Source organism: Artemia franciscana, chromosome 3 (assembly GCF_032884065.1).
Source record: "Artemia franciscana chromosome 3, ASM3288406v1, whole genome shotgun sequence".
In the NCBI taxonomy this organism is placed as follows: Eukaryota; Metazoa; Arthropoda; class Branchiopoda; order Anostraca; family Artemiidae; genus Artemia; species Artemia franciscana.
The window spans coordinates 43,677,120-43,749,208 of NC_088865.1; the positions used below are offsets into that span (position 1 = coordinate 43,677,120).

General features: G+C 35.4%; 3 protein-coding genes across 6 annotated transcripts in view; 1 reads left to right on the forward strand and 2 right to left on the reverse strand.

Moving 5' to 3' along the window:
• The first annotated feature begins 2,555 nt into the window (after nt 1-2,555).
• LOC136025298 (clathrin light chain-like) lies at nt 2,556-35,632 on the forward strand. Of its 3 annotated transcripts, XM_065701189.1 has the most exons (5): nt 2,556-2,710; nt 15,193-15,303; nt 19,566-19,818; nt 30,680-30,691; nt 35,414-35,632. In XM_065701189.1, the coding sequence occupies exons 1-5, from the start codon at nt 2,566-2,568 to the stop codon at nt 35,592-35,594; spliced, it is 702 nt and encodes a 233-aa protein (XP_065557261.1). In that variant the 5' UTR covers nt 2,556-2,565; the 3' UTR covers nt 35,595-35,632. The 3 variants fall into 3 exon arrangements, with proteins under 3 accessions (XP_065557261.1, XP_065557262.1, XP_065557263.1); XM_065701190.1 differs by lacking the exon at nt 30,680-30,691; XM_065701191.1 differs by lacking the exon at nt 15,193-15,303 and having other exon boundaries at nt 2,558-2,710.
• Nucleotides 35,633-46,798: 11,166 nt separating this feature from the next.
• Nucleotides 46,799-55,597, reverse strand: LOC136025299 (mitochondrial import inner membrane translocase subunit Tim8 B-like). The gene is made up of 3 exons (XM_065701192.1): nt 55,484-55,597; nt 49,697-49,929; nt 46,799-47,515 (listed from the first exon to the last, which is right to left on the reverse strand). Exons 2-3 carry the CDS (start codon nt 49,907-49,909, stop codon nt 47,345-47,347), a joined length of 384 nt encoding a protein of 127 aa, XP_065557264.1. The 5' UTR covers nt 49,910-49,929; nt 55,484-55,597; the 3' UTR covers nt 46,799-47,344.
• Nucleotides 55,598-70,015: 14,418 nt separating this feature from the next.
• Nucleotides 70,016-72,089, reverse strand: part of LOC136025300 (nucleolar protein 56-like) — an 86,990-nt gene continuing 84,916 nt past the window's right edge. For both annotated transcript variants that reach the window (XM_065701194.1, XM_065701195.1), the window contains exon 9: nt 70,016-70,156. In XM_065701194.1, the coding sequence (XP_065557266.1) occupies nt 70,071-70,156 (86 nt within the window). In that variant the 3' untranslated portion in view covers nt 70,016-70,070. The remainder of the gene's footprint in view (nt 70,157-72,089) is intronic.

Genomic DNA, 72,089 nt, shown 5'->3' on the forward strand with positions numbered 1-72,089 from the left:
GTAACCTTGTCAAAATTTTCAACAGACAGCAACAGGCCCTGTTGAAATATAGGAGAGTCTGTTGAAACTTCACTGAACATGTGAAACAGAAGAGAAATCATTGGTGTCAAAATTCAAAGGTCCTTGGATGAAAACAGTTATTGAATTTATGCGCACTTTCTCAACAACAAGAGATTTTGATGTTTTTAATAATATTTCACATGAAAAAAAAAACTTCAAAAAAATGTTCTTTAAGTCAGAGTCTGTTCTCTCTGATCCCCTCTCAGCATAGTGTAGAATTCCTCAAAGAACTGTGCTAGGACCACTCTTATATGTAGTATTGATCAATGAAATTGGTAAGATTCCCTCCAAGGTATTAATATGTAGATTACCTGCTCATCATTGAAGTATGTCATAGAACTATCAAAAATGACCCCATCAAAATCCTACCCATGTTTTGGACACAGCTAAGAATTTACATATGAAAGTGAATTCCATTGAGTTAAATATAAGGACAGTAAATTTCTTAAAATTCTTGAAATCCACTCTTGTGGATTTCAACTCCTTGGTGTTGTAAATTTCTAATAATCTTATGTAGGATGTATATTTCAAGGATTCTGGACTTTCCAGACAAATGATAGACAAAACTAAAATTTTTATAGTGGCTTAAAATGGCAGATTAACTTTGAAACAGCCAAATGTTGACAACATTTCTGCTGTGAACAATAAAGAAATCTTTGCTGGACCCTTAAAGCTGAGAGGAAGTGGGCCAATCCTGATAGCATTTTGGAGATACTATTCTTGTGCATATCTGAAACACTATGAAAATAAGAAACGTCATATGACCTAGGTCACAAGATTACTATCCATATTATTATCCAGTTTTGTTTCTATACTTGAGACAATTTTTTGAGTTTTTTGCTTCTACTATCTGAATAGTATTTTATAAATTTACACAATAACAAGAGTTGAAGAGAGACAAAGAAATAAAGCAAAAAGAATAGGCATATTGAATACACCAGGATCTGCCCATAAGCATTCCCCAAGTATTTTGACATGTATTGATTTGGGTATTTGACTAGCATCAAAAACAGGTAATTTTTGTTCAAATTTTTACATCCATATCTATATTTTAAAATACCAATTTTTAAATTTGGAAAGAGAACAAGTCCACAAATTGACATTTTCTAGAATTTGGTCAATAAACCCAGGTTTGTGGCCAACAATTTTTTCCAAAACACTGGGCCTCTTTAAGATATTTATGTTCATGGGGAACATAAATGTCACAAGATTACACTCCATATGATCTGACAATCACATAGTGCTATTACCTTAAGTGTGTATTTTTGTTTAGTCCTTTTGCAATCAGAATCTGTTGTATCCAGAATACCAGAGAAAGTTTTATGTCTAAGGCTGAGATTAAAAAGTTGGTAGCTTTTTTTTACCTCAGTGACAAGTAAAAATATTGGGAGACATTAACATCATAAAAAGGATGAAAAGCCCTACAAAGAAAAACTTTAGTTTAAACATTGTTTCATAAGGTTTTTTGTACTTTTAGATACATCATTGGTTTTCCTTTTGCTGCTAGTTTTTGAATTTTGTGTAACTAGATTATGATAATAAAGTAATAGTAATAATACTAATGATAATAGTAATAATAATTGTGATAATATTAACAATAATAGTAGTAATAAAAATTAATGACAGCCACAATAGTAACAATAATAATAATTAAGCAATGAAAATATATTCGAAGCTAAATAAGATCATAGATACTATAAGCCAAATAAGATCAACACAATATTTGTAAATATACAAAACAAAATAAATAGTTATTTTCAGGTTAGAATTTGTAGCTGAAAATGGTCCAGTTTCGGAAAATTGGAGTTTGTACCCTTTTCTGAACAAACTTCTAATCAAACAGTTAGGTTCCTAGATATTTATTTCTACATGCTGAAACTGACACTACTCCTGTTTTTCTCAACTATTGATTTTTTTATTTTTGTTCATTTATTTATTTTCTCTCCATTGTTCCACATGTTGTGTATAGCCAGTGTGGTCTTATAATGTATTTGTATATATTTATCCCTTGGGTTATGAACAGGGAGTTAAAAGGTAGATAGGATAAGCCAACTTATAGTACAGAAAAAATCTTGGAAAGTAGTTGAGGAAGGTCAATGAAACTCACCTGAAGGGTATGATTTTAGAGCTTCAATGATCAAATAGGAGGGTATTTTGAAGTACATACCTCAACTGCTTCCTCCTACAAAAGCTTTTAACTTTGATGGCTTCTTGCAATTTGTGTATTGTAAAAGTGAAAGGTAAACTTTTAATGGTTGATTGACCACTTGGCTTGTTTGGTGGTTTGACCTCTCCTCAAGGAAACACTATAAAATCTGAAAATTACTTTAACAAAATGTTGAAATATCTACTATGGTCTTCAGTAAATTGTTGGCATCAAGTGTTTGGTTAGTTAACATTTCTGTTTCAATTATAAAAAGAAAATTCTAGCAGCAATTAGGGTGGCAGAAACAAGTCTTTAGCCATGAGAGGTCAATTTCAATTAACTAAGCTTTTTTTTCAGAAATGAGTGCCTTTGGAGATGATTTTACAGCAGAAGTTGACCCAGCAGCAGAGTTTCTTGCTAGAGAACAAAATGACCTTGCAGGCATTGTTGATGACTTAGATATAAAACAGGAAATCCCAAGTACATTTGTTGAACCCAAACAAGGTATTTTGTTTTTCTTATAAAGATGCAATTGGTACCTCTGACCCATCTGCACATATGGTGGATCTATTTAATGGCCAACTAAAAGCCCTCCTACCTTTCCTTGTTTTGGGAAATACATGTTAGACATGCTGGAGTTTGATAAAGAAACATGAAACAGGTGTATTTGTATAAAAGTTTATAAGAGTATAGGTATATGGAGTTTGTTTGTGTAAAAACTCGAGAATTTGGGGTTGGGGTATTTAGCCTAACTTGGGACAAGACAGTTCAAATAGACTAGGATATTGAAATTGTGTTGTGACAATACTATTTATACCTATGGCCTACTTGCAAACATGGTGAAAGGATCTGTGTAAGAACCAACTAAAACATCCCCACTCCCCTACTGTTTCAGGAAATTTCACCAGAAAGATATTTTGGTTTAAAAATATCTTATTGATTGGATGTGAGAATTTTATGTTTGCATTTTACATTTCTAAACTTTGGAAAATTAGGTGAATCATCCTCCCCTTCCTTTATATTTTCTATGGGTGTATCTACATAGAATGTGTGTAAATATTTTGTGTATCATCATGGAAAAAGTGGGGTAGCAAAGTAGCAATGCTAGTTGGTAATTTTCAAATTTCTTGGTAGATTTTGTCTGAAAATACTATTTTTAAATGCAAAAATTCTTTTTTCTCAAAGGAAAGCTGTCAAAACACAAGTTGTGCTGCTAAAGTATTGGCAGCTTTTGGAATTCTGTCGAATTCTGTTACTGGCAGCTTTGGAACTTTGTTTATACCTTTTTTTTGTGTAATATTTTCATATTTGCACAAAATCAAAAATAGCTTGGTATATCAAGAGAGTTTTCTTTTCTAATATCCAAAGTTTATTAAGGGTAGTAGGAATTACAAATCGTTTTAAAGGTGGAATTTCCCCTGTAATGTACATATAAACACATAATTTGTTAGTGTTATTGTGAGTATACTAAATTTAACTTACTTTGGGCCTTTGGTTATGATCTTTTTTTTGTTTTTTATTTTATTGTTCAATTATTATTTTCCCTTCTTTGTTCATATGTTATGAAGCATTGGTCTTTTTCTCTCCTTTACGTACAGATATTTTCTCACTATCCATACAGGCCTAAAGAGGACTGACTGTTAAGGAAGAGGGGTAAGTTCTATATATATATATATATATATATATATATATATATATATATATATATATATATATATATATATATATATATATATATATATATATATATATATATATATATATATATATATATATATATATATATATATATATATATATATATATATATATATATATATATATATATATATATATATATATATATATATATATATATATATATGGTAGTTTTACCAAAACTGTAAGATTTTTTCTTGGCCACCCAATGTGGACAGCCTGCTGGAGTTGTAATCTTATGTCCTTTGTGATGAGACTTCATTTCTTGGTGTAGCAAATTCTTTGGCTTGGGGTGAGAGTTAGTGGTGTGACTGTGCTAGCTCAGCCTCCACTACATGCAAAGGGTAAAAACCCGAGCCTATATTTCTCTATACTGTTGAAAGAACTTCCTTGATGTAATTTTTTGCATTGAAATGTGATGCACCACCTGTTTGAAGAAGAAATTATAAGTAAATTAATCACCAAACACTCCTTACAATATGCTTGAAATTTACTGAAAGTGACATTACACAGTGAATAAAAAGTAAATTTTATAGACTGTATTTGAGGGCCTCTGCTACAGTATGTCATATTTAATCCTGCTAATGGTAGAAGAAATTATTAAGGACAAATGGTATAAATATAAAATGCTATTAAGGATAAATAGGACAAATGGTAGAAGAAAAGAAGAAATTATAAGTAAATTAATCACCAAACACTCCTTACAATATGCTTGAAATTTACTGAAAGTGACATTACAGTGAATAAAAAGTAAATTTTATAGACTGCATTTGAGGGCAGAGGCCCTCAAATGCATGTCATATTTAGTCCTGCTAATGGTATATCCTCAGCTGAAAGCATATGTCATTGTTTTAAATTACCACTTTATAGATATTTATACTGGATGTAGTCAACATTTTTGTATTGAGTAGGCCAAAACTGTCCAATGTTGCCAGAAATTTTTATAGCCATTTATTATAACCTCTCGGTATCACATCTCTCATTAATCCCCCTCCCCTTCCATCCAACAAACTATACTTTGTCTCTTCTTGACCTTCTCTTACCATTTCCTATTTCTGTCTTGCCACAAAAGAAAAATGTTAACTAATCAGGAAGTGTTTTTTACTGGTTTCTAATGTGTGGAAAATAGATGTGATGACTACTGCATCATAGATAGACCTGGATTGAATAGGTATGGGGCTGTTCGATTTTTTTTTATTTTTTTTTTGCAGACTCTTTATTTATTATTGAAGTAAAATTCAGTGTATATGTATAAATATATCAAATGTCATGGATCGTCAGATATCTAAGCATCTGCACAAAATAAAAATAAGAATATTTAAAATACAAAACATTTATTGAATATTAATTTACATCGCCAAATGTGAATAGATAAATTTACGTATTTCTAAGTTTTCTTCTAAAACTATCTGAAAACCTTATTTCCTTGCATCGTCACTTTCAGTTGGCATGAAATTGCTGAACGATTTAATCTATCCTGATTCGTTGTCTCAGATAGTTTTTTAATAGTTTTAGCCTTGAAAATGATCTTTCTCCAGAAGCAACCCTCACTGGAATTTTTAAGAATATTTGAGAGCAATAAATAAGTTTGGAAATGCCATTGCTTTATCCATATCCAATAAAAAGTTTAACATTTTAAACAGATTTTCAAAAAAGAAAAAATCAGAACAAAAAATAAATTTTAAAGCTTCCATTTCTTCAACTAACATTACGTCTATATCAGCTTCTTTCTCTTTTTCTACATCATTCTGAATTAATTTAGAATCTGTTAGAGAAATTTCTAATTCAGCTGTATATTTTTAAAGTAATTCTTTTTCCATATTTTAAAATTTTCCAAGAAATCCAAATGATTGATTATGATTTTTTAACTGTTCAAAGCGATCTTTTAGTGATTCCGTAGCTTGGTCTAAAACAGCATTAAGAAATTATCTTGTATGGATTTATTGGGTCTTTGATAGCCTTAATAAATGAAATATATTTCTTTCTTTTCTGAAGCCTTTTATTTCGAAACTCTGTTATCTGATACTTCCAAATCTTCTGCAAGAGTTTTTGTCTGAACTAAAACTTGTTCGAATCCAGTACTTCTATAATACTATATATGCTATATATATATATATATATATATATATATATATATATATATATATATATATATATATATATATAGCATATATATATAGCATATATATATATATATATAGCATATATATATATATATATATACTAGCTGTTGGGGTGGCTTCGCGCCCCCCCCAAGCCCCCCCGCGCTCGTAAGTCGTTACGCGCCATATTAGTTACGCGCCATTGTAGTTGTGTCCCTATGTCCCACCTGTGAATATAGATAGATATATATATATATATATATATATATATATATATATATATATATATATATATATATATATATATATATATATATATGTTTTTAACTACGTAAAACTTGCGAATATACAACATTCTTTGCTGTCCCATTGTCTGTGCATATAAATAGATTGTCAGGTTTACCGACTCTTGAACATGCAACATATAATGGTCCATGGGAAAACAATCCGTATTCAGATCTATACCTCATGATTCTAATGATTGCCCTTGAGCTTTGTTGATGGTGATTGCTAATCGACCATTCCCTGAGTCGCCATCGTCATTTATATATCCCCCTGTGCACCCCGGCGTCCCCTTTGTAGTTATGTCCCTGTGTCCCGGTCGTCATTTATATTCCCTGTGTCCCGGTCGTCATTTGTGTCCCGGTGTTCCAGTCTGTGATTTCTCTTTGAGTGTCCCGGGCGTCATTTATATTCCTTGTGTCCCGGTGTCCCGGTCGTCATTTATATCCCCCTGTGCCCCCCGGCGTCCCCATTGTAGTTGTGTCCCTGTGTCCCGGTCGTCATTTATATTCCCTGTGTCCCGGTCGTCATTTGTATCCCGGTGTCCCGGTCTGTATATACATTCGTTTTTTAGTTTTGTTTTTCTCCTTTATTTTTTTCCTTTTTTCTTTTTTTTCTTTTTTAGTTTATTTAGATTTTTAGATTTTTTAGTTTTTTTATTAGTTTTTAGTTTTTTTGTAGTTTTTACCATTTTTTTAGTTTTTTTAGTTTTTTTTTTTTACTTATGTCCTGGTCGTCATTTATACTCCCTGTGTCCCGGTCGTCATTTGTGTCTCGGTGCTTTGTTGATTGCTAATTTATATTATATTTATATTTATATTTTTTATATTTATTAATATTTTTTTAGTTTTCTTTTTCTCTTATTTTTCAGTTTTTTCCTTTTTTTTAGTTTTTTCTTTTTTAGTTTTTAGTTTTTTTTTGTTTTTTACCTTTTTTTAGTTTTTTTAGTTTTTTTAGTTTTTTAGCTTTTTTAGTTTTTTTATTAGTTTTTAGTTTTTTTTTAGTTTTTGCCTTTTTTTAGTTTTTTCAGTTTTTTTTATTTTTTAGTTTTTTACCTTTTTTTAGTTTTTTTTAGTTTTTTAGCTTTTTTAGTTTTTTTTCTTTTTAGTTTTTTTTGTAGTTTTTACCTTTTTTAGTTTTTTTTCTTCTTTTGTATTAGTGTGAAATAATTCAGACGTCATATGCGGACAAACACGACGTCACTCGACAGACAGACAGACAGACATAACCCACAAACAACTTATTTTTATATATATTTATTCATATTTTTTTAGTTTTCTTTTTCTCTTTTATTTTTCAGTTTTTTCCTTTTTTTTAGTTTTTTTCTTTTTTAGTTTTTAGTTTTTTTTAGTTTTTTACCTTTTTTTAGTTTTTTTTAGTTTTTTTAGTTTTTTAGCTTTTTTAGTTTTTTTATTAGTTTTTATTTTTTTTGTAGTTTTTGCCTTTTTTTATTTTTTTCAGTTTTTTTTTAGTTATTAGATTTTTACCTTTTTTTAGTTTTTTTTAGTTTTTTAGCTTTTTTAGTTTTTTTTTTATTTTTAGTTTTTTTTGTAGTTTTTACCTTTTTTAGTTTTTTTCTTCTTTTGTATTAGTGTGAAATAATTCAGACGTCATATGCGGACAAACATGACGTCACCTGATCCACACACAGATCCACACACAGACAACTTATTTTTATATATATAGATATATATATATATATATATATATATATATATATATATATATATATATATATATATATATATATATATATATATATATATATATATATATGACATGGGGAGCCTATTCAAGCATCTCCGAGACCTCACTGAAAATAAAACTCCCACCTTGGGTCCCGTCCTGTCAAGGGATGGTGCACTTCTCTCTGACGAAGGTTCTTGTCTTGAGCGGTGGAAGGACCACTTCTGTTCGTTCCTCAACAATACTGGTCCGTCTGCGCCTCCTAATGATAGTCCCAGCCAACCTTGCAGTCAAAGACCTGGAACAGATGTTCCTCCAGATGAGCCTTTCAGCCCCTCAGAAATTGGACATGCAGTAAAAAGACTCAAGAATAATAAAGCTGCGGGTATCTGTGGCTTAAACTCAGAGCTGCTAAAATATGGAGGTCCTGCAATGCTCCTGTTTCTACACACCCTGTTCTCTACAATCTGGCAAACAGAGATAATTCCTGAGGATTGGCGGAAGGGTGTCATCATCCCCTTATGGAAGAGAAAAGGCTCGAGAAGCGACTGCTCCAACTACCTGGGAATAACCCTACTGTCAGTCCCTGACAAACTGTTTTCAATGGTCCTGCTGGATCGATGTCTGAGCATCATTCGAAAAATCCGGCGACCGGAGCAAGCTGGTTTTATGTCGGATCGTTCAACCATCGAGCAGATTTTCACGATTCGACAAATAGTAGAGAAGACCACAGAGTTCCGACAGAAAGCATTTATTGCCTTCGTTGACTTCCGTGCTGCATTTGACTCAGTCGATCGAAAAGCTCTTTGGCGGATCCTAGAGTTGACTGGCCTACCCGAGAAATATTGCAGACTTCTCAAGGCGCTGCACCATGGGACGGAGAGCTGTGTACAAGTAAATGGTCGGCGCAGCCCGTTCTTTCAAATCACGACAGGGGTGCGCCAAGGATTTGCAGTGGCCCCAGAGCTCTTCAATGTCATCATAGATTACGTTATGACAAAAACCACTTCACGTCTCAGCTTTGGGCTCAAATTCGGATATCATACCATCACAGATGTCGATTTTGCCGATGACTTGGCCATTCTGGCGGACTCCATGGAGCAGCTGCTGGAAGCGCTCCGAATTCTGCGAGAAGAGGCTGCCAAAGTAGGACTGCATATAAACTGGAACAAAACTAAAATTATGGCCATAGACCCGTCTTCTCCTGCTGTTAACTCTCCAGTTAGCCTGGACAGCACCACTAGCATCGAGGTTGTCAAAGACTTCACCTACCTGGGCTCCGTAATTTCTTCAAATGGCTCACTTCTCCCCGAGCTGCAGGCAAGATTATCTAAAGCGTCTTCTGTCATGGGTAGACTGAACCGTCACCTCTGGCGAAAACCAAATATCAGTCGCACAACGAAACTGCGGATCTTCAACGCTCTAGTCGGTTCTGTGATGCTTTACGGAGCTGAGACATGGCAAGCATCAGCTGCAACCCTCAAGAAAATAGACGTATTTCATGCAAAGAGCCTGAGGAGGATTGAGGGCCTACGATGGTCTGACTTCGTCAGCAATAAAAAGCTTCTGCAGATCACAAAGCAGTCTTGGTTTTCGTCTCAAGCAGCCGAGCGAACTTTACGATGGCTCGGGCATCTGCTTCGAATGCCACCACATCTACCCGTAAAGATGATCTATGACTTCGACCCAATCAAAGTTGGTTGGAAGCGACCTCGAGGCCGACCGAAGAAACGTTGGTCCGACAGCCTGTCCGAGTTCTTAGCGATGGCAAACATCAGACAGGGCGAAGAGCAAATACTCGCCATGGACCGAAGTGGGTGGAGGAGGCAGACGTCACTCTCTACGCCGAGCAGTGCCCGGCAGGAGACTTAAGTCAAGTAAGTCAATAGTACTATATATATAGTGCTATAGTATTATATATGCTTAACCATTTTAAAAGTTTTTGAAATAAAGAAAGTGTAATGGATATGTCTACAGATTCACTTTGAAGTTCCTTGCTAACATAATTGATTTTGAAAAGTAAATCATACCAAAAAATCAGTGATACTAAAGATTTATGGTCTGTTATCGCATTTCTCAGGGATTTTGCTTCGCGTTTATTTTTTGAATCTTCGTAAATTCCTGATATTTCGAAAAGACCATGATAAAATTCACCCGTTAAAATCATAAAAACATCTCACTGCTTCTATGCTTTGAGTTGGACCTTCGCACCTGATATTGCAAAGCTGCTTCCCAGTAAATCATTTAATATATTTGAGAAGTACTAGTCTTTCTGAAGACGACAAAAACAAAACATGTAGTCCCTGGAGAATACCAAAGAAGGTTAAAGCTTCTGGGCAAATTTTTGTCACATCTCCCATTACTAGGTTATAGTTGTGACAAACGCAAGGAGTAAAAAATGCCCATGGATTTCCACTTAAAGAGTCTAGCTTGCACCCCTGAGAGTTTTTCCTTCATGACTTTGACTTTTGACTTCTATTTACATAATAAACAAAAATATAAACTATTACAGATGTAAATCTCTACGCTAGGGAAAAATTTAAATTTTCCTAAAGCATAGCGGTTAATTACATAAACATTCCTAAAGGTATCCTAGATTAATAGTAGTAATAATAATAATAAACTACATAAATGTTCCTAGAAGCATCCTAAACTAATTAAAATAATAAGAAAAAGAAAAAAAAGCAATCACCTTCTCTCATTCTAGGGTAGCAACGAAAATCCAAATGCAACTCCATCCACCCCCACTCCTCCACCCGCTTCGAACCATTATCGTAGCCTGGCCCTCTTATTTTGTTGATGTCAAGCTCTAACCTTTGAATTTCCTATTTTAACAGAAAAAATATAAACGTGATTATTTCATTGATGAAATAATCACGTATAGCAATATTCGAGCCTGGTAATGTTCCATTCGAAATATATCTGATGCTAAGAGACATTTGTTTTCCGAAAACTGACATATGGAGTATAACCAAGAATCACAGCAAGCTTATTTTCCATATTTTATTCTATCAATAATTTTATTTTTAAGTTTTTTTACTATTAAGTCATTGTTTCCTTTTGTTTTGCTTAAATAACTTTGGTACGGTATATTTGTTTTGCGGCAATCCTTTGTATATGATCCTGTATTACTGGACCAAATTTTCCAAGTAATTCAAATATACCCTTGAAAATTCTCATCTCGTGCATCGCCTAAGTTTTCAATGGATCCTGTAAACGCGGTATTACGTTCTGCTAAAAACGGAGCAATAGAAAATGACCTTTCAAATATCATATACAACCAAATTTGTTGTTGGTTCAACAACTTCTGTTGAACAAGGTCTATTGTTTGCTTAGCAAAAAGTCTTTTTTGAAGCTCTGTAGCCGACATCTTAACATAGCTACCAAATGATTTTTTTGATTTTTCATGTATGGCCATATATTTGATCAGTCATTAAATCCTACAATGGCTGGTGCAACTGAGGCAACCGTATTGAATAGCCTACAATAAAAACAAAATATACTATCTGTATAGTAGTTTACGTACGTAAAATCGTTCACGTATGTTGTACAAAATCTCTCTAGTATAGGAATATCCCGGTTAAAGTCATTACTTTAAGCATGAACTTTTACGGGTATCAGTTTTTAATATTATAAAGCAACTATTATATAATAATAAACACATTAATAAATCTCATCCAGCAATGTAGACTTAATATAAGTATATTTTTAATTATTTTAATAATTCTTAATCTATCCATTATCATTAAAAGCAGTTTGCCTTTAATTTCAAATTTTCTTTGTTCATTTTGATGGTAAAGCGGGACTCTTTTAAATGTGTGGCCCGATTAAACTCAATTGCCCTTTATCCCCGACCATATAAAACCATGTAAATATATCTTGTTTAAACCATAATGCAAAGGCTCATAGGCATAAGTAAGCTATAGATTTTAGGAAAGGGCTATTTTTGCATGTATCAAGTCAATTGAGGTAACAGCATGCAACCTGCAGGGTGAAATTTAAGCTGATATGTATTGAAAAAGTATTGAAAAATAAAGTATAAAAAGTATAAAAATAATGTGTTGAAAAAGAGTTGCTCATTTCCCTTAAATTCCTACTCTTCATCCTCTGTCTGGAAACATTATTGGTTTCCAATACTGTCCCTTTAGGGGATTAAATAAAAAAAACTAATTTTTTTAGCTGAAAGTAAGGAGCGACATTAGGACTTAAAACGAACAGAAATTACTCCGTATATGAAATGGGTTGTCCCCTCCGCAATTCCTCGCTCTTTACGCTAAAGCTTTTAATTGTTTTAAAAAGTAGGATTGTGGCAAAGAGTCAAACTTTAGCGTAAAGAGCGAGGAATTGCGGAGGGGACAACCCATTTCATATACGGAGTAATTTCTGTTCGTTTTAAGTCTTAATGTCGCTCCTTACTTTCAGCTAAAAAAATTAGTTTTTTTTATTTAATTTCTGAAGGCTTTTGAATTAATACATGTTTGGTTTTGGCTCTCCGCACATAAATTATTAAAATGAAATTTGTATATTAATTCTTTTTTTTGGCTAAATGGCTTTCTCTTAGTTTTGATCAGACGATTTTGAGAAATAAGGGGGTGGAAAAGGAGGCCTAGTTGCCCTCCAATTTTTCGGTTACTTAAAAAGGCAACTAGACTTTTTAATTTTTAACGAACGTTTTTATTAGTAAAAAATATACGTAACTTAAGAATTAACTTACATAACAAACTTTCATAACCTTATATTTTTATTATGTATACGAGGGGGTTTGTACCCTCGTTAATACCTCGCTCTTCACACTAAATCGTAAGTTTTGTCCCAATTCTTTAAGAATGACCCCTGAATCAGAAAGGCCGTAAAATAAATAGTTGAAATTACTAAAAATACTTTGGCATAAAGAGGAAGGTATTTATCTCCTCCTAAATACCTCGCTCTTTATGATAAAGTATTTTTAGAACCTCTCATACGCGTTATAATCTCTGTCCGTTTTAAGTTTCAATGCTACTTCTTCCTTTCATTTGAAAAACCGTTTTCATGTTTATTTTTTATTGTTTTCTTATAGTAATGCAAGAGAATCCTGCGCCCTTTTCATTGAATTTTTCTTCCCCCGTGACAGATTCCTCCAAGGAAAGATCCTCCACCTTAGCCCCCTCTCCTCAGCCCCATCCCCAAACAAAATAAAATCCCCCTGAAAACGTCTGTACACTTCCCAATAACCATTATTAAATGTAAACACTGGTCAAAGTTTGTAACTTGCAGCCCCTCCCCCAGTGATTGTGGGGGAGTAAGTCATCCCCAAAGACATAGTTATTATGGTTTTTGACTATGCTGAACAAAATGGCTATCTCAAAATTTTGATCCGTTGACTTTGGGAAAAAAATGAGCGTGAGAGGGGGCCTAGATGCCCTCCAATTTTTTTGGTCACTTAAAAAGGGCACTAGAACTTTCCATTTCCGTTAGAATGAGCCCTCTTGCGACATTCTAGGACCACTTGGTCGATACGATGACCCCTGGGGAAAAGAAAAAAAAACAAAAAAAAAAAACAAATAAACACGCACCCGTGATTTGTCTTCTGGCAAAAAATACAAAATTCCACGTTTTTGTAGATAGGAGCTTGAAACTTCTACAGTAGGGTTCTCTGATACGCTGAAAGTGATAGTGTCATTTTCGTTAAGATCCTACGACTTTTAGGGGGTGTTTCCCCCTACTTTCCTAAATAAGGCAAATTTTCTCAGGCTCGTAACTTTTGATGGGTAAGACTAAACTTGATGAAACTTATATATTTAAAATCAGCATTAAAATGCGATTCTTTTGATGTAGCTATTGATATCAAAATTCTATTTTTTAGAGTTTTGGTTACTATTGAGCCGGGTCGCTCCTTACTACAGTTCGTTACCACGAACTGTTTGAAAAGAAATATCCAGCAATATCCCTTGAAGTAATAAAGGGTTATTATAGATTTTTCATTTAGAATAAAAAATATTTAATCTGCCATGAAAAACGGTTTTTTTTTTACATTTGTTTTTGTCCTAAAAATATGAACGGGAATGAGTTATTTTTGATCTTGCCTGGTTGCATATTTATTAGTCATTTAAGGAGGATTTCAGTGGCAACCTTGTCAGAGGCCTTGAAGAAATTATTTCTTCTTAAATGCATTGCAATTCCACACCCTCTTTTTCCAAGTTTGGAAAATTTATTTTTCAAAGACTTGTATGTTCTAAAATGTATCTAAAATGTTCTAAAATGTATGTTGTATGTTCTAATATGTTCTAAAATTGGCTTCTGAACTGCATGCTATGCAACACTTCACATTGTTTAGGCTCTGAAATTGTCTTACTCCTAAAAAAGAATATTTTTTCGGAAATTCTATAATAATCTGACTAGAGGAGTAATTTCGGTCTTGTATTATAAAAAAAAGAAATAAAAATCGTAACCGAAGCAAACCAACCCAAATCAGATAATAATAATAATAGTAATAAAATAGTGTTGTTGGATTTTTATTTCATGATTATAAACCGTGTATCTACTGAGCATATGACACAAATTTATTCAAGAGAAAACAGTAGCCTTGTACATAGGCAAATGTATGTAAAACCCAAGTGAGCGATTCTTGTGCTCAAATTCTGTTTAATTAGTCTTCTCTGTTGTTATTACATTATCATAAAGACTATGTCGCCAAAAGAGAGCAAATTAAATGAAAAAGCTGTAAAGCGTGAGGGAATTGTTAAAAAACCTGGAGACCTACTGTGCACTGGCCTTTCAGGAGTAGTCTTGTGTGGTGTTACAAAACGTCTCCGGAATATTGAAGTTGGGATAATATTATGCAAATTCGTGAGTAAGATCTTAATTTATCTTGTTATTTTGCTAGTAATAATGGACTTGCAGTTGAAAAAATAAAACAAGAGAAAGATATGAGGTAAATGAAGGTGATAAAATCAGAAAAGTAAAAAAAAGGAATAGGCGTAAATGTTTCATCTCTACAGTTGGCAATTCTCAGCTGATTAATTATCCTAACATTAAACAATTAAGACACTAACACGAAATACTTGCTGGTAATTTCGGGGAAAATAGTGTCTTAAAGCTCAGAATTAGGCTCCATTTCAATGCACATACATTTGCATGTTGCGGGTGTATTATTTTTTTTGCATGGAATTGCACTTGAAATTTCTCAAGCTACCGTCACCTATTAAGGAAAAAAGTTGCACGTTGCTTTTGTGGTTTTAGACGATTTTCTGATGATGGTGCCCTCTTCAGACGAACCTGCTGCAGCTACTGATTTTGGTGATTTTGATTTTGGATCCCAACAACAGAACAAGGAATTAGAAGATAATTTCTGTAAGCATGTTCAGTCTTTCTTCTTTTTTTATATTCCTATTCTACGCTCTATTCTCTGCTTTGCAAGTTTTTATGCTTTTTTTTGTGTAAATATTTTCTGTGACCACACTGACTAAGCATGAAGAAACGAGAAAACTAAACGAAGAAAAATCAAGGAAACTCACAGCCGATAAAGAAGGAGAGAACAGTAGAAATTTTGTGGTTGAGACTTCCACTAAACAGTCTTCTGTATCTTGAGAAAGGGCCCCTTTTATTTTAATGCCGGTGTTAATGTGTTTTTTTATTATTATCCTGTGGTATTTTATCTGTATCAATATTATCTTTAGTTCTACACTGAGAACGGTTGAATGGAGGTCTCGACTGAAATATTAGCGTCGTTTTATTTCTTTTTTTCTAGTTGTAATTTTCCTCGTCTCTTTCATCATTACGTTTCCTTGCTTTTCTACATATTTTAAGGTCATTCTTGAGCACTAGACTGGAGGATGAACAAGTGGAAAACTTTCTAGAATTGGTATGAACGACCTAACATAATTAACTCCGTGTGTCAAATTTAACCTCCAGAGAATTTTTTTGATTTCAAAATTTGAAGTTCAAAAATTCTAAACTTGAACACTTATTCAAGTGAAGCTGTTTCGGGTTTTAGTTCCTTCGTGGATTTTTCTCTATGTCAAATTTTACCATGTCAGCAAATTTGGATAGTTTAGCGTTTGTTGGAGAGCTTTTGATATAAACTCCTCCTATCTTTGGTATGCTGCTGATTCAACGCGTGGCTTTTGAGATATTGACTTGCCGCGCTTGGCGTGTGTCGATTTTTTCAAACTTTTCTGACTTAACTTTTATTTATCCTGTGGAAATATATTGATCCTGAACACAATCCTGTTCAGTACACTCCTCCAAAAAATTCTCTTAGGGATTTGAAATATAAATAATGAATTTTAGGGTAATCATTTTGACAGTTTTCAATGAGTCTTTGAAAATATGTTCTCTATACGAATATTCTTAATTCCATTGCAATTGTGTCGTTATATAGACCATAAATGGCTGCACATCTGATTACCTGCATATTTGAACTTTTTTTAAATTAGTCACTTTGTTTAAGGCTATTGAAGAGACTTGTCATTTTGATAGAAGTATCGAACCAAAAATCTAAAGAAACTCCTATTTTGAGTTTTCAGTACTTTCCCAACTTTTTTGGCAAACATCTTTAACACTCCCTAGTCTAAGGGGCCGATACCTATTATAAGTGGTGTCCAGATGAGTCTTAAAGAAACGAGTCCACAATTTCAAGATTGTGCAGTCTAAACAGAGGGATTCGGTATTCGGTCTAATTCCTCTCATTTGAACAATATAGATAAATAACATTTAAAAACGCATAGTTTGTATATGTTACCGTGAATGTCCGAAATCTGGTTAATTTCGACATTCATTGGCGAATGTCCAAAATTCATTTTTCCCTGCTTGGATTCAATTAGCTTGTCGAGTCAGCTTTTTCAGTCTTATGTAAGCTATAATGGTAAAAGTTATGTTAGATTAGATTAGTTTAAACTTGATATCATATCAGAATATAAATATCCGAAATAGGTTAAAACCCTAAGCTAAGGTTACCTAACCGAATCTTATCTAACCTAACCTGTAATCATCACTTGCATCAAACTGAAAAAGTTGACTGGCAACGCTGATTAAATCCTTGGAGAAAAAAGGCTATTTTGGACATTCCCCAGTGAATGTCGATATTCACCGATTTTGGACATTCACGGGAGCATGTACATGAAACACACTGCAAATCATGTTATGTCTCCGCTCAGGGTTGCCATACGCTTCACCCATAGCATGTTTTCCCGGTTTCTCAATGATGCCTAGATTTGTTACAGGACCGTCATGTGTGAGAACAACGAAAACAGATGCCCTAATGTTCTTTTTTTTGTAGGCATTTGCTGGAATTTCTTTTTTGCAGAGGGGGGGGGATCTTCTTGTCGTCCTGTCTTCCTCAAATTTCAAGATGTATATGATTAGACCTAATAGTTTATTTCTAAACTATATGTTATTTTTTGTTAGGCCTGGCCTAAAAATTTTGTATCGAGAAGAAGCACATTAAAGTGCTTTTATATCTTTTATTTATATGTGTATTAATCCAACAGAAAGACAGGTAGGTCATGGTTACAAGACAAATTTGGAGGCAGATCATAAAAGGAAAGAATGGTTTCCTCTAAAATGAGCAAAAACATTATAACCTTTTTTTAAATTTCATTTAAATGATTTTACCACGTTCAAACACATATTCCCAAATATAATTATTAGGGGGTATAACACTCGGTGGAGGGGGTTAAATTAAAAAAAAAACATATGGGGAAATTTTGAGACTTAGTAAGGGGGGGCTTATTGAAGCCTCCCTCCCTTTCCGAACACTTGCCAGAATATATCTACTAATTTGTTTATGCTTCGCTCTTATATTGTTATGTCTATCTCTAACGCACAGATGCAGAGGCTGTGTCTCAACAAGAGACAGGGGATACTCCGAGAGAACTCGTGACTGATGAAGGTGAGTAAGAAATATTGGTTGAAAGTACGTTCGAGTCCTACCCAATGACATCCTTAAATGCTATAGAATTAACCCTAATCATATCCTTTAACTTCTTTTTACCCGAAAAATTAGAGTTAAATTTTTTGTATTTGATCATTTCTCTTTTGATTGTACAATTCGTTAAATCATTTTTTAAAATTTCAAAAATCTTTCCCTGTTTTTACCCGTGTCTGTGATCTATTTATTTTTGGATCAGAACTTGTTTGCCTTTTGGTTAGTGGGTATCGCTACCTTTTGTATTGACTTCGACTTTTGCATATAGACTGAGTTTAGACTAGACTAGACTAGTCTAGTCTAGTCTAGACTAGTCTTGCATATAGACTAGACTAGTTTGAGGACAGTAGAGCTTTTAGTTTGAGTTAGAAAAGTTTGAGCGTGCTAACAAGTACTATTCATTATCGAAATAGTTTTTAAACTCTCCACTTTTTTGGTTTTCTGTGCTAGTATCCGTATTCATGTAAACTTTGAGCCTCTTCCCACAGAAAAAAAAGATGGACTGGACATAATTACTGGCCCTGCTTTACTTTTTTTTTTTCTTTACTCTGTATATTATTGGTCATCATTTTAATGCTGAGCTGAATCTCAGCATTAGTAGAATATCACTGGGAGTGGGCCTTTAGAAAATTTAATTCACACTCGACCAAGTAATACATTGAAACAAATATCTCAAATTTTTACATTTGTAAATCCCACCTCTGGAATCTTGCCTCTAAGAGATTAAGTTTTGCGGGACGATTTTAGATTCAAAATCAGCCCATCATGTGTTTAAAATTATTGCAATTAATGTAAAAAAGAAGGTGGCAATTTCAACGATTGAAAACTAGCCGCAAGCCCCCCCCCCCCCCCCCCGCCGCATGCCCTCTTCCCCAAATAGATTGAGAAGAATGCGTGGGTTGGTCTGACTGGTTTTTGTCAGAAAATGTATTTTATTTTAATATTATCGTTTGGTACTTATGGAAGGCAGTAGATATAGTAATTTCATTTCAAATGAGTCCAACATCATTATATGATATTTTAGTGCCCCACAAATGGTGACAAAAAATTGTGGCTAGATAAATCTCAGTACTAGTATAGTGAGTTGGCTTTTAGAAAATTTAATTCACACTTGACGAAGTAATAGGCCTAACCAAGCACCACCTTGGATTTTGATTGAGGGATGGAAAGGGTAATTTTTGTCTATTTTATTTTTGTTTTGGTGGCGGGGAAAGGGAGGTCGAAATCGAGTTTTAATTCATCCTAAGGAAAATTTTTAAGCTTCATCTTTAAGCGTAAAGATATAGTACTTTAATCGCATTTCTACAAGGGATTATTGTATTTCAATAGGTGCAACTTATAAAGTTCAATAGAAATACTTTTTGTCATAGTATTTTACAAATGTCAGCTCCCTTTTTTTGCCAGTGAGTACTATCAGCATAAGCTATATACAAGGTTCTTTTCTTTATGTAATAAGAGAGCTCCATTAAAAAGAAAATTGTAGTAGTATGTTTACTTGATCAACTAACTTTTGTTCCTTTTACAAATGTTCTCCCTCTCTCTCTTTCTCTCTCTCCCTCTTTCCCCCTCTCCCTTCCTCTTCTCTTTTTTCCCTCTTCTCCAAGATTTTTTTTTTTTTTTAGTTCTGGTCGTTTTCCCCTTTTTTTGCTATGAAAAATCATGTAATTTTACCCTCCAAATTCCACAGTTTCAGCTGCGCCATCTGCTGCTCCCACTGCAGCGCCGCGAGTTATAAGTCCATCCCTATTTTCACAACCTGCACCAAAAGAAGAGCCTGAAAAAATTCGTAAATGGCGAGAAGAATATCAAAAAAAGCTAGAAGAGAAAGACAAAGAAGAGGAACGGAAAATAAAGGAATTAAAAGAACAAGCAAAGCGAGAACTTGATGAATGGTACAACTATCACGAAGAAGCCATGTCTAAAACCAAATCTGTGAACAGGTATGAGTAAAAGAAATGACAGAACATCTCTAGTGTATAATTAATGCTTCCACACTTACTGGTTTACCGTGACGATGTTTTGTTGAAAATGTCATAGTCAAAAATCACATCTCACAATCTACTGATTAATATTGATACGTGCAAAATTGCCGATTCCATGGAAATTTTGGTTTTTGAAATCCAGAAAAACTTCTCGCCATTTTTTGCTGTTTCGCAAAAAAATAGCCGTGGCTCTACGATTCCTTCCGCAGGTGAATCGGATTATAATTTCAGGATCTGAATTGTAGTTTTGTTCTTCCACCGATATATTTAATCATGAAAATTACTTTTAAAAAATTCCACAAAATAAGCTTTTCAAAAAAAAAAGTAAAGAACTCTCTTGAACCAAAAATGAACAAAAATAGAATCAAATAATCTACCAAGCATGCAACTACCACAAATCATCATCAATAAATAAATGAAAGTGAAAACAAACAGAAATTACTATAAATAACCGAGTCAAACTCAAAACGAGCAGAAATTAACATAAGTAAGGTTCGAAACCCTTATGCTTTCTAAAAGCCAGAATATAATTTGTACTTACTGAAAAGAATTCTTTTTGAAAAATTGAAAATTTTGTAAAAATTGCTCTTATTAGCTAATTTTCACAGCCATGATAGACTTGCACTCTATTGATTTACTAAAATCTTAAGAACAGAAGTAGTAATAGAAGTAGCACCGAAAGTTTGAGCTTAATACCCCCAGTCGTTCTTGGTTTATTGCTGAGATGTCTTATTGGCAACCAGCATACAAACGGTGCGTTTTGATTTAATTTTAAAGCAACATTTAGTTTTTAAGCATATATATCTGTGGGGGGTTGACCAACCCAATAACCGTAGAGATATAGTTACTAGACTGTTCAGCTATGCTGAACAAAGTGGATGTCTTAAAATTTTGATTGGAAGTGTCTGGAGAATTATGAGCTAAAGAGGAGGGCTGATTGCCCTCCAATCACTTTTGACTCTTAGAGGGCACTAGAACTTTTAATTTCCAATCAAATTAGCTCCTTTAAAATATCAATGATATTACTAGCTATTATAGGGCTTCGCGGCCTATGTTCTTATATACCTTATTAATACCTGCATGCATATAGTTTTTTCGTTTAATTGAAACTTCCCCTAAATGTTCCCTAAAAGTTGCAACTTAATGCCATTAGTGTCGTTAGTTACAATAACCTTAAATGCAGCATTAAATGTATATACACAGTGTCTTCTGACTAGTTCAGTCCAAAACCTATTAAAGCATGAAGGTGAAATTTTCAGAGAAATTTCTGTTGTACAGATGACAACCTGCCATCCATGTGAAGTTTGTGAAAAGGGTATATCTGTAATATCTTAGAAAGAGTTTCGCGTGTGAAAGTAAAAGCTTGTTGCAGGGAGTGTTGAACTGACCAAAAGACAAAATTTGCATCATAAATGCTGCTGCTTCTACTCCTACAACTGCTACTATTAGTATTACTGCTACTAAAGCTAAGACTACTACTATTAACCGCACTCCTACTGGTGCTACTACTACTACTGATTAACCTAAGAGTATTAAGGCGAAAATTTTGGGCAATATTGTAACTGTATTGAAATAAATCAAAACATACTATGCCCATACAGGTTGTCAAGATGCATCAGCAATGCTTCAGGGCCGGTTGATGGTATTGAGTTAAAAATTTCGTCGTGTGTTGAAGAGGATGTTGAAGAAAAGGTGCTATTTGCATACTGCTACTAATGCTACTACAACTATTGCTACACATAACTGAAGCTTTCAACAATACTGAAAAAAAATTGGAGTCTCAAAACTTCGTTTGGATGTTTGTCATGGTAAATGATGGTCAGGGCGGGGTGTTCTCTCAAATCACGTTGACTCTTAAAAAGGGAACTATAACTTCCAATTTAAAATCAAATGGGACCCATCTAAATTTAATACTACCATCCATTCCACATAAGCCTTTATATACCCCCAGGGCATAACTGAAAGCCCTTGTCCCAGGGCTCCGGGGGTTGTACCTACCCTGGAAGCATTGTTATATGTTCTTAGAATGTTTTAAACAAAATTGCCATCGCAAAATTTCAATCAGATAAATTTGGTGAAAAGAGGGGTAGTTGGGTGGGGAGGGGGCTACTTGACCTCTATTACTATTGACTCTTAAAAGGGAACTAGAACTTCCAATTTCAACCAAATGAGCCACCTCTAAAGTCTATGCAACTATCCTTTCCATAAGAACCTTAAATGCCCCAGGAGCATAATTTACAACGCTCGCCCTCCGGCTCTGGTGGTTAGTATCAACCTCAAAAGCCTTGTTATATGATATTTGGGCTATTTTAAAAAAGGACTGCCTCAAAATATCTATTGGATACATCTCGGGAAAACACCACGTGTTTGTGTGTGCGGGGGGGGGGGTAGTTGACCTCTTAGAACTTTTACTCTTAAAAAGAGCACTAGAACTTCTGATCACCAATGAGTCCCCTCCAAAGCATATACGACCACCCTTTCTATAAGGATCCTATATGCCCCCAGGACATAACTTACAGCCCTTTTCCTGAGAGCTTTGGGGGGGGGGCTGTCTTTCTCACAGACATAAATTCCGAAACCTTCAACTACGATGAATAAAATTGTTATCTCCAAATTTTGATTGGAGGCGTTAAGGAATATGATAAGTCTGGAGGGAGGGGGGGCTGATTACTCTCGAATCACTTTGATTCTTAAAAAAGGTATTATTGCTTCCAATTTCCAATTAAATAAGCCCCATCTGAACTTTATAAGACCACCCATTCCATAAAAACTTTATATGCCCTCATGGTATTACTTACAACCCTATCCCCAGGTCGCTGAGGGGCTGTGTCAGTCCTAAAGACGAAATTATATGTTTTTTGGCCTATTTTGAACAAAATCACTATCTGATAATTTCAGTCAGATGCTTTTGGTGAAAAAGGGGGAGGGGTGGGGATCTAAATGCTCTCCATGAATTTGACGCTTAAAAAGGAATTAGAACTTCCGATTTTCAACCAAATTGGCCTCTTCTAAAGTTGAGTAAATATCCCTTCCGTAAAAACTTCAAATATCCCGCGGAATAATTTACGACCCTCGTCCCTCGGCTCTGGTGGTTTATTTCAGCCCCAAAAGCCTTGTTATTTGATTTTTGGAATATTTTGAATAAAATGACTGTCTAAAAAACATTTATTCGGTTTATTTCGGGAAAACACAACTTGTTGAGGGGTGGGGAGGGGGGGGGGTAACTGCCTTCTGGTCACTTGACTCCTGAAAAAGGTCCTAGAAATTCAGATTACCAATTTAATGATGCACTTCCGAAGTACATACAACCACCCTTTCTATCAAAACCTTATATGCCCCTGGGGCATAACTTACAACCCTTGCCCTGAGAGCTGTAGGGGTGGGGGTGTCTTCCTCAAAGAAAAATTTTCCGGACTCGAAACGTGGGGGGGAGGGCTGGTTGCTCTCAAATCACTTTTGACTCTAAAAAAAGGTATTATAACTTCCAATTTCACATCAAGTGAGCCCCATCTGAAGTTTATGTGACAACCCATCCCATAAGAATCTTATTACGACCCGAGGCCATGATTTACAACCCTATCCACAGGGCACTGGGGGGGTTGGTCAACCCTAGAGTCATTGTTTTAGTTCTTTGGACTATTTTGAGCAAAAGTGCTTTCTTACAATTCTAATCAGATTCGTTTGGTGAAGAGGGGTAGTTGAGGGGGGTGGGTGAGCTGCCGTCCGTCTGTTTTGACTCTTATTAGGGACCTAGAACTTCCAATTTATAACCAAATGAGCCTCCTCTAAAGTTCATACAACCATCCCATCCTTAAGAACCTTAAATAGGCCCTGGGAATAACGTACAACCCTTGCCCCTAGGCTCTGGGTTTTTTCACCCCCAAAAGCCTTCTTATACGATATTTACACTATTGTTAATAAAAAGGATATATCAAAATTTCTATTAGACACATCTTGGGATAATACGACGTACCTGTGTGGGGAGGGGTAGGGGCCCTCCGATCACTTTGACTCTTAAAAAGAGCAGTAGTACTTCTGATTACCAATCCAATGAACCCCCTCCAAAGTTTGTATGACCAAACTTTCTATAAAAACTTCATATGCTTCCAGGGCATAACTTAAAACCCTTGCTGTGAGGAGTGGAGGAATTTGTCATTCTCAAAGACATAGTTTCCCGACCTTTCAAATACGTTGAACAAAATGGCTATCTCAAAATTTTAATTGAAATGTTTTGGGAAATGATGGGCATGGGGGGGTCATTTGCCCTCTGATCACTTTTGACTAATAAAAAGGGCACTAGTTATCTCAGTTTCCAATCGAATGAGTCCTTTTTGATGTTTCTACGACAACGCTTTCTATAAAAAATCTTATATACCCCAAAGGCATAACTTACAACCCTCGTCCTGAGGCTCTGGGGGTTGTCATCCTCAAAGACATAATTTCCAGACCTTTCAACCACGTTGAACAAGATCGCTTTACCAAAATGTTGATCGGAAGTCTTTGGGGAAATGATGGGCGTTGGGGGGGGGATTCTCCCTCCGATTACTTTTGACAATTAAAAAGGGCACTAGGCCTCTCATTTTTCAATCGATTGAGCCCTTTTTGAAGTTTCTACGACAACACTTTCTATAAAAAAAAACCTTATATGCCCCCAGGACATAACTCACAACCTTAGCTCTAAGGGCTTGGGGATGGGAGTTTGTCATCCTCAAAGACATCATTTCCGGACCCTTCAACTATGCGAACAAAATAGCAATATTAAACTGTTGATCGAAAGTGTTTTTGGGGAAATGAAGGGAGTGATCGAGGGGCATTCGCCCTCTGATCACTTTCGACTGTTAATAAAGGCACTACGCTTTCATAAAAACCTTATATGCCCCCAGGACTTACCTTACAACCTTGGTCAGGAGGGTTTTGGGGAGTTTGTCGTTTTCAGATATAATTTCCGGACCTTTCAACTACGTTGAACAAAGTCGCTTCTGGAAATTTTGATTGGAAGTGTTTGGGGAAATGGTGGGCGTGGGAGGGGAATTCGTTGCTCTGCAATCACTCTTGCCTATTAAAAAGGGTACTAGTCATCTCAATTTTCAACGGAATGAGCCCTTTTTGAAGTTTCTACGACGACGCTCTCTATAAAAACCTTATAAGCCCCCAGAGTATAACTTACAACATCTGCCCTGAGGGCTGTAGGGGGTTTTTCATCCTGAAAGACATAATTTACGGAGCTTTCAACTACGTTGAACAAAATGGCTTCTAAAAAGTTTGATTGGAAGCGTTTAGGGAAATGGTGGGCGTGGGAGGGGAGTTAGCTGTCCTTCAATCACTCTTGCCTATTAAAAAGGGCACTAGTCCTCTCAATTTCCCATCTAATGAGCCCTTTTTGAAGTTTCTACGACACCGCTTTCTGTAAAAAAAAATAAATAAAAAATCTGCTCTGCCTCCTGGGCATAACTTACAACCCTTGAACTGAAGGCTGTAGGGGGGGTCGTCTTCCTCAAATACATAATTTCTGGTCCTTCCAACTACGTTGAACAAAATAGCTATCTCAAAATATTGATTGAGTGTTTGGGGATAATGGTGGGTCTGGGAGGGGGGTTAGTTGCCCTCCAATATCTTTTGACTATTAGAAAGGGCACTAGCCCATTCGATTTCCAATTAAATGGGCCCTTTTTGGAGTTTCTACAATAGCTCTTTCGATACGGAGTGCCCTGGTTTAAATAAAAAGAATTAGCTACTTAGCTTTTTATTTTATTTTTTTATTAAATAAAAAATAAAATAAGCGTTACTTAGGTAGCGCTATTGCGCTCCCTATGATAGTTTTCCGTCGGGGTCAGGATCACAAACAGGATGTTTTTGGGATCTGAGTGAGCGGGAATGTGAATTTGACAACATGGCTTGAAAACAAAGAATTGGGTGTGTCGACTTGGTATTTTGGTGGTTCATGGGTCTTGGATAACGGGTTGATCGACATTTTGTATTTTAACAATTCAGTTTTATGTGTTCATTTTATAAACTTATTTATTCCACTGATAATTCTGAATCTAGTTTCAAGAATCTAGTTTGTCAGTGGAAAATTAAAGTAAAAACTATTTTCCAAATAAGAGTGAAGAGCGGCTCTATAACTTAATAAAACAACAATACATCTTGTAAATGTGGGGAGATGCCGCTTCTCCCCCACTCTCTACGTCAAAGTTTTTGTGAGTGCAATTAATATAACTATTTGATAGTGGAATTTAACTCTGTGTTATTAGATTCCAATCGATTTAACCGGATAATTTATTGGATATATTGATTGATTTATTGAGCTTGTCAAAAAATAAGCCTTAATTTTTGAATTCTAAAGTTTTTTTCAATCAAATTTATGGCATGCTCAAATTGTGGGTTTAACAGATTTTGTTGCGTATTGTTGAAAAATGTTATGCACCAATTTCAACTGAGTCGACATTCAATTCCTTTGAATTCTCGTTTTGTAATGGAACCTGAGCCTGAAATAACAGTACAATTTAAGTAAATATTTGTGCACATTAATTGTAGATATTTTGCGAAGCTGGAACTAGCAAATTTTTTTTTTGCACCTACTCGTTCCATAACTATTCCGGTATACTAGTTGTGAGGACCACGCGGATAAATCTTTGAGCCGTGTCAATGATCTGGTTCTTGATTGAAAAACCTCTTGATTTAAGTTGTAAAAATAGCCATAGAAAAATATTCTAGATGCCCCGGTTACGATACTGGAGCCCAAATTGTTGCCGAGTATTACCACCTAAACGATATTTTTGGTGCCACTGAGACAAATGAAATATTCTATATTCGCCTCATTAAGTACCACGTACTCAATTCAATCGAATCGGTCGGAACAAATAGGAAGAAATGGCGTAAATCCCTTATTGAAGCTGATGAGACTAACGCTTTATGTGGTTCCCAAAACCTACCCAAGATCACTTATTGAGTATTAAGGTGATCTATAACCCACATATACCCAAGATCACGTATAGAGTATGTAGGTGGTCTATAACCCGCATATACCCAAGACCTTCACTACCCACAGCTTTTTGTTAATCTTTTCTGTCAATAGCTTCCTTTACTGTATTATGAATCTACTGATCTTGAGTGACCTATGCCCAATTTTTGAAAGATAGATATATTTGCAGTACCACCGCTTATTTATTTGGTAGATGTTGAGGGGATAAGCGGATATTTAAAACCCCTAACACCATTCTATTACATAGAGGCTAGATAGGCATATATTCAAAAGAAGAAACTTTGATATATTAAGCGTTATTTACAAAAAAAAAGACGAAAGGGGGGGGACTTTTAGTTCAGACAGCATAACTACTATGTAGGTGCTAATTTTCCACTAATAATTGCTAACTAATGCTGTTAATTTGCATTTTAAAATACTAATTAATGCTGTATATCCCGAAAACAATTCTGAAATTGTTTTCAACAGGATAAAAGGAATTAGAAGAAATCTCTGTTACAGTTAGTTGGATTAGAAGCTATGCAACAATATGCCTGTTTTTTGGCAGGCGTATCAGGAACCAAACCAGAATAAATTAGAAATTGTTGTTTCCCCAATTCGAACATCTGAAGGGGGGGGGCGACGGTTAAATCGGAAAAATTAGAAAAAAATGAGGTATTTTTAACTTACAAACGGGTGATCAGATCTTAATGAAATTTGATGTTTGGAAGGTGGGAAAAATAAGCACAAGTCCTAGATATGTGATTGACAGAACCGGAACGGATCCGCTCTCTTTGAGGCAGTTGGGGGGGGGGGTTAATTCTGAAGAAATAGAAAAAGTGAGGTATTTTTAACTTACGAACGGATGATTGGATCTCAATGAAATTTGATATTTAGAAGGATATTGTGTCTCAAAGCTTGAGGGGAACCTAAAATCTTGGAATACGCTTAGAGTGGAGGGATCGGGATGGAACTTGGTGGGAAAAATAAGCAGAAGTCCTAGATACGTGATTGACATAATTGGGATGGATCCGTTCTATTTGGGGGAGTGGGGGGGGGGCTAATTCTGAAAAATTAGAAAAAAATACGGTATTTTTAACTTATGAAGGTGTGATCGGATCTTCATGAAACTTCATATTTAGAAGGACCTCGTAACTCAGATCTCTTATTTTAAATCTCAACCGGATCCAGCGTCATTGGGGGGGGGACTGGAAATCTTAGAAAATACTTAAAGCGGAGAGATCAGGATGAAACTGGGTGGGAAAAATAAAAACAAGTCCAAGATACGTGACTGACATAACCGGACCGGATCCGCTCTCTTTGGTGGAGTTTGGGGGGGGGATAATTCGGAAAAATTAGAAAAAATGAGGTATTTGTAACTTATGAATGGATGATCAGATCTTAATGAAATTTGATATTTAGAAGGATCTTGTGCTTTAGAGCTTTTATTTTAAATTCCGACCAGATCTTGTGACATTGGGGGGGAGTTGTGAAACCAGAATTCTAGGAAAACGCTTAGATCGGAGAGATCGGGATTAAACTTGATGGGAAGAATAAGCACAAGTTCTAGATACGTGATTGACATAATTGGAACGGATCTGTTCTCTTTGGAGGAGCTATGGGGTGTTAATTTGGAAAAATTAGAAAAATTGAGGTATTTTTAACTTAAGAACGGCTGACCGGATCTTAATGAAATTTGATATTTAGAAGGATCTTGTGCTTTAGAGCTCTTATTTAAATTCCGACCAGATCTTGTGACATTGGGGGGGGGGGGGTGGAGGGGGAAACAGAAATCTTGGAAAATGCTTAGAGTGGAAAGATCGAGATTAAACTTGATGGGAAGAATAAGCACAAGTTCTAGATACGTGATTGACATAATTGGAACGGATCTGTTCTCTTTGGAGGAGCTATGAGGTGTTAATTTGGAAAAATTAAAAAAATTGAGGTATTTTTAACTTAAGAACGGCTGACCGGATCTTAATGAAATTTGATGTTTAGTTGGAACCCATGTCTCAGAGCTCTTATTTCAAATCCTGACCAGATCTGTTGACATTCGGGGGAGTTGGAGGGGAAATCGGAAATCTTGGAAAACGCTTAGAGTAGAGGAATCGGGATGAAGCTTGGTTGGTAGAATAAGCAAATGTCGTAGATACGTGATTGACGTTACCGCACTGGATTCGCTCTCTTTGGGGGAGTTAGGGGGTGGGGTTCAGTGCTTTGGTGAGTTTGGTGCTTCTGGACGTGCTAGGACGATGAAAATTGGTAGGCATGTCAGGGAGCTGCACAAATTGACTTGATAAAGTCGTTTTCCCTGATTCGACCATCTGGGGGGGGGCTGAAGGGAGAGGAAAAATTAGAAAAAATGAGGTATTTATAACTTACGAGTGGGTGATCGAATTTAATGAATTTTGACATTTAGAAGGACATCGTGATTCAGAGCTCTTATTTTAAATCCCGACCGGCATTAATCCTCTGATTTTCCTTTTAAATCAATCTATTGATTCTTAGAATTTTGTTAGAGCTCATACCATATGAGCTCTTGGCTCTTCTGGCCTCGTCACAAGTGCCATAAAAGCTCTTAGCTCTTGTTTGTTGTTTTTTACCATGTTGCATATGTACAGTACATTTTGTAGGGAGGGTTTGTTCTCTTAAATAATTTTGTTGGAGCTCTCCCCCCCCCCCCTCTCTTGCGAAAAAAACCTATAACAATTTATTATTAATCCGAGAAGGAATATTCTAAGAGGAGGACCGCCCCTCTCCCTCCGTTGTTATAAAAATCAATTAATAATCAGCATGACCAGGGGCTTTATGAAACATTCCTCTCGTAACTTTTTGCAAAGCGAAGAACTAATTTTATTAATATTTCAATTACTTTTAGCGACCAAGAAAGAGGGGAGAGGTAGTCCAGACTAATCTTCAAGATGTATTTGTCTTGTCCTGAAATAATAAATTATCATATAATACCATATAAAACATTTAATTTATAAAATAAAACAGGTTTTGCATGATTGTCTGTAAGAATTGCACACAATTCTCAACTAGAGATTATTTTGTTTTTATATAGAAAACTTTTCATAAGGAGCACCCAAATATTATGTAATTCTTTTTTTTTCTTTTTTTTATTGCTTGACTGGAAACTGAGACGAGGAAATAAAAGCACGTGGCTGAAAAAGAAATAGAAACTTGCTTTAATTTTTTTTTTTAAGAATACTGAAACTAATTAAAACCAATTATTTCGAGAAAAACTATTAGTCATTCTATTTCATCATATCATTATTTCTTCCAGTGTTGTAACCATCATGCTATTTATTTGAGTTCGGACTGTTTATATAAATCTCTGTGTAAAGTAGAGAATAGTGGCTTTTATCTAATTTGAAAAGCTGTTTTTAGCTACGAGGGAAGCAAGAGAAATGATAATGAGTATCTGCTAGCAATTTAAAAGAGCAGATATCCTAGAGTTAAATCCTCCTTTGAGTCAGAATCTTAGAAATGCCTTGAGGCATAGAGCAAAGGTCCATTCTCAAATGTTGTGTTCTCCATTCTAGTCTATGGAATCGTCCAGTCTAAGGAATTTTGTCAGCTAGAGGCTGAATATTCCCTTATAATAAGGTTTTTTATTTGGGGGCTACATCAATCTTCTCTCTACGGACACTGTCATCAATCCGATGAATATGATCAGCATATTTTGTTTGAGTGATCATCTTCTGCAGGTGATTCAAAGATTCAATTTCATTGAAGTTGAGTGTACTGAATTTGTCTAGCCCAACGCCCTGTTGAGTTAAGAGAAAGCCACTCTTTTCTGCTTTTCTATATTCTGTTATATTAATCCAATATTTTCTATTCCTTTTGCCGCTGCAGAGATGCGTGCATGTAAGTATATTTATATCCTTATTTTATTAATTTGTATTATTAATATACCATGAAAGACGCACCGAAGTGGTGAAAGTCTGTGTGCACCTATGTAACTGATATCTAACAAATATCTTATGTTTTTCTCAAACATCTGTTCCTAATCCTCGTATTTAAGACATTCCTCTATCCTTTATGTGGTTTTGAATTCTATCTCCTGATCTTTCTGTCTAACAAATGTTTCTTCTTGATCTTACTCTCTAAGAAATATCTCCTTTCGAATGCTACCTCCTGACCCTCCTGTTTAATATGTTTCCTATGGTCTTCTAACTTTTCCAACCGTTTCTCCTCTTTAACAAATGCCACTTCTTGATTCACTTTTTGGAGAAATGTCTTTTATGGTCCTTTTATTTTGACATTTAGTTTTACTGTCCAAAACAGCCTCCTTCTCTCCTCGAATGTCTTTTTCCTTCAAAAAAGAGATCTTCCTAGTCCCTTTTTCGAACCGATGTCTCCTCTTAATCCCAATTCTGCCTTCATGGTCCTCCGTTCAAAAAAAGAAAGGTGTCTCTTCTCGATGCTCTTGTCAAGCAGTTATACTCTTCCTGATCCTCTTGCCTTGTGTTTCGTCCTCAAGTGCCTCCTCCTGATCCCGCTGTCTGTCACTCGTATCCTGAACTGCTCCCATCTGAGCCTTCTGTCTACTAGTTCTCAATTAAGGGTTCAATCAAGAGAAAAACCATTGTTACTTCGATCACCTTCCCCTCTCCCCATTATCTTTTCCTCGTCCTCCTGTCTAAATAATCGTCCTTCCTTTTCTAAAATGCCTGCTTTGAGTACTTTCATAACAAATGTCTCATTACTTATCTAATATTTATATGCTAATTTGTAATTATAATTGCTAATTCCTTACTAGTTTGGGTCTCTGGTGTTAAAACTTTTCCAGTTTCTTTTTAGTGTTTTTTCTTCTTCTTTCTTCTTGTCTCTTGTCCCATCTCATAGCAATATGTCCTTATTTATAGTAGGAGAGTGAGAAGAGGTTGAACTAAAGAACTTATTTACTAGGGCTAGAGCTTATTTACTCACAAACGAAAAATACCGTACCATTTTGAGGCTCAAAACTACTCAGAGATCAATCTGCCACCCTGTATGCTGTTTCACTCCTGAATGGCCTCCTACCAAATCTTTAAGATAGCCACTTGAATCGAATTTTTTGAAGGCTCATAAAAATGACCTTCAAAGGGTGACGTGATGATTGTGTTCCAAGGGGTAATGACCCTTTTTTTACAAATCAAACAGTTCGTGGTAATGAACTGTAAGTAAAGAGCGACCCGGCTCAATAGTAACGAAAACTCTAAGAAACGGAATTTTGATAACAATAGATACACCAAAAGAATCTAATTTTTATGCTGATTTTAAAAATTTAAGTTTTATCAAGTTTAGTCTTATCCATCAAAAGTTACGTGCCTGACAAAATTATGGTAGGAAATGAGGTTAGCAGCTAGTTTCTAATTAAATTAGGAGTTAAGTAGGGTTGTACTCCATCCCCCTTTATATGGATCATTTTGATGGACTTTGTCTTAAGGAGCACAGGAAAGGCAATGGGAGAACACGGAATCAAATGGGAGGGAAAACCTTTCCTGGGCTTAGATTATACTGATGATTTAAGATCCTAGATGAAAGTCTGAGCAAAATTAATGAACTTTTAGAGGTTTTGCGAGTTCAGGATGCTAGAATAGGTTTGAAAATCAATGTTAAGAAGACAGTAAGGCTAGGAATAAGTGAAGATGAAAAGGTGGCGTTGGGTAACGAATGAATTGATCAGGTGGACAGTTTCACTTACTTCGGTAGTATTGTTGTCAAAGACGGTGGGAGCAGTAAAGATGCTAAAAGTAGAATAGCCAAGGCCAAGTGTCTTTTTTTTCAAAAAAGTTTGGAAGAATTGTAAGATAAGTCTGCAAACCAATATTAGAATATTGGAAGCTACAGTGATAACAGTGGTCAAGGCTCTGAAGTATGGGCGCTCCGAAAAGCGGACGAAAATTTACTAGATGTTTTCCAGAGAAATTGCCTACGGATTCTTCTGGGTACCCGGCTGACTGACTGTATATAAAACAGTAGGCTCTACGAAAAATTGTGGTTCAATCCCGCTTTCTAGGGCTATAATGAGAGAAAGGTTGGGATGGCTTGAGCACATATTTCCGATGGAGGATGACAGATTGTCAAAGATTGTGCTTTTCGGCTAACCATATCGGGCTAAACGGAAAGCTAGTCGTCCGCGGTTGTGGTGGGAGGAATTCATAAAGAAAGATTTAAGGAAACGGCAACTTCCTGAGAGGGTGTAAAGAGAGAGGCTTTGAATAAATTGGCATGGGGAAGGGGTCTGCGTAGCTGTATTGGCCTCAGGCCACTTTGTACCGTGGTGAATTGTTAGTAGTAGTAGTAGTAGTTCAGGTTATTCAGTAAGTAACCTTTAAACTGTAAGATTGTGTCACCACTATGAACGGCCTTCGCAACTTGTTTTCTTTATAACGAATACAAAAGAATTTAGTAGAAATTTAGTCTTATGTTCAAATAAGTATTCGATTTATAATGCATTCTTAAAAATAAAAGAATTAGTATTCAATAACAAAATATTATCAATCCATTTTACGCATCAACATGGAAAGAAAAATTGATTCGAATATAAAATCGACGCGGGGGAAAACGACCTTTACATGTTTTATTTTATTATAAAACCTAATATATATAACGAAAAGAGAAATCATCAATGCAACAGCACAAACACATTAAAAAAAAAAAAAAAAAAAAAAAAAAAAAAGATAGAAGGAGAAAGGGAAAACTGTTTTCCTATATTAGTGATTAATATAGACCAGCACTTGAATGAGGCCTTAACCCTACTCATCCATACAACCACATAGGTCAAACAGCATAGCCATACACAATCAACCATAAAGAATAATCCATGGACAGGCAGTCATGTCGTCAATAAGTATAAGTCGTCATTTACCAAACAATAAAAACAGTAAAGACAAATAATTCAGAGGCAACAACCCAACACAAGGGCTCATCAAAAGAATACACTTGCCTATAGGGCAACTTACCTAATATAAGACTTTTATATATTTATTTTTTGAAAAAGTAAAGATTTACGCTTCATCTCTTTGAGCAAAGTTAGGTGAATTTATTTGTTTTTTTGCGTTTACTTCGATCTTAATCGACTTCTAAAATTTTAGGTTTTTTCTAAATATTATTTCCTTAATCATCGTTATTTTTGTCATCAAGTCATTACTCTTTCAACACAATTTTGAGGTTGCACATATACAAACTCTGATACTTTTAACTTTTTAATCTTTCATTTGTTTTAACCCGGGACAGTTTTTCCTGTCAAAGTGGCTCGGATTTTTTGTTGATATATCAATCTTGGTGAATATTCGGTGATATGAAGTGTAATTATAAAGCATGAGTCCGAAATTTCTAAGAAATAAAGAAGCCATTGTTGTTTTGTTCCTTTTTTTATATAGAGTTGAGAGTACAAGTCGGGGTTGTAAATACAAGAATTGTAGTTATGGTATAATAAAGAAAAAATCAATGAAGTAATGACTTTGAAACCCTGTGCAGTTTTTGTGTTTTAACACCATTGCCATGAACGTGTCTCAAATCCGGGGCTATGGAGTGCGAGTTTTAATAAAAAAAAAATTCTTTGAGTTAGACAGTATTTTGAAAATACCAGGAGTTGGAATCGGTTATAACTTATGAAATCTATTTAAATGAAGCTTCAAATACAGGGATATGGATTCGGGGTTTTATTAAATTTTGTTGAATGGAATCGGAGTTGGGGTCACTATATTGAAAATGTAAGGATTCGGGGTTTGTTAGAACTTGTAAATTCTAGATAAATGAAGCCTTAAAGCAGGGTGTTGAAGTCGGAGCTTTAGTAATTTTTTGCTGAGTGGAATCGGGGCTGGGGTCGGTATATTGAACATGTAAGGAGTCGGGGTTTGTTGTAACTTGTAAATTCTAGATAAATGAAGCTTTGAAGTAAGGTGGTTAAGTCGGAGCTTTAGTAATTTTTTGCTGAATGGAATCGGAGTTCGGGTAGGTATATTGAAAATGTAAGGAATCGGGGTTTGTTGTAACTTGTAAATTCTAGATAAATGAAGCTTTAAAGCAGGGCTGTGAAATTAAAGTTTTATTAATTTTTTTGCGGAATGGAATGGGAGGTGGGGTTGGTATATTGAAAATGTCAGGAGTCAGGTTTGTTATAACTTGTAAATCCTAGAGATGAAGCATTAAAGCAGGGTGGTGAAGCCGGAGCTTTAGTAATTTTTTGCCGAATGGAATCGGAGTTGGGGTCGGTATATCGAAAATATCAGGACTCGGGGTTTATATCTTTCGTATTTAAATTTATTATTTTCAAATTATCTTGTTAATATATATAATTCATGATTTATCCCGAAAAGAATAAAAGATACGAAAAAAAATCACAGCGTACATCCTATTGTTAGGATCAGCTGCAAAATTATTCAAGTTCGAATTTAAAGCGTCTATAAGGTGATTTTACAACATCTTGCCTAACAATTCAAAATAAACGATTAGATATATCAAAACGCCAGATTTTTTGTAGTATTTAGGATACATTTTTCAGCTAAAGACTTCTTGCGTCTTAATATAATTATTTGGGTTGTATGCTCCCCAGGCGATTATATCTATTTACTATTAATTTTTACTGTTATATTTTAGGGCTGCTGAAAAAGAGCTTGTGGCTGATGTAAATGGGGAAGTGAACCCGGGTCAGCAGTGGGAAAAAATTGCCAAACTCTGCGACTTCAATCCAAAGGCCTCTCGCAATTCCAAGGACATAGCGCGTATGAGAAGCATCATTTTGCAGCTTAAACAAAGTCCTCCAGTGAAAAACTTATGAATCTTTTTATTTCTTTCCCTAATAGACTACCAAACCTGTCCATGCCTAGAAGTAACTGACAAGATCAGTGTTACATTTCCCTTGTCCTGTTTCAAAGGGATTTTTCATTTAGCAGTTGTGTGTGTGGTGTAAGATAAGCTTAGATTTGAAGTTTTGTTTTTCTAAGGAGTCACTTCTGATGTTTGCAACTCAGTTTTTTGTGTCAGGATAGATGTATGTATTTTTTTTTTTTTTTTCTCTCTTTTTGCTGTTCGAGTTTCACCTGCATAATTTTGTTTGTTACAAATAATGAATTTATTTGCATTCCGTGTAGTGGTCAAAAGTGAGGAACAATAAATATATAGTAAAAAAAAACTCGTGTGTTACGTATTTCTTAGAAGGGAGATGTTTGGTTGATTAAAAAGATGCTTGATTGATCAAGATGCTAGGGTATATATGTATAATTATTTAATTAACACCAAGCTTATACAGGCGAACCTTTGGGACCTTGCTCCCAAGAAATCTCAAAGTGTTTACAATTGTTTAAGTCAAACCATATCTTCATACCATTTTACATTTTTCAAATGCTGTCCCCACCCACCCATACAAGTCTTACTTCCATGCTTGGCTGTATCCTAGGCCTTCCAAGGTTGAAATGCCTGTTAACGGATTTTTTTTTTTTTTTTTTTTTTTTTTTTTTTTTTTTTTTTTTTTTTTTTTTTTTACGAATAGACAAACCGACTTCTATAACACTGATCCAATATGTAATTACATGTTTTTCAAATACATTTGGAAACCTGAAAGTATGTTGTTGTTTTTTTTCTTTTGTATATATATATATATATATATACATATATATATATATATATATATATATATATATATATATATATATATATATATATATATATATATATATATATCTAACTTTATAAATTACATCAAGCATTTTGTGAAGCATTTCAATGCTTCTCCTGATGCTAAGAAGCTACTCATACCAGAGAAGTATGATGCTCATCTTCATCCAAATGTGACAAACTATGCCAAGGAGCATGGGGTCATACTGCTGACAATACCATCCCATTGCAGTCATTGCGTGCAACCAGTGGATATTTCTGTCAGAGTCACCCAAGTGTCAGTACAACCAATCCATAAGTATGTGAATGGTCAACAATCCTGGAAAAACCGTCACCATTTATAACACAGCTGGGTTGGCAGGAAAACCTTTTCCCTTAGCTTTCATACCATCAAACATCCAGAAGGGATTTGGAAGGTATATCCTCTTTTAATCCAGACTGTTTTGATAACGAAGATCCGTAGTCTTAAATACAGGCCAACCAAATGCTTTTTTAGCCCATAAAGCTGGTGGCAGACTGCGAAGCTCATCAGAGTTTGTAACACCTGCACTGCCAACCTCTTACTCAATTCTTTGAGTAAGGCCTACGATTTTGCAGCCATTGGGAATAGGATAGTCACTTCTGAACAAGTAAAACTACATCCCAGCACCACCAAGAAAACAAAATGCTTCAAGGAAGAAAAGAGGGCAGAACAAAAGTACTCACTGATACATCAGTGAAGGCCGAGATTCAAGCTGCCTGTGCTACAAGAAGAGGTGTAGCAAAGAAGGCGGTGGAAAAAAAAGAAATCAAAACAAAGAAGAGGTGGGCAAACGAGGTGAAAAAAAAGCAAGCAACACAAAGAAGTAGGCTGGGAAGAGATTTGGTGAGAAGACAGCACTGAGGGTGAAAACGAAACTGAACAAGTTCAGACTGTGATCGCTTTAAGACAGTTCTCTTGGGTAAGATACTGAAAAGGAATGTGAATTTGGTTTTGATTTGGGTTGTAGTTTGGCAACTTTGTAATAGTCATCTATGAGGCCATTAGAGAGAAGGTAGAACTACTGCAGAGGTCAGTGTGCCGACTATGAGAGGTGGGAGAGGTAATGTGTGAAAGTGGCTCGAACAGCCAGATCATATCTACTACATAAAATAGGATTTAAAGTGAAAATCCCAATAATTGGACAGTGTGTGTTCTTGAAAAAATGTTTTGACTAAAATAAGTATGATTACTCTTTATCACAACACATGTGAGTGATTGAATCTGTCCATGATTCAGATACTTCAATCTTAAGATCCTTTGTCCAAGATTGGGCAGTAGCCTATTTTCCAAAATTAGGCTCAAGCCAAAAATACGCAATCACAATTAGGCCTCTACTTTTAACTGTCTGTGCATTTAAAATAGTTACCATCGTATTTGGGTGAAATTAAATAAAAAAAAACTAGTTTTTTTAACTGAAAGTAAGGAGCGACATTAAAACTTAAAACGAACAGAAATTACTCCGTATATGAAATGGGTTGTCCCCTCCGCAGTCCCTCGCTCTTTACGCTAAAGTTTGACTCTTTGCCACAATTCTACTTTTTAAAACAATTACAAACTTTAGCGTAAAGAGCGAGGGACTGCGGAGGGGACAACCCATTTCATATACGGAGTAATTTCTGTTCGTTTTAAGTTTTAATGTCGCTCCTTACTTTCAGTTAAAAAAACTAGTTTTTTTTTATTTAATTTCTGAACGTTTTTGAATTAATGCATGTTTGATTTTGGCTCTCCGCACATAAATTATTGAAATGAAATTAGTATATTATTTTTTTTTTGGCTAAATGGCTTTCTCTTAGTTTTGATAAGACGATTTTGAGAAATAAGGGGTGGGGAAGGAGGCCTAGCTGCCCTCCAATTTTTTGGTTACTTAAAAAGGCTACTAGAACTTTTAATATTCAACGAACGTTTTTATTAGTAAAAACTATACCTAACTTAAGAATTAACTTACGTAACAAACTTTTATATTCTTATATTTTTATTATGTGTACGAGGGGGTTTGTACCCTCGTTAATACCTCGCTCTTTACACTAAATCGTAAGTTTTGTCCCAATTCTTTAAGAATGACCCCTGAATCAAAAAGGCCGTAGAATAAATAGTTGAAATCACTAAAAATATTTTAGCATAAAGAGCGAGGTATTTATTTCCTCCTAAATACCTCGCTCTTTATGCTAAAGTATTTTTAGAACCCCTCATGTGCGTAATAATCTCTGTTCGTTTTAAATTTCAATGCTATTCCTTACTTTCATTTGAAAAAACGTTTTCATGTTTATTTTTTCATTGTTTTTTTTTATAGTAATGCTAGAAAATCCTGCGCCCTTTTCATTGAATTTTTCTTCCCCCATGACATATTCCTCAAAGGAAAGATCCTCCCACAAAGCCCTCTCCCATCAACCCCACCCCCCAAACCAAAAAATCCCCATGAAAACGTCTGTACACTTCCCAATAACCATTACTATATGTAAACACTGGTCAAAGTTTGTAACTTGCAGCCCCTCCCTCAGGGATTGTGGGAAGTCATTCCCAAAGACATAGTTATTATGGTTTTCGACTATGCTGAACAAAATGGCTATCTTAAAATTTTAATCTGTTGACTTTGGAAAAAAATGAGTATGCGAGGGGGCCTATTTGCCCTCCATTTTTTTGGTCACTTAAAAAGGGCACTAGAACTTTTCATTTCCGTTAGAATGAGCCCTCTCGTGACATTCTAGGACCACTTGGTCGATAAGATGACCCCTGGAAAAAAAACAAAAAAAAAACAAACAAACAAATAAACACGCACCCGTGATTTGTCTTCTGGAAAAAATACAAAATTCCACATTTTTTAGATAGGAGCTTGAAATTTTTGCTATTGAGTTCTCTGATATACCGAATGCGATAGTGTGATTTTCGTCAAGATTCTATGACTTTTAGGGGATGTTTCTCCCTTTTTTCCAAAATAGGGCAAATTTTCTCAGGCTCGTAACTTTTGATGACAAAGACTAAATTAATTGAAACTTATATATTTAGAATCAGCGTAAAAATTCGATTCTTTAGATGTATCTTTTAGCATCAAAATTCCGTTTTTTAGAGTTCCGTTTACTATTGAGCCGGGTCGCCCCTTACTACAGTTCCTTACCACGAACTGTTTGAAAAGAAAATAATTCGGTATTTCGGGGCTTCTGACATTATTACTCCTTTGCGGAAGTTAGGCTCAAAATTGAAAAAGGATTATATTTTTTCTCTGGGCCCCTTCCACATCTTAGTTCGTTTATTTTCCCGTTAGTTTTCACCTGTTTTCGCTTTATAGTTGTGTTATCTCTTAGCAGTTCTTTCGTTAGTTGAGTTATGGTTGTGGTATATATGTTTTATCGCTCGTATAGTTGTGTTATTTTCAAATTATACTCCATAATAGAGAGGCTACGAACACCCAGCATTGTATATTAAGCTCTTAATTTGACGTTTTTTTTCTAACGTGACCAGATTCGTCCTGCGCCCTTTTCATTGATTTTTTTCCCCCATGGCATATTTCTCCAAGGAAAGATCCTCCCACATAGCCCCCTCCCTCAACCCTACTCCCAAAACCAAAAAAATCCCCCTGAAAACGTCTGTACACTTCCCAATAACCATTATTATATGTAAGCACTGGTTGAAGTTTGTAACTTGTAACCCCTCCCCCAGGGACTGTGGGGGAGTAAGTCACCCCCAAAAACATAGTTATTATGATTTTCGACTATGCTAAACAAAATGGCTGTCTCCAAATTTTGATCCGTTGACTTTGGGAAAAAAATGAGCGTGGGAGGGGGCCTAGATACCCTCCAATTTTTTTGGTCACTTAAAAAGGGCACTAGAACTTTTCATTTCCGTTAGAATGAGCCCTCTTGCGACGTTCTAGGACCATTTGGTCGATACGATGACCCCTGGGGAAAAAACAAAAAAAAAAAAAAACAAATAAACACGCACCCGTGATTTGTCTTCTGGCAAAAAATGCAAAATTCCACATTTTTGTAGATAGGAGCTTGAAACTTCTACAGTAGGGTTCTCTGATACGCTGAATCTGATGGTGTCATTTTCGTTAAGATCCCACGACTTTTAGGGGTTGTTTCCCCCTATTTTCCTAAATAAGGCAAATTTTCTCAGGCTCGTAACTTTTGATGGCTAAGACTAAACTTGATGAAACTTATATATTTAAAATCAGCATTAAAATGCGATTCTTTTGATGTAGCCATTGATATCAAAATTCAATTTTTTAGAGTTTTGGTTACTATTGAGCCGGATCGCTCCTTACTACAGTTCGTTACCACGAACTGTTTGATATTCGAACTAATGAAATACTTATTAAGAAAATTTCAACACAGTAAAGAAAAATTAATTTTTAAGGCGGTATAATAGATATGATGGCATGTCAATTAATTGAGAAGGAGTAGTCAATCTAGACTTGTCCCCAGTTAACGGGGCCACAATTGCCACAATTAGTGGTAAGGAAAGGGTTAAAGAGAGATAGGTATAACATTTTCGGAATGTGCTAAGCCACGATAGAATGGCAGGAAAAGATACAGAGGAAAACGAAAGAGTTAGTGATACCTTGGATGTGAAGGAAGATTAGTTTATGAGGAAGAATTAGCGACAGAACTAAAAGGATTAAAAATAATAAGGCTCCAGGTGCTGATGCTGTGGTAAATGAGTTTCTTAAATATGGTGGCTTTGAGGTTAGAAATAAATTACTGATGTTTATGAATATGATTTTGAAAAAGGGAAGTACCGAGGATTTTAGAAAAACCCTAATTAAACTACTGTATAAGACCGGTGATAAGAGTGTGTCATAATTAATAGGCATTATCCTGGCCTCTGTAGGTAGGAAATTACTTAGTAATATGATACTTTTTAGACTGAGAGATGATGTAGACAATGTTTTAAGAGAAGAACAGTGCGGTTTTAGAAAAGGTAGAGAAGTCGAGACCAAATTTTCATTCTTGGGTTAACAACTGAGAATTGTTATCAAACACCTCTGATCCTCAGTTTTATAGATTATGAGTAAGCGTTCGATTCTGTTGATAGATGAGCTTTAGCGAAGGCCTTATCCTTGTATGCTATGCCAGACAAACGTATTAGTGATTAGTGCTATGTACGGGAATAACTGCTGCGATTAAGGTAGGAAGTGAGGTTAGCAGTTGGTTCAATACTAAATCAGAAGTTAAGCAGGGCTGTGTTCTATCCCCCTTTATATTTATCATTTTGATTGACTTTGTTTTAAGGAGCACAGGAAAGGCAGTGGGAGAACATGGAATCAAATGGGGAGGAAACGCTTTCTGGAATTAGATTACTCTAGTGATTTAAGCATCCTAGACTAAAGTGTGAGTAAAATGAATGAACTTTTAGAGGTTTTGTGAGTTCAGTGTGCTAGAATAGGCTTGAAAATTAATGTTAAGAAGATTAAGCGCTAAGGCTTAGAATAAGTGAAGATGAAAAGGTGACTTTAGGTAACGAAAAGATTGACCAGGTGGACAGCTTCATTTACCTTGGTAGTATCATTAGTAAAGACGGTGGGAGCGGTGAAGATGTTAAAAGTAGAATAGCCAAGGCTCGGGTTGTTTTTCCGCAGTTAAAAAAGGTTCGGAAGCATTGGAAGATAAGTCTGCAAACTAAGATCAGAACATTGGAAGCTTCAGTGATGACAGTAGTTAAATATGGTTCTGAAGCATGGGCTCTCCGATTAGCAGATGGAGATTTGCTAGATGTTTTCCAGAGAAATAGCCTACTGATTGTCCTGGGTACCCGGCTGACTGATTGTATTTCAAGCATTAGGGTGTACGAAAAGTGTGATTCAATCCCGCTTTCTAGGACTATAATGAGAGGAAGGTTGAGAGGGCTAGAGCACTTTCTGCGGATGAAGGATGATAGATTGCCGAAGATTGTCCTTTTCGGCCAAACGCCTTGGGCTAAACGGAGGTAGGTATTCGACGGTTGGGTTGGGAGTATGTCATAAAGAAAGATTCAAAGGAAATGGGAACTTCCTGGGAGGGTCTAAAGAGAGAGTCTTTGAATAGATTGGGATGGAAGAGGAGCCTGTGTAGCTGTATTGGCCTCAGGTGGCTTGGTGCTGCGTTGAGTTTAATAGATATAACTATTGCGATGGTGAATAGGGAGACCTGCATTTGTAGTTTCCTTCCCATTCTTTTCTGTCGATGTCTGAAATAGGTCTCCGTCCTGTAATTAGATATCTCCTTGTTATTAAACCTCCAGGGGTGTGATGATTATTATTATTACACCTCCTTGTTATTGCTTATTACACCTGTTATTTTTCAGATTATTACATCTTCTTGTTATTGCTCCTTGTTATTACACCTCCAATGGTTTTACAAAAAATAAGAAAACACATTAATTGTCCTCAATGTTAAATTCAGAACAGTTATAAACTTGAGAATTTTCAGAACCTTCTGTTTGAAGTAACGCTTCTATGTCACGGAATGAAAGCCTCAGTATTTATAAACACCTGCCAATGAAAAGGACTCTAGAAATATTGATTCTTTGCTATACCAAGATGTATTGAAAACAAAGAGGTCCTTAACCCTCAAGTTCCTACCTGTAAGTTAATTAAATAAAAAAACAAGTTTTTTTTTATTTGAAACTAAGGACTGACACTAAAACTTAAAGCGAACAGAATTATTTCGTATATGAAAGGGGTTGTCCCTCCTCGACGCCTCTCTCTTCACGCTAAAGTTTTACTCTTCATCACAACTCTACTTTTTAAAACAATAAAAGCTTTAGAGCGAGGCGTTGAGGAAGAAAGTCCCTTTCATATACGGAATAATTTCTGTTTTAGAGTCGCTCCTTATTTTCAAATATAAACATATGTTTTATACTTAATTTCTGAACGTTTTTCAACTAATGCAGATTCGAATTTGGCTCACCGTGCATGAAAAATTAGAACGAAATTTGCATATTAATTTTGGCAAATTTATTCCGAATGTGAAAGGGTTGCCACCTCCTCAATACCTTGCTCTTTATGCTAAAGCTGTTAGCACTTTCAAAAAAGCTTCCTTATCTAATTAAACGACCTCCATGTTTCAGAAGCCGCTCTTAAAAAATTCGGAGAAACTGTCAAACTTTAGCGTAAAGAGCAAAATATTGAGGAGGGGAAACCGTCAGCATTCTTTCCTTTGAGTAAGACTTTAATCTCCAATCGGTTTCTCGATCACTCCAGAAATGCCCTCTTCCGTGGAAATTATTTCTCGGAAATCAGCCGCGCAATAAAAAATAAAACAAAATTTGCACATTAATTTCGGCAGATTTATTCCGTATATGAAGGGTTACCCCTTCCTCAATACCTTGCTCTTTACGCTAAAGCTGTTAGCACTTTTAAAAAAACTTCCTATTGCAATTAAACGGCCCACGTGTCTCAGTGCACGCTCTTAAAAAATTGGGACAGACAGTCTAACTTCATCGTAAAGAGCAAGGTATTGAAGACAGGGCCACCCTTCATATATGGAATAATTTCGGTTCTTTTTTCGAATAATGCCGGTAAATCTGGGTCACCCTGTATGAGATATACCCCTCACGGAACACTTCTCCGTGGGAATTTCATCCAACTTAAAGTGCGCCCCGTCAAATTCCCTCCAGGCACTTCCGTCTTCGCTGAGAATCCCCCTCCCTGCAAAATTGCTTGCGAACGATTCAGCCTGAAAAGTTTTCCTTAGCATTCTTTCATTTGAATGAGACTTAAATCTTTAATCGGTTTCTCAATCCCTCCACGTCGTAATTATTTCGCGGAAATCAAAATATGCGGAAAGAAAACCCCTGGATAATTCCCCTGGAACATCTCCACATGAAAAATTTGTCAAAGAGAATGTAAGACAATTAAAAAGATTTTCATATATTAATTCTGTCAAATCCCCCCGGTGTAACATTTCCCCTGGAACATTCACTCCTTAGAAATTTCCCTCCCCACGGAAGATTTTCCCAAGAGAAATTCCCCCAGAAAAAAAATGTCTTTATACTTCCCAAAAACAAATATTATACGTAAATAATGGACTCTCTCCAAAGGACTTTGGGGGCTCATTTTACACGAAAAGACATAATTATTTAATCTTTCAACTATACTAAATAAAATGGGTATTTCCAAATTTTGATCAAATAATTTCCGTTCGATGCACCCTCTCACGATTTTCTAGAATCCTTATTTCGATACAATCACCCCTGGGGAAACAGAACAAAAAAAAAACAAATAAAGACGCATCCGTGGTCTGTCTTCTAGCAAAAATAGCAAAATTCCACATTTTTGCATATAGGAGCTTGAAACTTCTACAGTAAAGTTCTCGGGTACACTGAATCTGACGATGTGATTTCCATTAAGATTCCTTTAATTTTAAGGAGTATTTTACCCCTATTTCAAAGATCAGGAAAATTTTCTCAGGCTCATAACTTTTGATGGGTAACATTAAGCTTAATAAATCTTATATATTTGGAATCAGCATAGTAAGCTGATTCTATTGATATATCAACTGATATTACTAATTACTTTTAGAGTTTCGGTTACCATTGAGCTGAATCGCTCCTTTACTTACAGTTCGTTACTGTTTGATCTGATGTCTGATCGAAAGACAATTGTCTATTCAATGGGTGCGCTACAAGAACTTATGCTGAATACAAACTCACCCCGGAAGCACAAGGTTGCTAACGGTTGTACCCTGGTGGCAAACTATTGGTGTGGGCACTTGTTTACTAATTTTGAAAACCACACATGATTTCTAAGCAGGAAAAAATTAAAATCTTTAACCGCATGAGAACAGGAAAGATCTAATATTACAGAAGCAATAAAGAATTGACGCAAATTAATTCAAAGTCAGCCGAATGCTGCCCCCTCGTCCGGTGGCGGCGCGCCGGTGGCGTTACGATATTTCGGCGGTGGTCGACCAAGTGTCACGTCGGCGGCATTCGGTGCATGCGCAGGCGTGGTGCCTGAGTCTAAGCTGGATAATATAGAAGTGAAAAAAGATTTAGGGTGAGTATCAAAGGGATTAAAAAACAGTGTTTTTTTTTTTTCTCAGGTGCTGACAGTGTGGTAAATTAATTTTTGAAATATAGTGGCTTCGATGTTAAAGGTAATTACTAACGATTATTAATATTATTTTTTTTTAAAGAGAAGTGCCTTATAGTCTTAGTAAAAAATTTAATGAAACCCCTTAATAAGAAAGGTGAGCAGAGGGAGTGGGTGTTAATTACAGAGGCATCAGCTCGATTTCTGTAGGAGGCAAATTAATTAACATGATGATACTTTTTTAGACTAAGAGATGCTGAAGATGAAGTTTTTAAGAGAAGAAAAGAATGGTTTTAGAAGGGGAAAGGATGCACCGACGAAATTTTCACTCTTAAGTTAATAATCGAAAAGTCTTTTTTAACTGAATCCCTGGAAAAATAATTTAACATCCATGTTAAAAGGCTCTGGAAGTGCTAGGACTGCCGTCACTCCAAAACCGGTACGATATTTTGATAATGAGTTTTCGAAAGTTCTTGCTTTCTAAATCTCAGCACCGTGACATTCTACCTGATCAACCTCTACCATCAAATACGAGAAAGCAAGATAAGTTAGTTCCCGTTGAAGCAAGAACAAACCGATATGGTAATTCTTTCGTCCCGGTTTTCGTCAAAATGTATAATAAGAGTTAATATTTATAGTTTGATTTATATTTACAAGTGTAGTTTGATTTTGTATATGTTGTAAAGAAACACAAATCAGCGATAGCTGTCAAGTTTTTGCTATTAAACCTGTCTACTACTACTACTACATGATCTTTCCTCAGGCAAGAATACACAATTTCACATTTTGCTGATAGGACCTTGAAACCTCTACAGTAGGGCTGCCTGGTATGCTGAATTTGATGATATTAAGTTCATTAAGCTACTTTGACTTCCTTCGAGTAAGCTCCTACTTTCCTTAATTTTGTCTTATGGCCGATAGGCTTTCCTGCCTATACGGCAAGTAAAGATCTATTTCTAAGGCTTAATACACGGTCTTTCTACATCTTGATTACTCCTGGGAACCATGGACACTAAATGCGGACATCGTTGAATCGCAGCATTTGAAGCTAAATACCTGCGCTGCATTGTCTCTAATCTGGAATTCTTTCGCTGTCTCAACGTCAAACAAACAATGTTCTCGAACATAAAACTCCAGTAAGTCTAGTGGCTCAGTCAACGCCAACGGATTGTTTGACCTTGTTCAGCTAGCCGAAGACTGTGTGGCATACAGAAGACATTTCCACGCCCTTACGAAGAGAAAGGCGAACTTGAATGTCGGACAGGACTGAAATAAATACTGTCTGTAAAAATCTACCTAATCATCTTATTCTTTCCTTTATTATAGTACTAAAAAGCAGATTCAAGTCTTTTTAATCCATTGGCGGTAAATATATAACAGAGACGCATGGATGGAAAACAATCAAAGATAAGCTAAAACATATTCCTTCCTGGACAGTAATACTTGAAAAATGCGTAAAAGAATCAAGCGGTTGACGCCACGCACTCTTTATGGTAACGCTTAACTCTTACTTAATTGAAACGCAAATGGCCCTACTACACTGAACTTAATTTTTTCAAACAATATAATTTACATCTTTTCAAATTCCATAAAGTCAAGAAACGTCAATAATAATCTTAATAATAATCATCCTTATAATGGTCTATACACCTTATGAATAATATAAATAATCTCAATGATCTTTTCTTTTGGCTACCAAAGTTGAAAAGGTTAATTTTTTACAACTAAAGCCTGACCTTTACTTCACAAAAAAAAAATCAGTTTTTCTTATCAAAATAATAGAATCCTTGGGGTCAGCCTTGTGACAAAGTTAGATTATTTCAACTGTTACAATAAGACAGTATAAACGCTCTAAAAAGACTGTATTTCAAATAATAAATAGCTAATATCCAGCACTTTTCTGTAAAAGTTGTGCAAACCTCTTTGTGATTAAAATTGTATGATCTAGGAAGCGTTCAGTACAGTTAGCTATACATGTCTCCGTCCGGCTGTCCAAACTTGATTTGGGTTTATCCATGCACATATCCCAGCATATATCAGTAACCTTGTGGATCTGTAAAGAAAATATACGGTGTCAATTTCTTTAAGTATATGCCAATGAGCAGTTTAGGGTAAAGTTGAAAGAGTAGATTCTGATGCTAGTGTAAAAAACCGCCAACGTCATCTAGCGTTTGGCGAATTAGTTTTATCCTAAACTGCTGTATAGTTGTACTTTTGGGTACTTACTTTTAAGTTTTGACGTTAGAAATTTTAATGTTGATTTTGACTGGACCTAAAGTGCTGCATAATTATACTTTTGAGTACACTTCAACTAATCAAATGATTTAGAAGTCATAGTATTGCTTGTAGTTTTCAAACTAATAATAAGTGGTCGACCAGCATTTAAATTGTCAATGGTTTTTCATACTAGAATTCATACATTTTATGTTACAGAGTAAAAGGTTCCCCAGAAACGATTAAGGCATTTTCTGATGATGGTGATGATTGTGAGTTTATCAATAATTGTGTTCCGGCAACTAACAAACGTTTTGTTCATCATCATTGTAAAGTAAAGTAAGTAAGACAGCATTAGACCATTAAGGTCCAAACCGGCGGTGCTGATCTCCGTTTCACGGCCCTTCAGCCAGGAAGTGCAATGGAGGGTTGGGGCCAACCATCCTGTGCTTTCACACACCCTTCCTGCTTACCTTCCCCAGATTTCCCCAGGTACCCACTTAGAGCTGGGTCGACTCTGGCTGAGCTTACAGAGTCACGCCACTGACCCCCGTCCCAAACTAAATAATTGGTCACAACTGGGATTGAACCCGTGCCCCTTGGACACCGAATTCCCACGCCAGCGCACCAACCACTCAGCCAGGACGGCCTTGTAATTGGACAGCACATCAGCATTGTCGATAAATTGAGTAGTTATTGAAACTGTTGTGTATAAAGCTTGTTTGTCAAATTTTCAAAGCGGGATATTGCAGGAGGAATTAGTTTTTGTCCATACATTTTTAGAAAAGAAAAACAGTCGTGTCACCATAAAGGTTATTATATTTTTTAATAGCTTGTTCTGTTGCCTAAAGGAAGACAAAAGAAAGTAATTTTTTTAATATCAACGCCTTTCCCCTCCGAAGGGCACCAAATAAATTTATTAATTTTAATTTGCATAGTTCAATTAGTTTAATTAATTTGCATTGAATTGATAATTTTTGGAGTAAAATCCATTAGAAATGCAACGAACCCAATAGAAAATGATAAAACATTGTCCAACTGACTGAAAATATTGTCATTTTCCCAAAAGTAATAAAAGTTCATGTTCTTGCAAAAAAGATTGCGAAACCTGTTCTCACGATTTATTGATCAACATTGTTGATAAAAAAACGTGTTCGCTAGAAAAGGCCTTTAGTCTTAGCATGAAAGAGTAAAACTGCCGAAAATAATACGGCCTCCGACCTGAATATATATATATATATATACATTTTAGTGATGAGAAAGCCCATTTTATTAGATCATTTGTTTCAAATTGATTTTCTATCATTACCAAGAGCTAGCTTTCAAAACCCAAGGAAACAATTCGTGGGTGTGATGTGCTTGTATAGTCCACCCCTGTAGGTTCCAAGAACAATCTACAAAGCATGTAGATTCATAATAAAGAAAATGTGTAAGATAAAAATTATGACACTAAGTCCCATTGCATGAAATACTTAAAATAAGAATAAAATTTAATGATGAAAGAAAAATTCTGATCACTTACAGGTCAACTTCTACAGCTTCAAGGATATACATCTACAGTCCCAAGTCAGTAAAATCAGTTATTATTAAGTCAAAATAAAAAATTTAACATTAAAAAAGAAAAGAAAAAAAATCAGCAGCGAATTTTTTACCAGACTCATGCGTCTTCTAAAAAAAAGCAATTTTGACTAGTATAGTGAGTTGATACACGTTAAAATTTGTATTACTCATAGAATCAATCAAATCCCATTAGAGAAAATCCTTTAAAAACGTCACAAGACTTCAACACATATTAAGAAAGATTGACAAAATTATGACCCCCTTTTGACCCCAAATTTATTTATTATGACCCTAAAATACTATTAAATATTATTATTGTTAAATAATATTAAATATTATGACCCCAAAATTTAGACTGTTAAAAACATGTCAAGAGGGGAGATAGGTATCATCCCAAACCTCTGGCAATAGCTAGAAAGATAGTTCAAGAAAGAGAAGATAAGTCATCACTAAATCCAACCTGTGCTTGAAACTGGGCTCTTTGTTGTTCAATCATAAGGGTACGTTGTAAATCTGCATCAACTCCACTGCTGCCAGCTGATCCTAATCCTGAAGCCATGGGACTTGAGCTTGTGAAGTCTATTGGATTTTCTCCAACACTAAAACTACTCAGGTCTGACTCGGGTGAGCTTGAGCCAGAGCTTGTATCAGATGAGCCACCAAAGCCAAACATTTTTTATTGAAAGGTGAATCCTAGGGATAAAATAATGTTACGTACAATCTGTATATTTATCAAACTCCACTTATCTCTTTCTGGAAAAGAATAAAATGGAATAAAATCCAGTAAAGCTTCAGAACATTTTCCCAAATACACCATCTTTGTGGTTTTAACCTTTCACCTAGACAAAACCCCTGACACCCATTAAGATACAAACCTGTGTGCATGTATGGTATGTCCTGTCCATGCCATTAGTACAAAGACTATTCCCCAAGAGTACAGATCAATAGCAATTGAATATTTTGGATCCACTACAATTCAGCCCAATGATGATACATCTCCACTGCTACTGAACCCAACTTCATTTAACTCGACTCAAATCTAATGAACCCCAACATAACTTGAAACCCAGTCAGCTCAACCCTGTGTAACCCACGCTCGACTTAAATAAAGCTTAATTAACTCACTAATACAACTGAATAATTGTTTTTTGCAAGTGATAGAAGCGTGACTCAAATGAGGCTGTCATTAGTTAATTATTGTGTGAGCAGGTCTTATTTTAAGGGTCTTAAGAATACAAGCCCCAAGCAGATAAGAGATAAAACTTTTGGTGCATCTTTCGACCCCAGGGGAAATCATCTCCTACTGACAAACTAGTTTTAGGTAGATCTTATCCATAAAACATGAGTTGACTGCAATATCAAATATAAAGCAATATTAATGTGAGTTGAATGCTGTAATTTCCACGCGGCTAAGCGGAATGGGGCTAACTGCTCAGAATTGTGTTGAACAAAGTTGAGCTCATCAAGGTTGACTTCAATTGGAGTTGCATGGGTTTGAGTCAAATGGGATGGAGTTGAACTAAATCGTTGAATTAAATAGGGATGGGTTTAATGCAGCTGAGCTCTATTGTGTTGAGTTGAGTGGGGATTTCAGCTCCCCATTGAACGGTTCAGGGCTGAATTGAAAGGAAATTGAGTTAAATAAAAGTATTGAGTCTAATAAGGTTGAGTAACACTGTCACCATTTGAATTTTTTTTTAAATGGCAGGAATTCTTGTTGGATTTCTCCAGGAATCCATTTTGTGGAAGGGGAGTATAATGGATTTTGCAATGGAATATTAGTTGTTTGTATATAATTTTTAAAAGATCAGCTAGATCAATCTGTTTCTGTCTAATCAGTTAATTTGCTACCTTAATGAACTGAACCCCCCTCCCCACTTCATATATATATCACCATTTAAGTTATCATATTTTTTGACACAGCATTATAACTACTATAAGTCAAATACTTCTGTTTCTAAAAGCTAACAGACAACTATCAGCAAACACTGTTAGTAGACAACAGAGCAGTGAAAAAAGCATAAGAAAAAAAAATTTATCTCAATATGGTCCAACCCTGGAGAAATTCTTTTATATAGGCTGCTTGTCAATCTGTAACAGTCAACTTAGTTTCATGAATCTATTTACATTAGTACTTTTCTTCTTTTTAGATTAATTAAAAAAGATTTTCCAAAAAAAAGAAGTTTTTCAAGGAAAAGTTAAGGCTATATTAAACTTGAGATGAGAAGAAATAAAAACCTATAATAATTCAGACTCAAAACGACCAGAAATTATTATTAAAGAACAAATGAACCCCAAAACAAACAGAAATTAAATAAACAATCAAAGCAAACAAACATACAACAGGTCCTAATATAAATGAATAAATAAAACTTAAAACAAACTAAACTTAAACTGAATATGTAAATCAAGCTCCTTCCCTAAATGTCAAGTCCAAAACCTACAACAATTGATATCATTATATATAAAATATTCATTTTGATTTTATTAGTTGTTTCCAAAAAAAGACTTTTCAGTCACATACAGCTTTCACTACAAACAAAAGTTTGGCTACTGCCCCCTTTGCTAACTGTAAATATCTAAAGCCTACTGCATAATTAACGCTTTGCTGAAAATGAATTACATTACAAATATTTGATTTTGTACTTTTTACAGCATTGAAAATAAAGATAAAAATTACAGTGAAATAAAATATTAAACTGATAAGCTTTCAGCACTCAATATCATTATATATCAAACATTAAGTCTAATTTCATTAGTTCTCTCCAAGACTGTTCAATACACATATAGTTTCCAGTATAGTGCCAGTGACACAGTAGGCTTTTACAGTTACAGAAGGGGACAGTAGCCAAACTCTTGCTTGCAGTGATTTTTGTTTGTTTTAAGCTGGATTTGCATATTCAGTTTAAGTTTTACTCCTTTTAGTTTTATTTATTCAATTATATTTGTCCCTGTTGTATAATTATTTGCTATGATTGTTTATTTAATTTCTGTTCATTTTGTTTATTTTATTTCTTTTTTATTTATTTGTGAATAGTAATTTCTGGTCACTTTGGGTTTGAATTGTTATAGATTTTTATTTCTGCTGATCTTAAATTTAATATGGCCTTTAATTTTCATTGAACAACTTCTTTTTCAGAAACTTTTTCTGAATTAATTTGTTTGTTTTTGATAGCCAAAGTTTCAAGTTTTTCAACATTCCCCATTTCAATCTTTTTTTCAACATCAAAGTAACAAAGTAAATAAAGCATCGAAGTAAACAAAGTATCAAAACAATAATAAGCCACTTGCACAACTTACAGCCCTTTCCCTGGAAGCAGGCTATGTTTCAATCCTGGAAGCATAGTTATTTGGCCTTTGGACTATTTTGATCAAAATAGATATCCCAAAATTTTGACTGAATGCATTTAGGGAAAAGGGGGTGGGAAGGGGCATGGTTGTACTTTGATCATGCATGGAGAGGGACATGGTTACTCTTAAAAAAAGAACTAGAAATTTCAATTTCCAATTCCAATTTTGGAGCCCCCTCTGAAAATAATACAACCACCCCTTCCACAAAAACCCAACATGTTAACACAGGACAGATTCCATTACTTACAGCCCTAGCCCTAGGACTGCTGGGGGTTTCACCAAACCTGGACCCCTAGTTATTTGACCCTAGACTAGTTTGAACAAAATAGCAAGGATGGACAGTTGCCCTCTAATCACTTTTGAATCTGAAAATGGGTAATAGAACTTCCAATCAAATGAGCCCCCTCCAAAGTTTATACAACTACTGCTTCCATATGAAGTTTCTCTGGGAAAAAAGTATAGATAAATAACAAAACATTGAAGCTATGTAAGATTTATTTATTCATCTATATTTGCACCAGTTATCTTTATGTTTACTATGACTGTCAATTTAAATTTCTGTTCTTTTTGGGTTTCATTCATCTTTTAATAGTAATTTGGGGTTGTTTTGAGTGTGAACTATAATAGGAATTAATTTATGCTGGTCCTGATTTTAATATGGCTCTTTACTTTTCTTGGAGGTTTGGACAATGAATATTTTTAAACTTTTTCATATCTTAGACTTATGAATTAAAATATATACAATCATAAGTATTAGTTATTTATTGAATTGTTGAGTTGAATTATCATAAGAACTTATTTCTGCTTGTCTTAAGTTTAATATGGCTCTTTACTTTTCTTTGACAAGCTTTTTTGGGGGGGAAGTTTTTTTTATCAATTTCTGTCTGCTTTTGATTGCCTATATTTTTACTGGTTAATAGTAAAAAAAAAATCACCAATGCAACAGCACAAATACAGAAACAAATACACATCACAAAACTGAACACAAAAAATATAAGCTATATTGGTTAAACAAGATTTTCAATTCCATTTAGTTTTTAGGAAGTACAAATGACACTTGAGCCCTTGGGGGTTTAAAGGGCAGGGGAGTTACCAAACTTATTTATAGCACAGTACAGATTGTAGGGATGCAATTTTCATGGCAACAACTGTTATGCTTGGAAAGACTGTTGCATGGAGAATCAAATGGTATAACTCATATGTTATTAGTCCTGGGGCTTTATCTGGCCCCCTTAGGAAGAAGGGTTGTTGATGCTCATTGAATCAAGATTCAATAGGTATTTTTCTTTTGCTATTAGACCTATAGTGTTTATTTTAGAAAATAAATCTTACACCAGTATTACTAATCAAAGCTAATCAAAGTTCACAGTCTTCTAGAGGGAGAAGGAGTGGAGGTAGGTACTTCAAAATACCTTCCCAAGATACACATGACATACTTTAATTGGCCAATGTTCCTCTTACCTGAACAATTGTTTAGGGTCATGAAACTATTGTTAATAGATGCATTTTGACTTTTTGAACATCTTTTCTCTCTTGCAAAACTACTGCAAACTCACCATTATGGAATTATTCCAGCCCAAATATTCTTGTATTTACACATAGGCCTATAGAATTGTAATCATTTCTGTTTTCATTGATTGAATATTTGAAATTGTGGATCTGTAATAGTTTAGAAACAAATTTGGGCTATATATTTGCACATTAGGGGGGTGAGGGTAAAGCAGAGCATATATTAAATACATAAACTAACCATTGCTGTATTTAATATATGCTATTCTTTACCCCCCCCCCCCTAATATGCAAATATATAATAACTCCATAATGGTGAGTTTGTAGTAGTTTTGCAAGAGAGAAAAGATGTTCCAAAAGTCAAAATGCATCAATTAACAATAATTTCATGACCAAAAACAACTGTTCAGGTAATAGGAACATTTACCATTTAATCTGTAGAACCATCCTTGAAAGAATCATTTTCCTAACCTAACCCCTTTCCAAAATAGCAAAAAGTCTCTAAACTAGTATTTTAACCAAATTAGGGTAAAATTCTAGTTAATTGACTTCTTGCTATCTCAGAAAGTGTTTATGTAAGGAAAATGAAACTTTCAGGGATGAATCTACAGACTAAAGTATGTCCTGGGAAAGTATTTTGAAGTAACTACCTCTACTCCTTCTCCCTCTAGAGGGCTCTGACCTTTCATGACCTTTAAAAATATGTGTCTTATAAAAGTGAAACACTGCAAAACAGATCTTCTGCTTAATTGAAGTACAACAAAATTGTTTTCAGCTTCACAACTTTGCTCAATTCCATTTTATAAGGTTTTAAAGATATACAAATACATTTCCTAAATTTTGAAAAAAAAACGTTGTTATAGGTCAAAATTCTACTCAAATAACGGAAATTGCATTTTCAGACCTAAGGGCAGAGAAAAAGCAATTAGTAACTGAAAATTAAGGTAAAATGTTGTTTTGTCAAAATTTCAATAGATATAGACCTGTCATGTAGGCAAATTTCAGGGCCCAGTAGAGGGAGAAGGAGTGGAGGTAGTTGCTTCAAAATACCTTCCCGGGACATACTTTAGTCTGTAGATTCATCCCTGAAAATTTCATTTCCCTTACATAAACACTTTCTGAGATAGCAAAAAGTCTCTAAACTAGGATTTTACCCAAATTAATATTAGGTAGGGGCTATATTGTCAGAAAAACAACCATGATAGCCCAGGCAGACTGGGCTATTGAAAAGAGCATAAATAAGGAACCTAATGGTACTACAATTATCAACATGTTTACTTCAGAAGAGCTGCAGCTCTACAGGGTAGCCTTAAAATCTGTTTAGAAGATTCAGATTATGTCAATCTCTTGTAACTATTCTATTTTCTAATATGGTATGATTTATTACCGATTTTCGAAAACACGTTAAATGCTATTCAAATTTTCTTTACTTTCTAAAGGCAAATGAATATTGTTCTAAAGATGGCAGTTCTGGATTTTACTATAGCTGCGTCGGCATTGGCCGTTTTGGGAAAACTGGACGTAAAAGTTATCGTCGGTAGATCTTCATGCCTTTTATTTTCTTCTTTTGTCTGCTTTTGTTGGGCCAAGTTAAAACAACAAGAAGGTTTACAGCCCTAAAATATTTATTTTAGCCCACGAATTTAAACTTGTTTGTGAGGTTTTATATTAGTTTTAATATTAAGCCCATTGAAATATATCCAATGAAAAATAAGCAGTTTTTTTTTAAAGCAAATGAATTTAGATTGATCAATTTTATTTTAGAAGCCTTGTATTTTTTTAAAATTAATTTGGAAAATTTTTTTTCACAAAAAAAGTTTTCAAAGAAAAGTAAAGAGCTCCATTGAGCCAAAAACGAGCAGAATAAAGTCAAATAATTCTCCCAAGCGTTAAACTACCACACTCACTAGCAATAAATAGATGTTAGTTTGTTCTGTTGTGATTTAGTTCAACATCTGCCAAAATATTCCCTAAGACCTTTACCTTAATACCCTTAGCTTGCAAAGTACCAATAGTTTTAGCAGCATTAGTAGCAGTATGTGCATAGCGCTTTTAGCTTCTTTAACATCCCCTTCAATACATGCTGAAAGTTTCAGCTTAATACCATCAACCGTTCCAGAAGCATTTCTAATGCGTCCGCTTGACAACCTGAGTGAGCATAGTGTGTTTCGAACTAGTTCTATACATTTTCTATATAGCCCAAAATGTTCACCTTAATATCCTCAGTTTAATAGCAGTATTAGTAGTAGCAGTAGAATTAATTGTAGTAACCTAAGCTTTAGTGGCAGTAGTAGTAATAGAAGTAGTAATAATAGTAACAGTAATAGTAGTATGAATAGAAGCAGTAGCAAAAGCATGCAAATATTTTCTTGTGATTAGTTCAACATCCCTCACAACAAGCTCTGTCAGTTTCAGCTTCACACACCAAACTGTTCCTACGATATTGCTGTTACACCCTTTTGACAACCCACATACAGACGGCATGCTGTAAGTCAGTTCTCCTTCCCTCCCCCCCCTCAAATTTTTTTGAAAGTTTCACCTTCACACCCTTAGGCATAGTTGTAATAGTAGTAACAGTAATAATATTGATATTACTAGTAATAGGATTGAATAAAGGTAGTACTACTAGTTGCAGAAGCATTAACATATTATCTTTTCGTCAGTAGAACCTCCCTCCCATCAATTCCTAGAAGTTTCAAATTCATACAATTAGCCATTGCTAAGACATTGCTGACATGTCCTTATGATAACCTGTATGTTCATATACTTCTTGAAATTTTGATGTCAATGCTCTTAGCCCTAAAAGTAGACAAGTAGTTGCAACAGAAGTAGTAGTAGAATTAGTAGTAGCAGTAGTATATTAGTAAATGTAGCAGTAAGTGTGAACATATTCCCTTTCAATGAAAAGATCTTTCGCTTTAAACATTCTCTTAAAGTTCCAACTTAATACCCAAATCAATTCTTGAGAAAGGCTTTTTTGACAATGTGGATGCACGTGGCGTCTTATGATTTAGTTAAAGTTTCCCCTCAATATTGTAAACGGAGTATGGTTTTAGTAGTGGTGCTGGTTGTAGTAGTATTGGTAGCGAGCAAATATTGCCTTTTTGATCATCTCCCTTATCATTTCATGAATTTTCCAAATTAATATACTCAGTTATTCATGAGTTAAACCCTTTTGGCAATCTGTATACACATAACATGCTCAACAATTCCCTCAATATTCTCTGAAAGGGTCGCCTGAATGGCCCTCGTCTTCTTGAAATTTCAATTCAAACATGTATTCCTTTCTCATTAACATATACTATGTGTAAACAATGAACGAATTGCCTAATTGCCTAGCTTACAGCCCCTGGCCTGAGGACTCTTGGGAGGTATATGTTTGAGGTTGACATCCCTAAAGACATAATTACTGGATCTTTCAACAATGCTGACAAAATAGCTCTTTTAAAATTTCGATCGGATGTGTAAAAAAGGGGAATGATAGGCTTGGGGGGGCTGATTGCCCTCCTTTCACTTTTGACTCTTAAATAGGCACTAAAACTTCCAACATCCAATCAAATGAGCTCCTTCCAACCCAAAGTTTATACCACCATCCGTTCCATAAAAAGCTTATATACCCCGGGGCATAACTTACAACCCTTGCCCATGGCCCGGGGGATTGTTTCCGCCCTAAAAATATTGTTATATAATTTTTGGACTCTTGGTAACAAAATGGCTATCTAACAATAATTAAATGCGTTTCGGGAAAAGAGGATGTCAGGGAGGGGGGAGGATATTTCGGAGGGGAAGAGAAGATGTATCAGGATACGACATGGGAAGAGAAGACATATCATACGATATGTGTGTGTGGGGGGGGGTCGTCCCCTGATCACTTTCACTATTAAAAAGGGCACTATAACATCTGATTTCAATACCAATGAGCTCCATCCGGTGTTTATACGACCACTCTTTCCACAAAAGCCTTATATGCCCTCGGGGTATAACTTAAAATCCTTCTGCTAAGGGTTATGGAGGGGAGAAGGCTGTCATCCTCGAAGACATTGTTTCCAGACCTCTAAACTGCGCTAAACAAAATGGCTATCTCAAAATTTTGATTAAATGCGTTATGGAAATTCATGGGTGTGGGGGGGAGCTTGTTGCCCTCCAATCACTTTTGACTATTAAAAAGGGCACTAGCTGTTTCAATATTCAGCCAAATGAGCCTTTTCCGAAGTTTTTCCCACAACAAGTGGCCATCTCAAAATTTCTATCAAAGAAATTTTGGGAAAATACGAGGTATTGGGGGGTATCAGCACTCCAATTACTTTGAACCTTAACAAGAGCAGTAAAACTTCTGATTACCAATCCAATGAGCCACCTCCAGAGTTTATGATTGCCTGTTTCTACATTTTCTATAAAACTTTATATACCCCAAGGGCATAACTTACAATCCTTGCCCTGAGAGCTGTGGGGGGGGGGGCTATCATGCTCAATGACATAGTTTCTGGATCTCAAAATGCCTATCTCAAAAATTTGATTGGATGTGTTTGTGGAAATGATGAGCGTGGGAAGGGGGTTAGTTGCCCTCCAATCACTTTCAACTATTCAAAAGGGCACTAGCCCATTCAATTTCCAATCAAATGAGCCTTTTCTGAAGTTTTTAAGACAACTCCTTCAATACGAAGTCCCCTGGTCTAAGAAAAACCAGGCCGAAAATATACAATAAATAAATAATAAATTGTGCCCACATCGCTATTTACTGAAATAGCGCTATTGCGCTGCCTATGATAATTTCACTTCGGCACACCAATACCTTAGAATTAGGGCGTTTAATGAGGCAGGTGACACCACTCTTATTTTTATTGACAATATGACATCTGTTTGTTTTAAATTTACGCCTACTATTCATTCTGTCAAAACGTGACAACAATATATCTGACTTGACTTAGCATTTTAGCTGTATTGGGGCTTCTTGTTTTCTGAAAATTTGATGACTATGGTGGCAATATTTTAGCCGATCCGGCATTTGTCGGATTAGTTGACGGATGCTTTAGATCTGGAAGTCATCAATGCATCTCTTGCAACATCGGCCTTGGGGGGTGCACATTCTCTACTCGTTCTTTGAAGGTAGTTTTTGGTAGCCCATTGGCTGACAATTGTTGAGTGTGATCAAGCCTAGGAATTGTTGAACTTTCATCCGGTCCACGATTGTATGGTAGCAGTAAAAGATTTTACTCTGGTTTTCTTTTGATACTTGGTCTGCTTAGGGATCCTTCTTATGCGATGGAAGCATTTGATTTCAACTGCAGGGATTCTTTGTTCATCAACCGTTTGTCCAGGTTACCCTTGATTATAAAGCAATCAGGATATTTAGAGAGCTAAATACTCGTACCTTAGAGATACTGGCAATGCCGTGCTTTTCCAAATTGGTTTTAGACCTTTCAAGCTAAAACTGGTCAAGCCAAGTCTTTGCCTGATCTATTTTGAGTGAACATCGTTAAGAATTTGGTCTACCTACACTACGCAGTTCGACAAAGGACTCGACGTTTTCAAATGGTTCTCTAATGATTATTTACTGAACAGCTTCTGATGAAGGGGCTCGAGATACCCCCACGACCTTGGTTCTAATTGTGCTTATGATCCAAAAGGCTTCAATTGCTGACACTAGCTCATCAGTGTCTGCACAACAAACAAATACAAATTTAGAAACAATAGGGAAAATGTCCAAGGGCCGTCTTCAGCACAATACGAGAATGAGAGAGAAAATATGCATATATAAATAAACTTACATTAAAATGTGAGAATTAAAACTAATAATGTTTTTTTTTAAACTTTATAAAGAAAAACTTTAAAAAAAAACAGCCATAGCATCCTCACTTCAACGAAATTCAACCAGGACTGACAAAAAGAATCAAAATTTTCAAGTGTCTACTTGAAGAAGATGTTCTAGGTTGTTAAATTTCACAATATTGTCTGCATATACCAGTTTGTCAATTAGTTTCACGCCAACCACTTTGTTTTATAGTTTTGATAAGCAATAGTGTAGCGTTAAGGAGAAAGTGAAACAGGTTTAGAGATAAGATACAAACCTTTAAAACGCCTGCTGATGTGAAATCATTTCTATCTGTCAGTTTAAGGGGCCTCTTGACTTGAATACTGAACTTCGAATGCATGTCCCGAATCAGAAATATCACATTTTATTGGACTTTCATCTGTCAATTTCCGTATTCTCTAGTGTAACAGGATATGACAGAATCCCTCTCTCCAAATCATAATAAAAGCATGTTTGAAATCAATAAAGAGTAATAACAGCTTTTTTTGTACATTCGATGTATTTCTTCATCATTTGCCGGGTTGAAAAAATATGATGTATGACGGAGCAGTGTTTTCGAAAACCGATCTGATGTTCCTCTATGATATGATGTGTGACAGACTTTAGTCGGTCTATGAGGATTTTTGTGAGAGTTTTTCCGGATAAATTGCCAGGCTTTTTGGTCTGTAGTAGTTACAGTTTTCCCCTTCTTTTTAAAAGAGGTACGAAATTGCCTTTCGCTCAAGACCTGAGAAGCCCTTCCTTTCCCAAACATTAATCTTGGCCTGGGGTAGATATCTATCAATTTTATGGACCTGATTTAAGCAGTTTTAAGTGGATACAATCCGGGCTAGGGTTTTGCTCATCTTAAGGGACTTTATGGCTGAGAATACTTCATATCCTAGTGAATAGGTCTTGGGTCTTGTTATTTATCTTGGTAGTGGAAAAGACTATAGAATGCTTAGGTGGAGCCCAGCTTTCACAGAAACGTTCTTTCCACCATTCTTTCCTTTCTCTTGAGTTTTTGATGGGAAGTCGTATTTACCCAACAGTATGGGATTGGCTGAGGGGTTCGTTTTCAATAGTTTACGGATTTTTTTTTTTTTACAATGAAGTGACTGTCTCCATTATGGGACTACCTTTATAAATTTTTCACATTCACGATACATGTAGTTGACGGATTGCCTCAGAACCATTATAGACGTGAACTGAACTGAAATGTATATACAATTGGTATTGAAATTTATAAATCCCATCCTTATCTCCGTAAGTCGATTTTTTTTATTATTCTTTGTTGTTGTTTTTTTACATTTCTTTCTTTCTTTTCCTCTGTGTTCCGTGAGAGATATCTAATTGTAGTTTCTTTTTTTATTGTCTATATTATTAAGTGAGACATAACGAGTTGCCTTTTGTCTCCTTTTGTAGCGTTTTTATCTAGCGTTATGTATAGCGAATTTAGTGCATAAAGTCAAATTATTCACAACGCACTTAAAGGGTATAGGACCTTGTGTGATCTTTCTTGAAATTTGGGCTGTAACCAACACCTGATACGATCTAGCTCGGAATACCAAGCATGGTAAAAACTATGGTGAAAATTAGAAATAATTGTGCAAATTTAGAATACATTCTATTCCTTGTTTTAGGATGCTTTTATTAGAATTTCAGTCTGATAAACCTCAAAAATCCGAATTCGAACTATGATAGAAATTTGAAGTCATCTACAATTTTCAATAGCGTGAGGTAGTGGAGGGGACTTAGCGTGTTAATAGTTAAAGGCTTTCTGACTTGTTGTATGTTTGCTTTTAAAGTTGTAAAAACCATTAGTAAAAATTGCTCACCTTAATGTTTATAAATAACTTTTAGTCTTGGCTACAAGATACAAACTGTTTCAACTTTCACTACTCTGTTTTTCTTTAGATTTCTTTTTTTGTTTCTTTTTTCTTCTATTTTTTTTCTTTTTGTATTTTTAAAATAATAACCAATATGTAAAATATCAGGGTAGTAGTCTAAAAAATGGGCTTACAATACGATTTCCAAAATGAAATTCTTATTACTTGTGCTACCTTGATTTTGTGTAAACTGTACTGAAATAACCCTGAGTTTTTACTCTAACATTTGGTATGGAAAGCCTATTCCCGATTTCGTGAAGGATGACTTCAATCAAGATTTTTTTTTTTTTAACAACGAATAAATTAAGGTGCAGAAACCTGCACAATTCAATCTACCGACAAAATTGAGCACACCGTCTGGCCCAAACCCCTGATCTTAAGATTCTGAGTCTGATAAGATTCTGAGCCTAAGCTAGTCGAGCTTAGTTAAGACGTTTTTAAATAAATTTTAAACTATTCCTTTGGAAATGCTCGCTTGTGAAGAGAGAAAATACCACATCTCCTTTAATCGGATGATTTCTACCTCGGTGCTTAGAATCGTCCATTATCTGTTTTTCTCCACAAATTCAATCTTTACCTAAAAAGTCAAACTCTTACTTTCTCTAAAAAATAAATAAAATAAAAAAAAAAACAAGAAAAATCTCAAGCATACAACCCCGAGATAGATAGTCTGTTGCTCTACATGTTGGGCTGCTAAGCCTGCACCCTGGGCTTACTAGTCAGCTTTATGCCTATAGCGTGTGCATTGACGTTTGGAAATAAGTGGGTTTTCCAGACGTGTTTTCTGAGAGAGCAACACACATTCACCAATTACGTCAAGGAATAGCCGTGAACTCTGTCGGATAACAGGGATAATAAAGAAATAAACGTATCGTAGATTCTTATGAGAGGATTAGAATAAAATTATTCCTTCTGTACAAAATTTTAATTTGCCTTGTTCCCTCTCCAAACAAAAGTGTTTCCGAAAGTTTCAGTTCAATCCCCAGGCTGTAAGACAAAACACGCTAGTATAAAAAAATCTTTAACTTTGGAAATTTTCATTTACAAAGAGAAAAGACCCACTCCCCACCCCTCTGTTTGAATTCGTTATCCAGCTTCGTGCGTAAAATGCTCTGATATTGATCTTCCTTCGCAGGTACGTTTTTTTCTTAAAAAAGAATTTTCTTGATAATTTACTTTCTACCAACTTTCTACCAAACTCAGCACAACGTTAGGCTCAAATTCCTTATCTTAAGATTCTGAGTCTGACGCTGCACCAGCTGAGCAAATCGAGCTTGTTGGTTGCTTTTACAACTTTGATGTAGCAATATATAGAAATAAACAAGTCTCCTATAAATAGGTTTTTTTCTGGAGTTCAAGACACATTAATTATATAGTGAGGCAACATTTTACCAAAATGTTTATAGATGGCGTAACATGTCTGACCACCAAAAATAGACCCATCGACATCGTTTAACACAGTTACTTGTTATCTATTATATCTTAAGTCAAATTTTTATTTTTGACATTTAAGTTCTCATTTGACTTGATTTAGTTTTTTAGAGACAAGAAAACTATAGAAGTAAACTTGCATTTTGGAATTAGTTGAAGAGAAAAGAACTGGAGTATTACGACGAATAGAAGACAATTTTAAGAATCGAGATACTTGCGAGTGCATTGTCTGACTACAGCCAATACTACAGTTTTCCACGCACATAGACAGTTTTGCTTATTGATTAATTTCGAAATTTAGCAAAAAAGACATTGAAAGAATGTCAACTACTCTTTGAAGAGCCTACAATAATATCCGTATGAGCCTCGCTAAATTTTTTATCGATAAACCCAAAATGAAAAAACATTTTCCTAGTTTCAAATTTTTAAGCGTCCAGACCTAATCTAGCTTAATTTGTTCTTTCTGAGCATGAAAGTTGAAAGGGAAACGCTTGTTTTGGGCTTAAATACAGTATATCTTCCTACACTATATACGTATTTTGCAACTCATTTTGCGATAAGTCATAATTACAGGGCTTTAAGGAGGGGCCAAAGGTTTAAGGAGTTAAAAATGGGTCTTTTTACGGAAAAAAGGACCTTCCCAACACCGAAGAAAGGACCAATAATGGCCTGATCCAGCTATCATTTATCGCGCAAATGGAATCAACGTTATGATCAGTATTCAAACCAATATCTCATAAATCTGAAACCAGGACGGTCGGCAATGTAGTGTCATCGTCTTCTGGAAAGACATGGGTAATATCAAGATGATCCGACCCCTTGACTTTCCATATGGATCTTCTCGGGTTTATCTTTTTCTTCATGTTCAACTATGAAGGTACAAATATAAAAAAAAAAAATACACAAGTAGCTACTTCGATTAATTACCAGAAAATCATCTTAAGAAAGCAACTTTTCAAAATCATTTATTTCTTGTTTTCTGCTGTTTTGTCAGGTTTAGCTTCCTTTGGACCTTCATAAGTGCAGTTATCTGCAACTGCCTTTATTTCTGCATAAAGTATCGAAGTATTCTTCACAGCTGCTGATTCCTTTTTCTGTTAGGTGTGCAACAGAAGTGAGCCATCCAGCATTGTTTGGGCGACCTGAATTTTAATCAGTTTTCTCAGTGTCCATTTTAGGCCGATTTCTCACTTCTTGAAATATGCTGTCAGCAGCTTGCTCCTTGTACCCAGTGGCTTTTTTTCCTGTAGTAAATTTTCAAAAATCTTTATTCTTTACTTGCTGGAAAAAAGTTCTGCTAGCATTTACTTTTTCTTCAAGCTTCCATCAGAGGCGCCATTTGGACCAAATCTTGGGGTGGGCATGAACTCCATCTTGGGCCCCCCGACTCACTTCGTGTCACGTAATCGTCTAGAAAATGGGCATTTAACAGAAATCGAGAATTTTATTATGTATCTTACATACTTTCAAAGTTTACAATAATTAATAGCAAATAGCGTAATTACCCCAAGGGTCGTCAAGTAATTACGCTCTTTGGTTAATAGGCGTGCAGTAATTTCAAATCAATTGGACAGAATGGATTACGTTGGACATAATGGATTATTATGGCCGGCAAAGGGCCCTTTGTGGTGGAAGCTTGGGCCCCCCTGGAAAATCTGGGGTGGGCAATTGCCCACCCCTGACACCCCCAAATGGCGCCTCTGGCTTCCATTGTTCTTCTTCACTCTTTTTTTCCTGCTTCCTCTGATTCTCTCGATAACTTTCGTCAATTGGAACGACTTTCTTGTTTCACAGTCGTTGTTTTGATTGACGATGGGTAGAGTATTTTATTACTGAAGAAAGTAACCTACCCATGTCCTTCTTGCTTTGATACCATTTGCAAAAAAGTTCAAGTATAAGACATGAATTCAAAACCTCACAGATTTTAGTCTAGGCCCAGAGCAAGGCCATGAGCCATTTCATAAGCATGCCAATCTAATACTAAGTGTATGGGGATGAAAAATGGAAACATAAAGATCTAGTCGGTTTAGCTTGGGCTCTCCGATGAGGAATTTTCGAACATGGCGATACAAGTGATGTACTTTTTGATATGAGGTCATTTTTGAGAGGACAAGGCGTGTTTTTTTTTTTTTTTTATTTTGAAATAAAAATTTCGGGACTACAACTTAATAATGAGTTTAAAGTGAATAACAGTACCACTCCTGGATTTCTTTTGATTAAGTACTTTTTAGCATTAATTTCTTTAAAACCATTTCTCTTTTAATTTTCGGTCACTATGGCTCGAAGATTGTTCTGTACTAGGTTGTAGCTACCACTGCAACAATGACACAAGGGTCAGGAACACAAGGGTTTGACATAAATGGCTAATTTTGAGAAGTTATTAGTCCATTAAGAGCAAGTTGAGAAATATGTCAAATTTTCGGGAATACAGATTTAAAAGAACGAATACAAAAAAGCTCGGCAGCTAAATCACTCCAGTGGTAAAGGGCATCAAATCTCTTCGTCCATCATTATCAAGAAGACCTCGACATTGTTGCCTTGAAACTATTCCGCAATCTGCAAGACACCAATGATCACTAATGCAATAAAGACTTCTTAGCTGAAGTATTGACAAGGCTTAACCGTGCAAAAAGGGATTTGAGAGCTGTTTTAAGGACCTACTCCGGGTTAGGGACCTTGTGGCAGCCCTCTAATTAAGGCTTGGCAATAAGCAATTTTTTAACTTTTAATGTTTTGTTTGCTGCTTCGCAAGTGTTCCACGGGTCCCTTTTAATTTCGGACAACTGTCTATTCCAATATTAGTCTTAGATTTGTAATCAACAACCTCTTCAATAGAACTGTTGTTTGATAAACTAAATTAGAAGTCATCAGAGCGACATATAGGCGACATGGTACAACGGTCTACATCGAACAGCAGACTTACCAGGCATCAAAACAAACTATAGCCATGCAAATTTTGCATCAACGGTTTTGCAAGCTTTTTGTAGACTATTTCGTTAGTGGATTTAACAAGTGACCCCTTTTTTATATGTATTTTGTGAGTTTAAAAGTACATCATTTACGAATTATTTTAAATTGCTATGATAGCTGCTTAAATAAACCAATACGAATATGCTAATTGATCCTTAATTGTCAGAGACTTTATTAAGAGTTCTTGCAATGTGTATGACTCTTAATAGAAGTCGACGTATCTCTAGGGCGCTAAGACGACTTTAAGCTGCTTTTTGTGACCCTCTGGTATTTTTTTTCGTGTGGATATTCTCATCTCTTCAGGAAAAAAAGATTGACAGAAGTTAAAAGGTAATTACTTCAGATCTGTCAGGTGTTTTAATTAAATCTCGCGAAGAATCCCTAATCTATAACACATTAATGATTTATCTATTATTTATGCACCAATAGCTTTACCTAACTACCTAGTGAATATGATGCATTAAACGTAAAAAAAAGTTAGTCTATTAACTCATTATCTTATTATTTATCGGTTCGTTTGTTTCTTCTGCAGATGATTTAGTTTTTTCTTATCTCTGTCTCTGAAGTATTAAAATCAGAGTGTTGCACGTTAAGTTCGTTTGCTAAATGTTAATTTCCTTTTTTTTATTCATCTTACACTACTGTTCTGTTGCATCTTTTCTAAGTGGGTTATATTTGAATATGTTATTTTATTTGCAACGGGACAATATGTAGGCTTCTTGTTTAGTTTTGCTAGAAACGAAACAATCATGTAAAAAGTGTGGTTGCAAGTCAGAAATGGGCTAATGATGTCTCTACCATAGAGTTTGGGAAGCTTATAAGACTGGGTACTGGCGCTAGTACCGATTAAATAAAAAAAAAACAAGTTCTTTAAATGAAAGTAAGGAGCGACATTAAAACTTAAAACGAACAGAAATTACTCCGTATATGAAATAGGCTTTTCCTTCTCAACGCCCCGCTCTTTACGCTAAAGTTTGACTCTTTCTCTTAACTCTACATTTTAAAACCGTAAAAAACTTTAGCGTAAAGAGCGGGGCGTTGAGAAGGAAAAGCCCCTTTCATATACGGATTAATTTCTGTTCGTTTTAAGTTTTAATGTCGCTCCTTACTTTCATTTAAAAAACTTGTTTTTTTATATTTAATTTCAGAACGTTTTTGAATCAATGCATGTTTTGATTTTGGCTCTCCGCAGAGGAATAATTAAAACGAAATTTGTATATTTGTTTTTTTTTGGCTAAATGGCTTTCTCATAATTTTGATTGAATGATTTTGAGAAAAAAAGAGCGGGGGAGGAAGCCTAGTTGCCCTCCGATTTTCGGTTAATTAAAAAGGCAACTAGAACTTGTAATTTTTTACGAATCTTTTTATAAGTAAAAGATATACGTAACTTATAAATTAGCTTACGTAAAGAACTTTTGTATTCTCATGTTTTTATTACATATATGAGGGGGTTCGCCCCCTCGTCAGTACCTCGCTCTTTACACTAAAGCTTAAATTTTGTCCCAATTCATTAAGAATGACCCCTGAATCACAAAAGCCGCAGAATAAATAGTTGAAATTACTAAAAATACTTTAGCGTAAAGAGCGAGGTATTAGGAGGAGGTGAGCCCCTCATATAGGTAATAATTTCTGTTCGTTTTAAGTTTTAATGCTGCTGCTTACTTCCAGCTGAAAAAAAACTTTTTCATATTTATTTTTTCATTGTTTTTTTAAGTAATGCAAGTAAATCCTGCGCTCCCTTCATGGAAATTTTCTTCCCCCATGACAAATTCCTCGATGGAAAGCTCCCCCAGCATATCCCCCTCTTCTCAACCCCTGCCTCCAACCAAAAAATCCTCCTGAAAACGACTGTACACTTCCCAATAACCATTATTATATGTAAGCACTCGTCAAAGTTTTTGAACTTGTAACCCCTCCCACGGGGACTGGGGGGGAGTAAGTCGGCCCCAAAGACATAGTTATAAGGTTTTTCGACTACGCTGAATAAAATGGCTATCTCAGAATTTTGATCCGTTGACTTTGGGAAAATAATTAGCGTGGGAGGGGGCCTAGGTGCCCTCCAATTTTTTCGGTCACTTAAAAAGGGAACTAGAACTTTTCATTTCCGTTAGAATGAGCCCTCTCGCAATATTCTAGGACAACTGGTTCGATACGATCACCCCTGGGAAAAAAACAAACAAATAAACACGCATCCGTGATCTGCCTTCTGGCAAAAAATATAAAATTCCACATTTTTGTAGATAGGAGCTTGAAACTTCTACAGTAGGGTTCTCTGATACGCTGAATCTGATGGTGTGATTTTCGTTAAGATTCTATGACTTTTAGGGGGTGTGTTCCCCTATTTTCTAAAAACGCAAATTTTCTCAGGCTCGTAACTTTTGATGGGTGAGACTAAACTTGATGAAACTTATATATTTAAAATCAGCATTAAAATGCGATGTAGCTATTGGTATCAAAATTCCATTTTTTAAAGTTTTGGTTACTATTGAGCCGGGTCGCTCCTTACTACGGTTCGTTACCACGAACTGTTTGAAAAGGAAAACTTCATTGCCATCTAGCAATTAGTATTTCTCATTTATCAAACCTCATAATCGCTTTTTTCTTCTTGTTTTGGAAACTGGGATTAGGCACTTGTTACTAAACTAAATTTGGCTTGTTTTTACGCTAAAGAATGCTAAGCAGCATCACACGCCAGATAGTGCTAGTGATTTTTTCAAAACCAGCGCCAATTTCCATTCTTGAAAGTCAAACAATGTCTTCACTGTGGCGTTGGCAAACGAAGCCGGGTTTTCTGGCATCTCCAGACCAGTTTCCGTTGGTAATTTTGAAGGCTGAAAAGATCAGGTGCAATTGGAGCGTTTTTTTTTTTTTTTTTTTTTTTTTTTTTAAGGAAAAGTCAAATCCGGTAAACGATAGCTATTTCTACTTGACTTAATTCGCCTGCTAAAGCCACAATGAACAAATGAACCTTACTCTTTCCCCTGGCCTATGAGACCTTCAAACATTGAGGCTCAAGAGTCAACATGAAGTTCCATCAGTCCTTTCATCAACGCACTCCAAATAAGCTATTTTCAAGCATCAATTGATTTTTTAATGTTTTCTTTTCTGAACAAAATCTGTTGGAGCTTGATTCCGTGACTTATCGTTCAAGATAAAAATTAATTTTTCATATTTTCATCAATTTTGTTAGTCATTTTTTAAATGTTTTCATCAATCAATCTTCATCAATTTAAATGTTTTCTTTTCCCAACAAACTCTGCTGAAGCTTGATTCCCAGACTTATCGTTTAAGGTAAAAACCCATGGCTTGTGAACATAAGAGTCTCTGTCTAACTGGTTTGAGTAATTCGAAAAAAACTGTAGACCCACAAGTGTAGACCTACAAATTTACTACTCATAGGTCGAGAACTGACTCGTAGACATTTATAGAACAAAAAAGGAAAAAAAGATGATCCTCACTCCAAACGAACACCACCATTTTAAACATTTTAACAATACAGTACATTTTGTGAATACAATACATTTTAACAAATAGGTGAACAACCATTTTTCAACAGGAATAGTGAAGATCTCAGAGTTTGGAAAGGAGAGAAAAACCAGTCCACCTTATAAGGCAGTTCACAGTGATACTATGTTGTCTAATTCACCAGTGTCAGTTCTGAACACCAGCAGTCATGGAGGGGAGGAGATCTATGGCGTAGTTTTTGCCTGTTCGTAATACAGCGAATTAAGAAGCAAATATGAATTATTTTGAAGGCATGTGAAAATCATTTGAGTCCTTCTGTGGTATGATCCCCTGTCCAAAACCCGTTATTTGTCTAAAAAATCTGAATGATTAATTCAAAACAAACGTTTTGTATTCAAAACGAGCGACTGAAGATACATCTAACAAAATCAATCTTCATTTTCAGCAGATTTCTTCTTTTTCTTCTTCTTTTTAACTGGCTCATCTACCCCCATCTCTTGTTGCATACTTTCATCTAAGAAAAGAAGAAAATAAAAAAAAGATCTGCAGTATATTAGGAAAAACAAGCTAATCAAAACATAACAATAAACTGAAAGAAAAAGACAAAACAAATTGGGCATGCACAAGTAGAGAAGGGAAGCGGCATCTATAGTCCCAATTCAGGTTCGAGGATGTATTCTTTAAGCCTTTTGCTAGATAAATTATGATTAAAATCTTGTATATTGAAGGGAGATTTTTGTCTTACGAGCATAAATCTTTCACAAAATCTCTGATAAGATATTATCATAAAAACAGGTTGTTTGTTGCAATTCTATCCTCGTTCAAGTGAACATGACTCTGTCGAAAGTTAAACTCAAGTCGAACTTTGCGTATCTGCAACGTTCGCCAAAAATTAAGAAATTTTGGGTGATAATAGGATGAACACTACTTTTTTTGCGTGGTTCTTTCTATATTTCCTGATCAATTCCCATATAAAATTCATCAAATTTAGTGTTTCAAAAGCTATGGTCTCTTCTCGCCTCCATCCATAAAAAAATCGTGCTTTAGTTTCCCGACACAAATTCAGCACATTAACTACAAATTACTCAAAGCTAAATGAAAGTACTCCACCCCCCCAAATCAGCAAAGTTTACGGTTTCATGTTTTTGGAATTTTTAAGCTTATAATTAACAATGAAGAAATAAGAGTTCCATAACGCCGTCTTATTAATATGCATATTGACTTCTTCCCAGAAATTTGTTTTCTACTAAACCAAAACAGGCAAAATAGACAAAAAAAAAAAAAAAAATAGAAAAAAAAATAAGCAAAATAGACAAAAAAAAGTATGAAAACCCAAAACTACGACCCAAAACCTCCATAGTACAAATCCTCCCTCTCCTCTCTCTAAACCCGTGATTTCAAACGTGGGACTGTGGTGCTATATTACCCCACGATATATTGCCATGCCCTACAGATGGGGCATGGCAATATATCGGTGGGTCATAGACAGGACGTGCACCCTTCGGCTAACTATACTTTAGAGCCTTAATTTAAAAAAGGACAAATAATGTGAATGACGCCATGCATTGTATACACGGTGTTGTATTCAGACTATATTTTTCATTTGTATAAAATATGCTTTGAGGATGATCTGAAAAACTTAACCAATCTAATGGCCTTTTCAGCTTACTTCAGGTGAATACACGTAAAGTTTTGAATAACAAAATCAAAAAATTACAAGGTGGCATCAGAATTTTAGAAATGCCTAGGTGGGCCGTGGCCCAAAATCGGTTGGGAATTCCTGCTCTAGACACTCCTAGTAATTTGATATCTCTCAGTTTCTTTTTTATTTCGTCTTAGACTTGGAGACAAAAATAAGAACCTGTAACAGTGCAGCACTTACCCGTTTGACATTCTGTTAAGATAACGTATAAAAAACGTACAAGAACGTTGTTCAGGGGACGTACATATTCACTCAAATTCTTTTGTTATTTTTCATAATTTTTCTTGCGCATTGATACATCTATTTTGGTTCATTTAAAAAGCCAAGACAGATAGTCCGATTGAGTGAGAGACTAATCTGGCATTGGCCCTTATGAGGATTGTATAAAAATGATTATCATTTCATTTGTCAATAGATAAGTCTATCTATGATCCGTCCATGCGTCATTCCTAGGACAGAAGAACTAAGGTAGATAGTCATAGAGCCTATAGTTTTCCAAGTATTTGGTTAAATGGCACGGGTAAACGGCGGAAGTATGACTATCTTATTTAAATTTATTTGAAATTGACACAAGACCGTTAGATTGCCTGAAATGAGGGGTAAACAAGGCATGCCTTACCATTGTCTTAGGTAGGTTGACTAAGAATTTAGAATTGACACAGGACCGTTAATTTGCGAGAAATGAATTCCTGGCGATAGCAAACATCAGACCAAGTGAAACGCGCAAATGCTTTCCATGGACCAA

Bases quoted from the DNA above. Each gene is read 5' to 3' on its own strand.
- LOC136025299 (XM_065701192.1), bottom strand. From the start codon at position 49,909: ATGTTTGGCTTTGGTGGCTCATCTGATACAAGCTCTGGCTCAAGCTCA. The intron at 47,516-49,696 runs GTTGGATTTAGT...TTTTCTTTACAG, and splicing joins GAGCCCAGTTTCAAGCACAG to ATCCACAAGGTTACTGATAT.
- LOC136025298 (XM_065701189.1), top strand. From the start codon at position 2,566: ATGAGTGCCTTTGGAGATGATTTTACAGCAGAAGTTGACCCAGCAGCA. The intron at 2,711-15,192 runs GTATTTTGTTTT...TTGTGGTTTTAG, and splicing joins ATTTGTTGAACCCAAACAAG to ACGATTTTCTGATGATGGTG. The intron at 15,304-19,565 runs GTAAGCATGTTC...CAAATTCCACAG, and splicing joins GGAATTAGAAGATAATTTCT to TTTCAGCTGCGCCATCTGCT.